The 72089-nt window shown below is 41.4% G+C and overlaps 2 long non-coding RNA genes across 4 annotated transcripts; one reads left to right on the forward strand and one right to left on the reverse strand.

Moving 5' to 3' along the window:
- Positions 1-24048: 24048 nt before the first annotated feature.
- LOC122490885 lies at positions 24049-51157 on the reverse strand. 3 transcript variants are annotated; one of them, XR_006299270.1, is made up of 4 exons: positions 51018-51157; positions 32836-32972; positions 30921-30970; positions 24049-27199 (listed from the first exon to the last, which is right to left on the reverse strand). It is a non-coding gene; the product is annotated as an uncharacterized LOC122490885 (long non-coding RNA). The 3 variants fall into 3 exon arrangements; XR_006299269.1 differs by lacking the exon at positions 51018-51157 and adding an exon at positions 44702-44921; XR_006299271.1 differs by lacking the exon at positions 51018-51157 and adding an exon at positions 38253-38355.
- LOC122490906 lies at positions 29453-31656 on the forward strand. Its single transcript, XR_006299272.1, has 2 exons — positions 29453-30417; positions 31266-31656. It is a non-coding gene; the product is annotated as an uncharacterized LOC122490906 (long non-coding RNA).
- Positions 51158-72089: the final 20932 nt, after the last annotated feature.

Below are 72089 nucleotides of genomic sequence, written 5' to 3' on the forward strand. Positions count from 1 at the left end.
CCTACCTGTATCTCAAATCAAGCAAACTGACAAACTGAAAGTCTGCCCACTGGGAGGACTACCCTTGTTGAATATCCCGGTAGATCAAAACATATTAATTGCCACTATGTCTCTGGTACCCATTACAGTAAATGTGCCCAACTTGTTTTTGGAAATTAAGTGCTATTTCGTCTACAAAAAACAGTCACCACAGAGCTATTTAAGAACGCCAATACTCCCCACCCTAATGTATTCTCCAAGGCTTTGTAAAGTGATTATCTTCTGGGCTGTCTCAAGAGATGTAGTTAGGAATGTCTATACTGATATGCATGGTAAATACATTCCAACATTCCTATTTCCATTAGCCTTTGGCTTTTACTATTCCAAGGAATTTCTGGCATCTCTTCTCATTATATATAGGCCACCATTGAGTCTCACTTTCAGTAAACAAAAAGTAAACTGTTAGAGTCACTTCCAGCTACATGAGCTAATGCACTGAATTCAATATCTTTAGTAAGTGCACCCATATCCATAAATGTTACCCAACCCAATATTCTATTCCATCCTTTTTGGTCCAGACCCTCAGAATTTGTTCCCTCATGAACTCCCCAAATTTCTGCATGTACAAATTAGCAAAACGTGGCAATTTTCTTGGTATGTAAGCTATTTCTTCTTGGGTGAGACTTTGTATTTTAGAACACACTAAGATATGACCCTATTAATGAGTCTACAAAGAATGGTTCAGGTAAGTCTTTAGGAGATGGGACATCCTCTTTAAGGTAGTTGCCTTGGGTAAGGTTATTACGGGTAAGCATGGGAAGGCTAGTCTTACCGCAAGGAAGCGGCCTCCATTTGCAATGCATTCCTTCCAAGTTTCAGAGTCCCATATCTTCCAACTGCTCCAACTTTTACAATTTTGTGACACTGTGAATTCAACTTATGTTATAATTTTGTAATCCTTACAATTAATTTTTTTTAATCTTCAGCAATATTGATATTGTTGCTACAAGAGACAAGAAATTATTTGAAGCTCTCCGGCTCTCTGACCATGCCTTAAACTAAGAATTAAAAACCTGTGCTTCTCAATTTTTTCATGTAAATGTTCCAGTTCATTCAGATGAATCCATCGCATACCAACGTTCTTTTAGAATACAGCCATGGTGATAAAATATGGTATGATAACCAGTGAAGTACTTCCCAAGGTACTTCTTTCCAAAGGTATTTTATCACAATCAACTAATAGTTGATAGTTTGCTTAACTGTAATGCCACCACATACCATGGATTACCAGCATTTCATATTCTAGTGGCACAAATCTCAGCATTTCATTTGAGTCCAAGGACATGCCACAAATCCCATCTTTGTAAAGTATCCAAGCAATCATTCTACTTTATTCAAACCTTATTTAGTATGTATCCAAGTTATTTTCTAATCCATAAAATGTAATTGGTACCAATACTTGTGTAGGAAAAGATGACCAATCACAAATTGTAAAAATATTTTGAAATATGAGGGACTCATGTGACTCACTGAAAAAGTATCTTCCTTACAGTGTAGTAAACCTATTATAGTGATTGAAAACATTTAGGTAATAAATCTAATGCTTACTCAGACCAAAAATTGCATGGTGCATCTCAAGGAATTTGTATATGGTGAAGCTACAGACCTACTCAGTTGTGATTTTAGATGTATTAAGGCACATCATAGACACTGAACTAAATTCCCTAGCAAAAAGGGAATGTTTTCATTTCAATTGTGATTTTGCATGAATTCTTTTGAATGCCCTAAATTTATAGGTATTTGTGAGAAAATAAAAGGGCCTATAATCTTTTCCCTAGTTATCACGTTATAGCAACTAGTTTTTATTTTTATTTTCCTTCACCATAATTCCTCATGGTAGGTGGGGAGATGAAAATGAATTATCTAGAACTCAATTTTCATTAAATATTAAGTTTTCAAGCATCAACACAGCAAAAACTAGTTCCAGAACTACATCTCTTGAGCACAAAGTGAGGTTTCAAGACAGATGACTGCCTTTCTTTAATTTAAACAATGTTCATAAGGAAGGCTAAACTCTAAACAACGTGTACAGCTTATCGCATGACCTCTATATCACCTCTATATAGTGGGGAGGTTCAGTTGCCTAAGGGTTATTAATGTCACAGCATCAACAAAATGTTTCACAGAATATGACTTAACCATTTAAATGAGTAATGATAAGTTGAGTAGTGATATTGCTGCACAATATTTTGGTCTGACTCAATTCTACCATTATAGGGTATTGGTAGAGAATTACTGTTTTAGGCCGTCTGTATTGACTTTAGTCAAAATGTTGTTCTATTTCTTCGAAGACTTTTTTGAGAAATTACCAGTTGAGAAATAAAATGGCAACTGGAATCACTACATAAATTATAAGTTTCAGAGTGGATAAATTTGCTATCAGTCAATTTATCATATAAGATTTGAGAAACTTAAACAATGATGGCAATTAAAATTGAGATTTGATACTTCTCAGTTAAAATCAATCTACTGTTGGGGTGCCTGGGTGGCTCAGTCAGTTAACCATTTGACTTTTGGTTTCAGCTCAGGTCATGACGTCACAGTTCATGGGTTCGAGCCCCACCTCGGCCTCTGCACTGACAATGCTGAGCCTTCTTGGGATTCTCTCACTCCCCCCGCCTCTCTGCACCTCCCCTGCTCATTTGCTCTCTCTCTCTCTCAAAATAAACGTTTTTAAAAACTAAAAAAATAAAATCAATATACTGTTGTTAGTACTTTTTCCTCTTTGTTGATTTCACTGTTTACATAGTATTTCTAGGTGATTCTTCCATATATTCTCAAGTTAGGCAGAAATTCAATTAAATGAGTATTGTGTGAATTATAATCCTTTAATTCTTTCCCGTATTTAGAAGGGGCTTTTAGAGATTCCTGACAGAGTATTATTATTCAGTAGTTAAAACAACAATGTATTACACATTTAAATATCGTCACACATGAAACAGGGATAAATAACTAAAGTGACAATTTATGATATCCTTAAAACATGTTTATACCTCTGTATAGCACTGTTACAAAAAAAAAAGAATACAATTCATTCTCATCCTTATAAAGAAGGGCTCCTCTAAGAAGTGTGTTTTTAAAAACTGAAAGCAACTATTGTTTATGGATAATTCATTTTAAAATTGGGATTATAAGAAGATACTCCAAAAGCCAAAAAAATAAACTTCTTAACATTTTTAAACATTAGATATAAAAGGTCTGTGACATTACATGTAACAAAAAATTAACTTATGTCTCAAATATAACAACAGTAAAATTTCAGTTAGCAAATCTCTATATAACTTTTTAAACTGAAATGTGAACATATCCACCTGAAGTATGAGTCAACAAAACCCCTGTCACGAGGGTCAGACCGAATGCAATCATTGGCCCTGTCATCACTGCCCCACAGAGAACAAGACTGACCATAAGATTTGTGCTTGATCTGCATTGGTTCACGATCACTATCATGGGAGTAACAAATGAGGCTGGCCATACAAAAAGAATTTCATTTCATGAAATGATTTCAAAGATAAAAGCATCAACTGCTTCCCAAGCTTTCTCTTACTGACCACCTGACATTCCAGAATCAAAAACCTACCTAAGAGGCGACTATGAGAATTAAACAAGTTAACGTTTATGAAACACACAGAACAGTGAAAGAATGTTTGTTTAATAAAACAATTTTTATTCCTTTGATCTACACTGTGTTTTAAGAAATAAGACATTAAACCCTATCAGTCATTTTCATCTCAGGAATTCATTTCTTCCAATCTTGTCCCCAGAGCAAAAATTAATAGGATGAAGTTGGAGAAGACATGAAAGAATTGGCCATCTTTCTTTAAGAAAGAATGAGGGTGTGGAAAGAGAAAACAACGTGAAGAGAAAAGGCTCAGAACAAAGACGATCTGTTACTAAAATATAAGGTACAAACGTCCCTTACTTTACAATGTTTTTCGCCCGGTATCAACTTGCCTTCCATGCAGTTTGGCAATATCAAACCGCAGCAATACAGCCTGTTCAATTCTTCTGTAGAGCGTGCAGAACAATTCATCTGTTGTTTAAATTCAGAGGCTTAGAGGGGAAAAATGTTAGTATATATTTGATTCAAGCAATGCTTGAGTGACAAATGTGGGTTATGTTAATTTTGACTTTCTTCTGATCATCAAAGACACCTCTCCTCACACACTTAGATATAAAGCAAAGCAAAATTGTCACTTATTTAACACTACAGTTATTATGTTTATAGTTATAATATCATATATGATAAATATAATCCCAATGCATATTTTCTTTCCATGAAATTAAAGATAAAATCTCACACATACTCAGGCAACAAAAGCAAAACTAAGCAAGAGGGACTACATCAGACTACAAAGCATCTGTATTGGTAATGACCAATAAAATGAAAGGTAATGTACACAATGGGAGGAAATATTTGCAAACCATATATCTGATAAGGGGCTAATATCCAAACTACATAAGGAACTCATACAGCTCAATAGCAAAAAAACTAATAACACAATTTTTAAAAAGACAAAGGTCCTAAACAGACATTTTCCCAAAGAACACATATATACGGCCAACAGGTACATGGAAAGGTACTCAAAATCATTAATCATCAAGGAAATGCAGAGAAAAACTACAAAAGCTATCACTTCACACCTTTTAGGATGGTTATTATTAAAAAGACAAGAGATAAGTTTGGGCACAGATGTGGAGAAAAGGGAATCCTTGCACACTGTTCCTGGGAATGTAAATTGGTACAGTCGCTATGGAAAACAGTATGGAGGATCCTCAAAAAATTAAAAATAGAACTACAAGGCACCTTGGTGGCTCAGTTGAGAGTCATACTTTGGCTCAGGTCATCATCTCATAGTTGAGTTTGAGCCCCGCATGAGGCAATCTGCTCTCAGCACAGAGCCCACTTAGGATCCTCTGTCCTCCCTCTCTGCCCCTCCCCCACTCACGCACGTTTTCTCTCTCTCTCTCTCAAAAATAAATAAACATTAAAAAAAATAAAAATTGAACTACAATATGATCCCGCAATTCCACTTCTGTATACATCCAAAGGAAATAAAATCAGGATCTTGAAGAGATACATACACTCCCAAGTTCACTGCAGCATTATTTACAAAAACCAAGGTATGAAATAACCTAAGTGTCTGTTGACAGATAAATGGATAAAGAAAATGTAATATACATATTCAATGGAGTATTCTTCAGCATAAAAAAAGAAGAAAAGCCTACCAATTATGCCAATATGGATAAATCTCGAGGGGATTATGCTAAATCAAATAAGCCAGATACAGAAAAGACAAATACTGTATGATTTTGTGGAATCTAAAAAAGTTGAATTCAATTGAGCCAAAGGGTAGAACAGTGATTGCCAGGGACTTGGGGTCTAGAAAACCAGGATGTGTGTCAAAGGATAGAAACTTTCAGGTTAAGATGAAGAAGTTCCTGGAATCTAATGCATGCCATGGTGAGTATAGTTAATAATACTATACTATATATTCGGAAGTTTGCTAAGAGAGTAGATCTTAACTTCTTACCACAAAGATGCAAAAAAAATGCAATCGCTTCAGGGGCACCTGGGTGGCTCAGTCGGTTAAGCGTCTCACTCCGGCTCAGGTCATGATCTCACGGTCCGTGAGTTCGAGCCCCGCGTCGGGCTCTGTGGTGACAGCTCAGAGACTGGAGCCTGTTTCAGATCCTGTGTCTCCCTCTCTCTGCCCCTCCCCTGTTCATGCTCTGTCTCTCTCTGTCTCAAAAATAAATAAACGTTAAAAAAAAGATGTAATCACTTCACAGTGTATATGTATATTAAACCTTCATGTTGTACACATTAGATATACACAATTTTTATTTGTCTATTATATCTCAATAAAGCTGGAAATTTTTTCACACATAAAAATGGATAATTTTTGTTAATAAATACAAGTGCTAAAATAATCATATAGATTTAATTTTTAAATATGTAAAATGTATATAATTTATAAATTATACCTACATGATACCATAGCAACTGAACACAAAATGAAACATTCAATTCATTTGGTAGATATGAGGTTTTTCCCATCACATGGGCTGTTTCTTTCCCTTAAATTACCTGATAATTTATGAAATCAAAAGGCTAAGTTTTCACTAACATGAGGCTTTTCTTAACTCTTAAGATGGATAAATAAATCATTAAATTCTCTAACAAGTTTTTGTTTGTTTAAATATAAATATACCTTAACCCTCATTCTGCACCTGTTCATTCTTCCTTTTGTCCCTTCCTTTCTTTACCTGCTTTAAGTAACCTCCCAAGCCTCAGTTTCTGGCTCTGAAAAATGAGGCTAATATAAACTACAAAGTTTTCAGGAAGATTAAATAAGACAATGTATGTAAAGTACCCAGCACAGTGTCAAATACAATAAGGTTTCTTTTCTTCCCACCACTCTTTCCTTGTCAGTTCTAGAAGAGTCAGAATAATTGTAATGGATGAGAAAGAAATGTTTGCTTACATCCTTGGTTTGCTCCCCAATTTAGGCACTGGTTAACAATATATTTGATGTTCAAAGTTTTCTTTATAATATGCTATCGAGAAAACCAAAGACATTTATTTATTCACCTAACTACATAATGCTGCATCTCCTTTCAACCAGGGAATGCTTTGTGCTAACACTGCTGTAAAATTTCCCTTTGGCAGCCACAGTGGCTCTAAGACGAATGATCTGAACTGAAGGGCCCGTTTTAGGACTACAGAGACAGAATATCTGAATATAACTTAAACTCTGATTAAGTTATTAAGGGCAAACAGAATTCAGGAGATCTCGGCAGAACAGACACATCAACTACTAATCTGCTAATGAAAGGAGTGACTGACTAGACATCAAGCCGCTGCTGTTACTGTTCTTGTGGTTGCAGGAGGCCATTGGACAGAGGTTAGGGATCAAGCAGCGTATTCTTCTGATTCCAGGAGACCACCCCATCCTGAAATTTTTAACTGATTCATAAGGGTGTCAAAGTTGACAACAAAGTTACTGATGATGGTTTAAGCTAAAGTCTAGAGATTAGCTAATTTGAAGTGAGTAGAGAATCACTAATTATCTTAGCATTTTGAAAGTTGGTCAAGTATATGAGGTTGTGAGGGAAAGAGTTTATAAATTAAACCATAATTGTGAACTCCCTGTGTTCACAACAGTCAGTGTTCACGAGTTCCCTTCAGGCATAAATAAATACCTTTCGGAGGGAGGCTGCCCATAACTTTCCTTTAAGCCTCTGAAATATAAATTTTAAAAAGAGTAAACAATATGAACTCACTGAAGCCTAGCTTTCACCAAAGATAACCTCAACAAATGAGACCCTTAATGATTTATGTTTAAATCCAACCTTTGCATACACTTGACATTATATTTGAGAGAAAGTTGTGAAACAGTAGACATATATCTCCAAAGTCCAATATAACTATAATTTGAGGAACTTTCACATAAGCAAAGTGATGTCATTTTTAATTTTACAACAGTTTCCAAACCTCGAGAAACTGCTCATTATCTCTGGGTAGTGAAACTCAGGGAACTGGGAGCCTAGTTTTTACCATCGATCTCTGTGCAACTTTTAACTTTTTATTTATTTTTTAATATATATTTTTGAAGTATAATTAACACAGTGGTATATTAGTTTCAGGAGTGATTCAACAATTCTCTCCATTACTCAGTGCTTTCTATAAATTTAGTCACCATCTGTCTCCAAACCACATTATTACATTATTGACTATATTCCCTATGCTCTACTTTTCCTCTCTGTGACTTATTTTATATAACTGAAAGTTTGTATCTCTTAATCCCCCTTTTCACCTATTTCCTTACCTTCCTCGCCTCTGGCAACCACCAATTCATTCTCTGCATTTAAGAGTCTGTTTTTTCTTTGTTTATTCATTTGTCTTGTTTCTTTAGACTCCACATATAAGTGAAATCATGTGGTATTATTTATATTTCTCTGACTTATTTCACTTAGCATAATACCATCTAAATCCATCCTTGTTGTGGCAAATGGCAGGCTCTTGCCATTTTTATGGCTGAGTAATATTCCACTGTACATATACCATATCATCTTTATTCATCCATCTATTGATGGACTTTTGGGTTTTTTTCATATCTTAGCTATTGTAAACAATGCTGCAATAAACAAAGAGGTGTATGTATCGTTTCAAATTAGAGTTTTTATTTTCTTTGGGTAAATACTCAGTAGTGGAATTGCTGGATCATACGATTTTTCTATTTTTAATCTTTTGAGGCAGAGGGCCTGAATAGACATTTTTTCAAAGACACACAGATGGCCAACAGACACATAAAAACATGCTCAACATCACTAATCATCAGGGAAATGCAAATCAAAAATACAATGAGATGTCACCTTACACCTGTGAAAATGGCTAGAACTTTCATCTTTTTAAAAGCATGTATATGTGTGCCTATTTTCAAAAATTGATTAAAATTAATAAACAATAAACTCAAATCTGAACGTGAATTTCCAAAAGTACATTAAGGACACATAATTAGAAAACAATATGTCTCAAAACTATGATGTAGACAATTAAGAATGTCTTGAAAAGAAAAATTATACTTGATAACGTCAACAACTTAAAAACTTCGTAATACATTGAAATAGGAAAAGATCTTAATCTTTTTCTGGATCCCAAAAGAGATTATGTCAAAGTCTCTGTTGCTATTAAACCCAAATAGGTTCATTAATCTCATGTACACAGAGATAAGTATATGCACCTCTTTATAGACTTCAGTGCAGTATTATGCTTTCATGTGCCATTTTGAACATCACTTGTTGCTCAAGCAAGCCTCAGCTGACTACCCAATCTAAAGTAAGCTTCCATCGCCCTGTTTTATTTATCATAGCACTTATGGCTATCTCATATTTTCTTTTATTTACTTGTTTATTGACTATCTCATCTCTTTAAAATGTAAATTCCAGGGGCACCTGGCTGGCTCAATTGGTAGAGCATGCGACCCTTGATCTCAAGAGTTGTGAGCTTAAGTCCCTTGTTGGGCATAGAGGTTACTTTAAAAACTAAACTAAACTAATAAATAAAATGTAACTTCCATAATCAGACATAAAATCAGTAGGAGCAAGAACAATACAAAGCATGTAAGCTCTCAATAAATATTTGCTGAATGAAAGAATAAGCTAACATTTTTCTAAAACAAATGTCTATGAACTTGAACATATACTGGATTACTTGGTAATCTTTAATTAAATATTTATGAAGCATTCCTTAAATTCCAATTACTTCTAAAATTATTTGAACACTTTCCAACTAGTCTCTCCTCCCTTTCTCTACTTCAATGCAACATATTTTTTTTTATTTTTTAAATTATTTTAAGTTTATTCATTTATTTTTGAAGAGACACTGAGAGAACAAGCGGGGGAGAGGCAGAGAGGAAGAGAGAAATTCCCAAGCAGACTGCACCGCCAGCACAGAGCCTGCTGAGGGGCTCAAACTCACGAACCATGAGATGATAACCTGAGCTGAAATCAAGAGTAGGACGCTCATCCAACCGAGCCACCCAGGCACCCTTAAGATAACATATTTTTAAATGTGGCAAATTGCAGGCATCTGGGGGAGGATTCTACTTATTTCAATAATGGCACACACACTAAATAGTAAAACCTAAGTTGCCTTCAAACGGGTATTACTGAGCATGACTGTGTTTCCAGACATAAGCTATCCCATCCACGGGTGATACATGCTTATTTCTTCCACCCACATCAGAAATCAGTGCCTTGGCTTGCTATTCTCTACTCTATATTCTGTCTTTGGCAAACTTGACATACTTTATGACTTTAATCCAAACACAAATCTCTACTGATGCCTTCCCAAATAGAAGCATACTCCTACATCTGCCTATATAGCCATCTAATATCACAAACTCAATACTTTCCTCCCTGTCTAACTTCCTTTTTCTAGCGACCAAAGCCACTAAAATCACTAAGACTTAAACTTTTTGAGTCAAAAAATTTATATGTTGCTCTATAAGAATGTCTCTAAATACATTCTCCATTCTCAGTTTCAGGTTTCATCACCTTCGCAGATTACTGCAACAGTCTCCAAGTGGCTTCCCTATATCCATACTAGGCCCACTTGGGCCCGCATGAATATTGATGACAGTGAACCATTTTGTAAAAACCACTTTCTGGGCCCCTGGGTGGCTCAGTTGGTTGAGGTTTCCACTTCCGCTCAGATCATGATCTCGCGGTTTGTGAGTTTGAGACCCGCGTCAGGCTCTGTGCTGACAGCTCGGAGCCTGGAGCCTGCTTCGGATTCTGTGTCTCCTCCTCTCTGCCTCTCCCCTGCTCATGCTCTGTCCCACTCTCTCTCTCAATAATACATTAACATTACAAAAAAAATTTAAAAACCACTTTATTCGTTTTGTTTATCTGGCCAATTTTGCCTCATAAACACCTCTTTAATCTATTTGTCTCCCTCCAGTTTCACTACAACCACCCTACTCTAAACCATCAACATCTTTTAACTCAACTATTACTTCAGCTTCATAACTAGGTTCCCTCACTTACCCTTGCCTTCCTCTCCAATCCATACTGTAGTCAGAATCATCTTTTAAAAATGTAAATCCAAACATGCCACTCTCTTGCTTAAAATCAATCAGTAGCTTTTCACCACACTTAGTTCAAAACCAAAACCCTACAAGGTCAGCATAATTTGGTCCTCCTACCTCTCTAACCTCATCTTAGACTGTTCTGTCTTATTTTCTGTGTATTTCTGTAGTCTAGTCACGCTGATCTTGAAGTTCTTCAAACATGGCAGTCTTCCTCCTATCGACCTTGTCATGTATTGTCTCTTCTGACTATCAAACTCTGTGTGTATTTCTTCCCCTTTGCTCAGTCATCTCTACTACTTAATTCAATTCAAACAATACTTAAGGCAAGCTTCCCAAAACCACCCCCCGTTTCAGACTAGTGACACTCTCATGATACTCTATCACTCTGTTGTAGAACTAATTATAGCCGCAATTAAATAGTCAACTGTATATTTTGTTATTTAAAGTCTAGCACTCCTGCTAGAATACAATTTCATGATGTTGGGCAAAAATTGGATTTGGTTCACCACTGTTCTCCCAGTGCTTGACCAGTACTTTGCACATAGTAGATGTTCAATAAATATTTGTCGAACATATCAAAGAAGAAACCCAGAATAATTCCACAATTTTCATCATGTCTCTCTCTAATGACCAAGTTTCGAGAATATAAATAATTTGGCCTTATCATACCTATCCACAAATATTAATCACCATTACTGAGTATAAAGATCTTCTCCTTTCTCACTCTCAAAAACATGCTTTGTTCATTGATGTGTTCACATCATCATAAATCATTTTGATTTTTTGGGCCAGAATCCTTTCCCTTCTATCTGTCTTAATTCTACAACTCTTTCAAATCTCCAATACAAAGCTGCAAATATTACTTTCTTTACTAATCTTCCCTTAGCTATTCACAATGATTTATCTTTACTGTATATTATTAATGGGTATCCCAGAATTCAACAGTCTTACATTATTCACTAATTTTTCATATTTATTAATCTAATCTTCAACCAGATGTTAGGTTTCTCAAAATTAGCATCATTTCTTACACTTTTCCTAAGTCCTCTTCCAAAGTTTTCCATCTCTACATCTCCCAACCCTACCCTCCCAAACATATAATTAGCCCTTAGCACTGTATACTCTGATAAAGTACTCAATAAATACTTTCTGGTTAATAGACTTTCTATTGGCCCAGAAATTCTTAATTGATTTCCTCACATTAGGGTCTACCTTTAGTATGGCCACTTACACAGTGGACACTTCTTTTCTAATTAAAAGTCAGAAGCATGAAAATGACCCAGACAAAATATATACTTTGAATTCTCTGCTTTGCTTTCTGATAAAGTCTGTTGACAACATCATTTTGGATGCAGATGTTGCCAGATTCCACAGTCATGATGTTCAAGACAAATGATTTGAGAAGTCTGTTATATCTCCCAAGGGATCATTTGGTTCCTTTTGCACTAACATGACATCTACTTTAGCTTCCAAAAATGCATTCAAAGACTAAAACAATACCTTAATAATGTGAAAAAGTTAATGGAGTTAATCAAAAGCCTAACCCAACTCCCAAACCAAGAACATTTTTTCTTGGCAGTGTGCCCATGGATCTTTCTCTTGCTTCAACAATGTTTGCACAGAACAGCCCCAGGGGTGCCCTTTACTCCAGCCTCCAGTCACCCTCCAACCTCTTTTCCAGCTCCAACTTTGGGATCCATCTTCTCAGCTATCCCCTGCCCCCGGGACCAACCAACACAATTTTTTAAGCTATGCTCCTTATTGCCAATCAACCACAAGCAGCTTCCAGACTTGACGCAATTATTCCAAGGAGGCGGAGGCTGCCGTCAACTGCCTGGTCAACATGCATGTGCAGGCCTCCTATACCTACCTTTCTCTGGGCTTCTATTTCGACCACGACGATGTGGCTCCCGAGGCTTCTCCGGAGATGTCTGAGGAGTAGCGTGACGGCCCAAGAGTCTCATAAAGACGTAAAGCCAGCGTGCTCGCCTCTGCTGCGGCACCCTCTTCCAGGTGGCACAGAGGCTTTCCCAAGATGAGTGGGGTAAAACCCTGTATACCACGGAGGCCGAGGTGGTTCTGCAGAGGAACCTGAACCAGGTTCCTTGGGATCTTCGTGCCTTTGGTTCTGCCGGCACAGACGTCCTTCCCTGTGACTTCCTAAAGAACCACTTCCTAGGTCAGGAGATGAACCTCGTCAAAAACTCGGCGACCACCTGGCTAGCCCCCCAGACAGGCAGGCCTGCAGGCTGGGCCGGGCCAGTAGGTCTTCGAAAGCCTCGCTCTCAAGCTCTCAGCATGACTAGGAGCCTTGGGAGCCCAGCAGCCTTTGAGGAGCCCCTCCGGCAACCCGCTGATGCCAGGGCTTCTCTGCCTGAGCCTCTCTCCCTAGGCAGCTTTTTAACCACCCTGGAGCCCTTGCCACTAGGCAGCTTTTTAACCACCCAGGAGTCTTTGCCCAAACTGCGGACCAAATGGAAACAATAAAGCTTTTTGCAGGGAGGGAAGGGGGGTGGGGGGAAGAACATTCTTTCTCAATGGTACATAAATAGAAAAGGGCTGTGCTTTTTCAATGACTCACTTTTCTAACTACCTGGTCTTATGAATATATCTACTTGTTGCTTAACAATTTATTCTTGGTTATTTTCTAAGAATGGTAGAACATTATTGGTGGGAACATTAGAGCCCAATAAACATTTCATTGATTTCATTGCATTTGTTATTGTGAACCCATATTGTGTGAAAACGTGAAAAGACAAATTTTCACTGATTATACCAAATGATATATTTCAATTTCTGCTCGAAATTATAATCAATGATTTAAATTCGCCATGTAACTGTTGGATTGCAGTTTTGATACTCAAGAGAGGTTAATTTTTAAATCCTAGGAGCACTGTTTAGTAACAAACTATATCTTTATTCATAATTCCCTATTCTAAGGAAATGAATGGAGCTTTCAAAAATGGTCCTAACGTAGTCAAGAAGAAGGTCAGGCCCCAGGGAGACATTGAATCACATCTATTTCTTCTATCATTAAAACTATAAGCATTTCAGGCTATTTACAAACAGCATGTTTTTATGAATTAGGTATTTTAATCAAAGTAAAATAAAAATATTAAAATACCCTGTAAAATATTTGTTTGTAATATGTTTTCAGTAATTCTGTGTTCTAGGTTTCAGTTCCCATGTGTCCAGTTAACTTGGTCCTATTCTTTAAAATGCTTGGTATTTCCCATATCAAAGATAAGATCTCAAATATATGTGCAGTTCTCCTACAAATGTACTTTGAAATCTAGCTTGCAAGTTGCTTCCAGTCATCACTTACCCCAAAACCAAACTACGGTCTTACTCTATCCGGGAAGGATAATCTCATCATAGCTGGGCAGCTTCAACAGGGCTTCCACGTTGGGAGAAGCAGTCTATCCAAATCAATTCCTTAGATCCATAGGGCAACAGCTATCTCAGAAAGATCAATGTTGTATTTAAATCTATTCATTCTTTTATCAGCAAACAATCATTGAGCATCTACTATGGGTCCAACACTATTCTAGGTGCTAGATCTTCAGCAATGAACAAGATAAGTAGGTTTTCTGCTTACAAACCTCAAGTTCTGAGTGCCTCAGCAGGAGGGAAGTAGTGTGAGTATAATAAACAAATAGAGAAGAATACTGGTTATGAGGAGGATAAAATAAACTTAAGTAAAAAAAAAATTTAAATTAAAGAAACATGCCATACAAAAGGCACATCAGGAACACACTTTTTGTACACAGTGAACTATGCACATATACTACATTATGTGAATAAACCACACAGGTATAGATTCATATCTACATATTTAATCCACACAATCTTTCTAAGACCAAACATCTCATGGTATTCACTGGTCCACAGTGAACAAAGGAAACAGTATCACATTTTCAAAATAATAGATTACTCATAAAATTAAAATTTTATATGCTTAATAGGCAATTTTTATTATAGATGCTTTATAAGCCAATTACTAAAGATAATTAACAAACAGAATCAGTAAAATGTTCTAAATGAGTTCTTCAAATATTTGTTCAATTTCACTTGGAATATATATATATGCATATATATATATGTATATGTATATATGTATATCTGCCCTGAATTTTATGCCAGTTCCAACTAAATTCCCTGTATAAATACATATAAAGTAAAATACTACAATGAATATAATTACTTATGATAAACAGCAAATTTTACATAACTGACCCATTCCGATTTTCTATATGGTTTGTGCACTTTCCTAAATCTATTTAGAATCACCTGTTTTTTGGCTAATTGTCTACTCACACAAATGTGGTAGGTAATATAAACTTCTAAAAAATAATTTTTACTGTTATATGAAATATCAGTTCACATTCCAAAAAAGAATGTTACATTTCAAAATGCACTACTAAAGTCCACTTTTATTGTTAATTAATCCATACACATTTGTATACATGGCTTCCTAAATACACCAGTGTATTCAAAAAAATACCTTCTCAAAGACATTTAAATTGGCAGAAATGCTTTTTAAGAAGCATACAATTAATTTGTAATCATGACAGATATGTGTAGACTAGAGAATTAATGAAAAGCAAAGCATCTTAAACTAACATGTTTTTAATGTTATCAATTTGATTTTTCAAAAAATACATGTCATTTATTTTCAAAATGAAATGATAGCAATACTTTCTACAACCTATCAATTGTATGTAGAATAAGATACTCATAACTTTCAAACACTGCTTTTACTAGCCATCACTTGTCATTAAATGTAACTGTATATTCGAGAGCTTTCTAATAATAGCCTTTAATTAAACCAAGGACTGTTAGAGGGTTTCCGTTGCCCTTTGAAGTTCTTAATTATTACTTGTATCCAGCCTTTTATGGTACACTTAAGGTTAAATTAAATAATTTAAATATACCTTGAAGAGAAATATGAAGACTTTTGCCTGTTTTAATTAAATCTCTGAATTTCAGGATTTGAAAATAATAACATATGTTTTGATTTTTTTCATGGCCGATGGTAAAATGCTCGCTATATTAAACAACAAAAAAAATGGTAGCTTTTTATGGGACTAATCGCTAAGCAGATGCATGTAAATGAGCTATTTTCTATGCATGGTTTCCAAAAGTGCTAATTAAATAGTTGGTATTCAAGGCTATGCTCGCTCATTGTTTAGTGACACACAAATCCAGCGATGTGTGCCAGCAGACATTTTAAGTTGAATGTTTTCTCCTCTACGGCCTTTGTCATGAAATGGTGGCACCATGATGAGAACACTAGTGTAAGCAAAACATTGAAATATGCTTTAATAATGTTTTAACCATGTAGTGACACTAGTCTAGTTTTCTAATGAATTTTTAATTTCTTTTTTCTTATAAGGGTGGTATGAGTTATCGCTGATGCATATTAAATCATATACATGAGTCATTTTCTCTAAATTTGCATAAAATGGCTAAATGCTAATGCACCAAATGGAGCTTACTATATGTGGTACAGCAAATATTCCCTTGAAGATTTTCTGCAATCAATCTCCTGTATTTCATTAGCAACCAGATAAGGTGTGGTCTGCAGAATAAAAAAGAAAAGTGTGTAGCTCATGAACTTATGAGGCTTCAGATGATTTCTACATGGTGATTAGAGTGGATTCTGCAATTAGAATTTATGTAAGTAAAACACACACGCCCGCGCGCGCGCGCGCGCGCGCGCGCACACACACACACACACACACACACACTCACACACGCTTCTTTAAAGGCACAGTACAAGAGTTCTGAATACAGCCTTGCAATGTTAAACAATGAAAAGGCATCATTTGATCATTGTGATTTTCTGTAGCTATAATTAAATGAAGGAATGCCATACTTTAAATGTAGTGTCATTTGACTGTATAACCCTTACTCAAATTTTGTAACTTAAGATTACAATTTCCCTACTATGATCATAAAATAACCTTAAAAAATACCCATCGGTGACATATTTTTTTTTTGGCTAACTTTTCTCTTTTTTCTTGTCAAGTAATGGTAAGGAATTTTCTACACTGATGTTTAACATTTAAATATGATTTCCTCTGTCACCAACTGGCATTAAGATTACATGCCATAAAAATTACATCAGGGTGATAGAATTATTGGCCAAACTAGAGATGTTTCCTTGAGGAATAAACTTGTTTACTCTACTCACCAACCTTTTTCTCATCTGTCCACATTTTCACCATCTGGAATATTTTTTAACCTGATGGAGAAAAAAAATTGGGGAAGGGGATGGCTATTTAAAAATAAATGTATGCTTTACCCTACAGTTATTTTGAATTAGTCTTGATAAATAATTAAGGAATGCATAATATATTATTTAGATGCCATGGTCTTAAGAATTTGAGTGGTATTTCAAGTACAATTATAGTCATTTATTTATCAGTAGAAAATTTACATAATCACACTTCAAAATCCAGTGGACTGGAGAGATATCAGAAAGACACCCATGAATGTGGTAATGACTCTGAGCATTAGATTAAGTTAATAATATATTGATGCACATGATATTCTAATATCTAGCACTGCAGTATTTGATCACTTAAAATGATAAAAGCATAAATATTTTTCTCTTTTTAAACTGCATTTTATATAGGAGCGCTCCTTATAGTATAAAAAGCAACTTGAAAAATAAAAATTAAATTAGACAATCTCTGATAAAATGGAGCTAGTTAAGCTGAACTTAAATAAAGCCAAATTTCTATGTCTTTTGGCCAAGAAAATAATTATGTCTTAATAATAATTATTGGTTAACATAAATTTCTGTTCATTTTATTTTGAATTGACACTATAGACCTTAAGGCTGAAGTCCAGAAAAGTGACAGAAATTCAAGTCCTCTCTCTTGTCAGTGAACACAGCTCGCAAATGGAGGGATTACCTATTGGAAAGGTAACACACTTTCTGTTAGCTCAGTCATGCTATGGATTCTTCCTTAGCAGCTAGTCCATCTGAGACAAATTTGGCAGAAATATATGCAGTATTTGTACTATGCTGTTCGAATCACTAGAGTCCCATGTCATATCTGCAAACTCAGATTTTAGACTATAATTGAGCATGATTCTTGAGTGTGAAAGTCTAAGCTACTCAGCAATTTCTAACTTTATTTGGGGACAACTAAACTTATTACTTGTATTAATCTTGGTACCTACAAATTGTCATAGAGTTACTTTATAAAACAATGCAAATATAAATCCATCAGTTAATCCCCATTTCCTGGCTATCTAGATATTTTCACTACCAGAATAACTCAAGAGGCACATACTACAGACCCTAAAGATGAAGACCTATCAAATTAATTTTCTTCCTTTCTTTTCAAAGTCACTTCTCATGAGTTTGTCATGGTGATAACTTCATATTTAAAGCTACTAAACAGTTTTCAAACTATTCCAGACTGTTCAACACCCTCAACTTCAGATTCCTGTTAGCCAATGCTAACTTAACTTTGTATATAGATCATATATTTCAAGGTTAATTCAATACATTACAATGATATCTATTGAGCAGCTACTATGTACAAACTAAACTATGTGCTTTTTAAAAGTAAGGCCTGAAATCCATTATTTGAGCTCCTCTCAGAGACTGTTAAATTCATATGACAATTTCAGGTAACTTCCTAATTCTCACTGATTTAAAAATAAGGACTAAGTACAATTTTATTATTACTATACAAGAGATCTAGTCCTGACAGGACTAAGTGGATAGATCCTGAACTTCAATGATAGTAAATCTTATATTGTCATCACAGAAGCATTACCTCCAAATAAATTATGGTAAGGTTTTTTTTCATTAGACCAGGGTTGATAAATGCATAAATTAATTATAATTGAGATATTTATCAGGGAAAATATTTCTTTATCATACTTGTTAGAAATCCTTCAACTCCAGTAAATTTCACTTATATTTATACATGCATGTGAATGGTTATATAGGTAGATTATATTTTTCCCCTAAAAGCACAAAGACAAAAATTTGAAATATATCCTGGGTAATATTCTGTAAATCATTTTTGTGGACTGATTCAGAAAAAGTGTTGTTGTTGTTGATGATGATGATGATGATGATGATTTTGCACATTACTTTTCCCAAGTGGTTCATTTGCAAGTTTTCACCAATTATTACCGTGATTAGAATCTGTAGTTACTTCCAGTCTCCCACTAGCAGTTATATAAGACATAAACATTTTAACCTTGTCAAATTTGAATTCAAAACTAAAATAAATAAATAAATAATAAAAAATAAATCAACTTTAAGAGCCAGATTGCAGTTAAACAAGCTCCAGATAGCTTCCCAGGCAGGGCCAGTGACTATTAAAAGAAACTCTGAGAACACAAGATATCCCTCCCACAGCTACTTAGTGACAGAACCAAATGAATATTGTTAGGTGAGTGTTTTAATAACGCAGCATTTTCGAAGCATTTTCCCAAGATTATTTCTAATTGGCCCTGTCATAAAGTAGTCGAAAACTGCCTTAAAACAGTAATCAGTTTGAAACCAGTTGAGCAAGGCTATGACAGGAAGTTATTAATAATATGCTTCGAAATTTACCTGTGAAATACTGAGCTTGACTACTTTTGTAAGAGAACTGAAAGTAAACGGCCTTTGTAATGCAAATCGATCAGTAGCAAAACGCCACCGCCTCTGGAATCCCACATTCTCACCTGAGCTTGCTACAGACCTTGGTGCAACCCTTTGGTGAATGGAATCAAACCTGCTTAACATGTAGGTAAGTGTCCTTTAGTGTCACTAAAGCACACCCCGTGGGCTGTGGCACGTACTTGTACACCAGGAAGCCTGTGCTCTCGTCCGGGTGCTCGTGCCCACCTAGCAGCAGGACCGCCCGCCACCTCCCAGTACGAGTGACCATCACCTGAAGCGAGGACAGGAGTGGCTCCTCCCGTTTCGCTCTCCTTGTTTTCTTCTAAGACCCTCCTCTTTCCCTTCCTCACCCGAGGCCACAGAGCTGGACCTGCGCCTGGCGAGGTGGATTTAGCCCGGTTAGAGTTAAGATGGTATCATTAGCTGCGCACAGCGTGACTTCCCACTAATCCTCTCTGCAACTTACAACAAGTTTAAATGTCCATGCATGATGTTATTAACTGGCTTTAGTAAGTGCTTAAGACCCAGATCTCTTTTTAAAGTAATCTCTGAACAAGTTCTACTGTATCCACCCAACAGGGAGATTAATATTTCCTGCAAATCTGATAGGGGGAAGATGCGCGCTGAGTCCCGAAAAGGCAATGGGACAGAAGTGGAAGTTGATCCAGGGAAGGGCCCAGAGCGGAGGAAGCTCACCAACCCTGGTTCCCAATTCAGAAAACTTCCTTCTCCAAGAGCTCTCCGGTATGTGTGGGGGAAGGTGGGTGCTCTTTCCGTTAGCTTTTCACCGAGATAAAAAATGAGGGGAGGAGTACATAATATCTTTATCAGTGATATTGATCATATCCAGGAAAGATGCCTGGGCATAACTAGAGAAACCGCCAGCACAATAGAAAACCCCTTAATCACAAGTTGTCTGCTAGCTTGAGGAAGGGACCCCGGGGATGGGGTAGCCGCAGCCAGATGCCTGCTTTCAAACGACGTGTTGGAGTGACTAAACCCCGACGCCACCCCCATCCACAAGCCCTAAGAGATTCCTAAGAAACCGCATTCCGGAGCTGGGGCAGAAACAGGTCCGAGGTCGCTGGTGAGGGGCCGGAGGGCGGGCAAATAAAAAAAAAATAAATAAATAACAGCCCTAGCGGATGCAACTCAACATGCCAGTCAGAGGAATGCTGCCGGCCCCCCTCTAAGGTTCTCAAATCTTGGAGGGAGGGCGCTGAAACTTGAGCTCGCGTGAACTTGGGAGGCCTCCCAGCCCGCTACCTGGGCCGCAGCGCGCCCCCCGCCGCCCTGCCGCGCGCCAGCCAGGAGCGCGCGCCAGCGCCGGGAGCGCGCGCGCCGGCGCACCAGCTCCAGTAGCTCTGGCCGCTCTGGCAGCCCGTCTCCCGGGAAACACCAATCAGACGCCCGCTTCTGGAAAGGGCCGTAAGCAGCCGCAGCTGCAGGAGGACTCTGGCTGTTGGCGGTCACCGGGAGGCGTCGTGCTGCCCGGCGGCAAGCCGGCCGCCTTCGCTGCTGCCACTGCCTAGCCCAGCCAGTTCCGCAGCCAGTCACAGAGTCGGCTGTCTCCTCTGTGCACCGCCCACGCCAAGCACCTTGCAATGCGGCTGCTAAGCCTGGCTATTTTTAGATCTCAAGAATGCGTTAAGCCCGAGCTCAGCTAAACCCCAGTCAAAAACCACCAAACACAGTGATGTGCTTCTCTTTGAACAAATATGGCTCTGAACTCCATATTTCCCTGAATAAAGTCAATTATCTTCACTTTTTAAAGTCCTACCCCCTGTGGTCTGGCAGTTGGCTGCAAAGCGGAAAGCCACATGCTCCCATCTCAAAGATGGTCATCACCTTTCAAAGGAAGTGTACTAACTCTCGCGGCCCTGATTGAGGGCAAACATTCTTTAGCAGCAAATATAACTATATACTTTTCATTTCCATTCACCATCTTTAGAGTTAATTCCACAATAAAGTCAAACGATTCCCAAAAGGGGTGAAATGGGTTCTCCAAGTAGATGAGTAGATGAGAATGGAGGTTCCTGCTGATTTCTGTACTAGGTTTAACTTGTGCTAAGAAACCGATGAACACACAAACAGGGAAACAAAGCCATCCGTTAAAATCTGGAGACACTGAAGAACTAGCTTACATGCCCCATCACTGTAGGACCTGTATAACTGTCTCGAAGTACTAACGTTAAAACAATCGGCCCAGTATTATAAATGTCTTTTTACTCATTAACTCCTAAAGAACACCTTGTCGCTGTTCCCCATCTCACTACTTCTCCACCAGAGCATCCATCCAAATGCAGCAATATATAGTATATGTTTTACTTACCCTAAATTATTAAGGGAAAGCTAAATCATAGCAAGACAGAGTAGAAAAAGGGTATCAATATTCTTAAGCCACAAGGGTATTTCCAGAGGTACAGATCCATAGAGAAAACTGGGTATACAGGTATACACTGTTTTCATACATATTCTAGCCACATAAGAAAATAAAACCTTTGGCTCTATCTCCTCATTTCTAAAAATTGAAAATTCTTAAAATGCCAAACTGCCTTGAACTATGTATATGTAATCTATAAATAGGAAGAACTTCTATGAACGTGAAATGTACTTATCCTTATCTCTTATTCTAGTGGTTTCTTAATTTTCATCAAAGACTACACAACATCAAATTAGAATTCACATTTTTCCAAATAAGAAAATCATTTTAATTTAAAAATTAAACAGAATACTAGTAGAAATGTATTGTTTAAGAAGACTTAAAGGCCACTTTGAAAGCATAATTCATTTTGAATGTAAATGTTTTTATCTCATTACTATGCACATTAATAGCAACTTCACTAGGGGGCTGATACTGGTGGATGTATCCACTCACAGCTTGCAAGGATATTGCAGTTTTCCTTTATATCTTTTTTACCTCCACCCAATTTCCACTTTTGTTGTTGTTTGGATTTTTCTGAATGACTGTGTTTTTATGTTATATCCTTTATAATTCTATTATTAAGTGACCTTTTATTGTTAATTTTCTAGTATAAAGTAGGGCAAGGAAAATCAGTTGGCTATATCCTTATATTTCCTTTTACAGGTGTCATTCTATTGGCCAATTTTTTTAAGTATTTCATGAAAAGATTCTAGATGTCAAAACCTGCAGTTAACGCTCCTGTTTAGAAATACACAAAATAATACCTTTGACGTTGGCAACTCAGATGTATTATTCAGCAAAACAGCAATTACTCATTGTTTTGCACTTACATGTTAAGAACTATGCGACACTTGGTGACACAATAACAAAATTGCAAAGTCAATTATATTTAAAAGAGACAACCTAATAAAACATACGCAACCAACTCCTTTTACTCTTTTTGAACTGTTTTGCTTCTTTTTCTGACTGTTTACAGTTAAATAGATTATGTGAATGTTAAATCTAAGTATAATAACTGATTCACACACATCATGAGAAAAGAAAAGTTAGAAAATGGGGAGGAGGTGTAACACAAAGGGAGGTGTATTCCTGAGGGTACCAGAATCCACCTAGGGAGGTGCCAGAGTGTTGTGTATTTTTGGAAATTTACATCTATGATGTTCTTTTGCAATGTCAATCATAGTGGCAAACTCTGAAAGAGCAGTGTCTGCCAAAACTTAAAGCAAAATTTAGGTTAGATTCACAGTAATAATTCTAAGCAGAGCTAAAGCCAATAAAACCTGAGTAAAGGCTCCTTATATCTAGGAAGGGAGGGTTTCAGGTGGGAGTAGTTGTTTGTTTTATTCTATTTTAATTGCACAAGAAGCATTTTTGTAACTTGAACTTCCCAGTAAGGAATTCCGCTTCTCAACCCAGCCTGCAGCCTGAATTGAAGTTCCCATCAGAAAATTAAAATGTTTGTCTGGATAAAATAACTTCTAAATGAACTCTCTATTTCTTTTCGTTTCTTTTTGTATTTTCTGCAATGTAGCCCCTCGCAATGATATTAGTTCTAGTGTGGGAAAATATTATAATTGAGATCTGGTAAGTTATTTGCAGACTTCAAGTTTTTCTTTACACTGTGCTGACATTTAGTACAGCCCTGGTGAGGAAAACAATACTACCATTCATAGCTCTAGACGTAGATTTCAATCGACTTAAGCGGGCACAATGAAACTTGGTCATTCACTGGTTACCCATATTGTGTTCTCAAATTTTCTCTCAGCAAAAGTATAATGACTCAGTATTGTATGGTTGCATAGACAAGGGCTCGGAACAAGAGACACTAGTTTTGTCTGACGGTGTGAGAAAGTCGTGAAGGGATCTTTTCTTCCAGATGGTGTTAAATTCAGCTGCCTTTTTAACATTGGCCTTGCACAGCAATCTGCTGCTCCCCTTTCACAAAGACTGAGCTTGGTTCCCACTAGTTAACATGCATACTCACGCAACCTGCAACTTCACTCCAACTGTTTTACAATGCAGTGGTATGCTAAATAAACTTGATCCGGTTTCTGCCAATGTTAAAACTAGCTTTCAAAGAACTACTTAACTGATATTTACACTTCCTTTGACTTATATGTACATGCCTTTGGAATATTTCAGATTTCAAAGAAATATCACCTTATTATAAGGTCATTGTAGAGATTACCTTGGACATCCTTCAGACCCATGCTCAGATACAGTACCTCTCTTCAACACACACAAATAAAACAAAATGTCAGAAATTTGATGTGCAATAGAAAAAAGAAAAATTGGGACATGTTGCATCAAGAATAGTGGAACAGCAAAAAATAAAATGAAAATAATAACATTGAAATGTATTTTTATTGATTGATAAGTCATGTAACATTAGTATGGTACAAAGCAAGTTTGATATGACAATGGCAAACACATAATTATAATATTGTTTATTTTCCTTAGATGTTATATTTAACACATTTACATAAAAGACCAAGATGTAAGCAAAAGCTTCAGTAATTTGACTCCATTGAGTGCTTTCAGTAAACAATAGGTTTCCCTAGCAAACATCTTATTGCCTTAATTGAACCTCCTTGAGAAAGAAAACCACACACTTTGTAATGTAAATGTTAATTGTAGTAGACAATGGTTCTAGGTAAATAGCACCCCTGGACATGAAGTAAATGAAAGGAATACAGGCACTTAACAATGAAAGGTTGTTTGCACAAACAGTGCTTCAAATGTAAATAAACAAGGGTCTTCTCAACGGTCACTACTGTAGTAAAACTTTGGCACGTGTTCAGCAGCCATAATGAGAATTTACGTTAATAAAGTCTCTCAGAGTTTCTAACTGAAACTAGCAGTAGTTTTACATGCTTTTCCAGTCTGAAGTCTTATAAGGTGCTGAAGCTACAAAGAAAAATGTAATGCTTTTCAAGAAAAACTGTATATATTTGGGATTTGGGATTGTCAGTAATCTAGGCCACATGGAAGATAACAGGCCATGTTAGGCATTTTCTTATTGCAATGTTTGTATTTACGTTTAATGCCCATACAAATGTTTGCTTGTTGACACGTGGAACAATGTAAGAACTTTTATGAAAATATTACAGTGGGGACCTCCAAAGTCCCAAAGTTTCTGCTAAGTATAGTCATTTTTAGAGTAAATAAAAATGGCTGTTTAGAATGCATCTCACTGGAACTATATCAAAACAACATTTTATCATATTATTATTGTAATTAACTTTCTATAGGCTGATGATTTTATAGTTTTACTTCCACTGTGTCTACTGGCATAATTAGGCCAAGTTCCTACATAGATCATGTCAAGGGGTAAACAGCCTGATGAAGCAATAATAATGTCTGTTATATAAAGTTGCATTTTTAAATATAATCCACCCCAAACAAGTCAAAAGGCAGTCACAAGGCCAAAAGTACAGACTGAGAATTTGACACGAAGGGCAGGCGGAAACTTTTTGGAACTGCTTTCTACTAGCTTTCCTTAAATATTGAAAATCTTAACTAAAGAAGAAACTTGAACTTAATTATGGCCAAATTAAACAGTGGTTACAGAATTAACAGAAACAGACAGCATGTATGCAGCAGCTACAGACCAGTTGGTGCTACCATTTGGGAGGCTGCAGATGGCTGTGGGTGGGAAATGCCTCTACTTTCTTAAGCGATGGAGATGAGTATGGTGTGTGCGCTTGATGTTTTTTTCATACCCCCACCCCCCAACAGGGCTGTCTGTCATAGGCTGCCGGCCCGCTTTACCACTTGCCCCCGAGCGTGGGAATCGGAGCGTCCTGCCGTTCACATCTCCTGCATTCCGTTTATCGGAATCAATTAGGCAAGACAGACCCTCAGATTCCCCACCCCCTTTCCATTTTTGTCAGGTCTATATACGTCCTAATTATTTCAGTTTGGGATGCCAGAGCTGTTTCCTGGATAGACCTGATCATCCTTAAACAAAAAGAGAGGAGGCGCACACGTGGGTTGTGGCGTAAATGTCACTTTCATTTCCAATGCTAGGCGCAGAGTAAGACAGAACATTTTTTTAACACTTTGACAAGAGGGGAGGCGATCTCGTCTCCATCATGTCTTTCTGCTTCAGTAGCTTCCTCAAGGAAACCCTCTTGGAACAGAGAAGCATCTGTCCTTGTATTTTGAATAGAAGAATAAAAAATCAGCCTTTGCTGTGGGTGTGTGTGTGTGTGTGTGTGTGTTTTGCATTTTCTCTGCTAGCTGTATGTCCTCAGTAGTTACAAATTATTAACCTTCCATTATAAACTTTTCTGAAAGTCTAATTTAATATAATTTGATATACAACCCCAGTACATGTAGTTTCCAAACACAGTCTTCAAATTTTTCAGGGGAGGGAGACCTCAGAAGTAAATAGCCTAAGTCTATGTATTATGAAATCATTCTTAAACTAGATACCAGACGTCTCTACAACAGCTTTCTAAGGGGGGGGGCCTCGTATAAACTTTGGCCTTAAAAACTATACATGCATCTTTACTGATTAGCACTATACAATTCTCCTCGGCAGCTGTAACAACACCTCTCAAAGTAGCTGGCACCTTTCTATTTTGGCATCTGTGTGTCACTTAATTTCTTCTAATCCCACCTCTAGCATAAGGAAAAAGAACAAAAACAAAAACAAAAGCAAAGTTAGATTCAATAAGTATTCCTGACCTTTCTGGTTTTTACTGTCTCTTGGTTGTAGTCTTTCATTCTCACACGCTCCCCGGCGATCTTGAAGGAGTTTTTACTTTCGGTTATCTAGCTTTATGAAGACCAATACACTCATACAGCTAGATAACCAAAGATAACAACTCGCTTCCCTCACACGCCTCTGTCTTCCTCTGGCCAGATTCCAGATCCCGCTCTCTCTGGCAGTACCGAAGAGCAGTCCTCCAGGACACTTGCCGTGCACAAGATTCCTTCTTGTATGTGAATATGACCTGGTTTCTGTTTGTGTGTGCGGCTAAAACATCCAAACGAGATCTGTTGCTTTCAAAGTTTATTCCGAACTTTTTTTTTTTTCCTTTCAGCAAGTAATCTCCGGCAGCGTTAGCCAACAATTCATCTATTAATATCAGAAAATAAAACCAGCTATTAAGATGCAGCGGGCGGTTAGGAGTGTGCAGCAGCATCCGTCCCTCCACAGGCCTCTATTTGCATTGTAAATTGCTTCATTCTCACGCAAGACTCTTTAGCCTCCCTCTATAGAGATGTATAAAGCCAACGGCAATTTCCAGCGCAGGTTAAGGAGGAAGGAAAAAAAAACATCCCATTCTATAGAAGAGGTGACAGCTGATTCAGGGATCTGCTCCTGATCCTTTTGGGTTAGGCACCATGAGCTTTTTACCAAGCGGTGGCAGCTTGATTGCACATATCTTGTGTGTGTGTGTTTTAGGGGGAAGATCCTCGATTTCACAGGGCTTCTAGGCTGGGGAAGAGAAGATGCCGTCTTGCTGGTGTGCTGCTGCCCCCGGTCTGAAAGAAGGAGAAAAGGGCCATCATTGGAGGGGCTTTCACAGCCAAAACGTGGACCAGCCCGGCAAGGTCAAAGGTTCGAGACCGCGGGAGACCAAGGTAATGATGATGTCATGAGAAATCTCAAGTACATGGTTATTGATATGCATCAGTGATCAGCCAACTGCCCCACGCCTCCTGCCCGAGCAGCGGCAGCGGCAGCAGCAGCAGCGGCAGCATCGCTACAAGCCCTATTTTCTCAATCAACATCTCTTCCGCTAGCACTACCGACTGCTCCAGGAAAAGCAACCCGCGGCCTTTTACCTCTTCGGTGCTACTGTAGATCGCTCTAATATCCAAAGACTGGAAGAAATCTCTCTCTAAGGACAGATAAAAGCATTTCAGATCTGGGGAACGTCTTTGCCTGCGTTTCTCTTCTGGCAGATTGCATGGGCAGACAGATGGAAGGCACTTTGCTATTGCTTAAAGCAGGGCCTTGCTTTCTGGGGCTGGGAATCAGATCTGTATTACGCAGTGAGTCGATGTGTGATTACATTGACAATTTGCTCTGGTGGTGTGTTTTTAATGGCTTCACAGCTCAGTCATGTTTTGTATCTATGTACCATGGCGATAGGGCAGCACATTTTGCTCTGTAAGTTCAAACGGAATGCTCTAAGCAGGCTGACTTCATCCTGTTTTGTTTGTTTGTTTGTTTGGTTTGTTTGTTTTAATGACTGTATAGGGTGTGTGCCTTAGAATCTGGCACAGGTAAGCACTGCAGCATTAGTTTCTACTGTTGTACACAACTCTGCTGTAATAAAAATGCTGAGCCTTTGTTTATAGTTTCAAACATCAATGTTCGTACAGAAGGACAAAATAACACTAGTATTCCTTATGAAATTATGAAAAAAGTATTGTTACCTCATGAAAAAGACAAAACACCTGGGTGGTAAGAGCATAACTCCACCCCTCCTTCCCCTTCCCCACCCCCACCTTTCTTCTATCTAGAGGGGACTATTGTTTTATTAATTAATTAGCCTCCTTCCTCTCTTAGGACTTTTCAAAGTGTAAATATGGTCACTTAAAAAAGCTCTTTTCTTCTCCTCCTTCGTAATGGGTAATCTATGTTTAATGCATCTATAATATGTACAGCTCTAAGAGTCAGATGCCCCACAACAGAATATCTAAGGTGCATCCCACATAAGGTGCATATCCACCCTGGGTGAACTTTACTGATTGTTTTCCAAAATTAGGAGTCCTGTTTGGTGGTGTTACTGTTCTTTAAAATATATGCTACAAGCGAATGTTATAAACCTTCATATTCATTTCACACATCACTAGTTTATCACAATACTCTCATTTCTTTAGGTTGACTATTTTCCCCAATGACTAAAACACTTTCAGCATTAATATATACTCTTCCATTAATTCAGAAATTTATTCATGTTAAGACATGAGTGTGAATATGCTTACCAAATTACATACAGAGCACACATATATAAATCCAGAGAAAAGACTGACAAGTAAAGAAAACCAAAATTGCTAAGCCCCAATCTAGAGTTCAAACAATAATATTACACCAATTAAAGATACAATTTAGAAACATGGATGCCAATTTCCCTTAGATTTTATTTACTTTTTTTTTTTTTGGTGAGCATTCATGTTCTTATTATCTAGAAAAGTCTAAGTTGGGGAAATAGTATATGTATCTTTCTTATCAGATCTTGGTACAAGAAGTATGATCAGAAATGGCTGCATTGGGTTACATATAAAATGTACATGCAAACTACAAAGTAATTCAGAGAAACACTCCCATAGAGTTACTGCTCCTTCTTGAACTACGAGGTCACAACATAAACTAATGGATAGAATTGAACACATCACTGAGGCACATGCCACTTTGACATTATGTAAAACCATAATGAGCTTTGCTGCCTTGGAAGATTGAGAGTATTTTGGCTTTGCTTTCCAAGACCTCGAAGCAGAATCATTAGTGATTTGGCATGTACTACATAAAGCAAGCATATGATCAGATGAATTCAATTCTTTAAGTCAAAACCCTAAGGAATGCCAGATATTTTTAGAATATCTTTTTGCTTTACATATGTCTGGGTGGGGGGTGGTGAAAGTAGAGATGTGATACATGTATGTCTCTGTGTGTCAGTCCATATTTGTGTGAATTCACAAATTAGTGTGGCTACATTTCCACATTTAAAAATTAAATGCATTTTTGAACCCAAGTTTAAGTCAAAACCCTAAGGAATGCCAGATATTTTTAGAATATCTTTTTGCTTTACATATGTCTGGGTGGGGGGTGGTGAAAGTAGAGATGTGATACATGTATGTCTCTGTGTGTCAGTCCATATTTGTGTGAATTCACAAATTAGTGTGGCTACATTTCCACATTTAAAAATTAAATGCATTTTTGAACCCAAGTAACTGTCATGAAAGCCAAGACACTGACCATTTGAAGTGCTTCTACACTTAGAAGCTACAGAAAATACTGTCTTAAAATAGCATATTCTAAAGCAGTGCCACAAAGTCATATCAGCTGACTCCAGGACTGGCCCCCATGCATGCCACATATACTGTAGATTCATTGTGAGAGCTCCAAAAAGTGAAAATGGCTAACATAATGATTATGGGCAGTGTGCTCATTAGCCATATAGCCAATCAAATATTTTACCTCTCTATCCTCTTTCAAGGTATGGAAAAATAAAAGATATATAGCAAGGCTTAGTACTGAACACCTGATTATTTTGAATATTGCCAACGTCCATACCATGGTTTATCATATACAGTTCAAGGACTCTATCATTACTTGGGATTTGAAACAATTGAAACAATTGTGCTGATTCCCAGAAATGCCTGCCATGCATTGTTATGAGCAACTATTAACACCTACATGTTTATATTTCAGATATTTCTGTTTTTCAGAAAGCTATTTATCTGAGCTACAGAATACCCTTTTTGAAATCTGCATATTGAAGGATGTACTGAATTCAAATGGCTTGCTTGCTCATTCTCTAATAAATTCCCATTAATGGCCAGTAGATTAGGACATGATTGTCATGCTTGTTTTCTCATCTTTTTATAGGTCTCCAGATGGCTGAAACATGAATTGAAACATCCTGGTTTTCTTGGGAATAAACAATCTCTGCTTAAGTCAGAAGTGAAAAGTTATGATTTTCCACATATTTGGATCAGACTCATGCTATTCCATAAATGCAAATAATCAGGTTTGCTACTAATATTTACAATACCTCTCTGAATCCTATTCAGACTACTGCATGGTATATAAAAAATTGGCCTATTACTCAAATCCCTTTTTAACACTGAGTTTGTAGATTCTTATGTGTGTAAACCACAGTCCACTAATACAGTCAACACTACCATTTTCTACATAAAAGCCATTTAATTTACAGTGATTTGTATAGTTCAGGCAAGGTACTTGTCTGGCTTACTTTCTAAGAACAGTGTCCTATGATGTCTTCTGTATCCCGAATTTCATTTTTTATAGGCAGTTACAGGTTATGTTTGCATTATCCTTGATATATAGTATACAAAGGCTACATACAGGGGAAAAAACTGCACATATGGAAACTTAGATTTTTCTGGAACTGTACCTATTGCATGAACTGGGACATATGCAATACACTACAGACCTACCACCCAGCAAATGATATTCTATTTGGACTTTGTACGTCATTTTTATTTTACCAAATGTAAAAATTTAAATTACCTTTGGCTGGTTGTATTGTCTATTCATTTTATGCTTCTTTGTAGTCTCTTCTGAAAAACAGTCAAGAAAACAAATAATCACAGTTTTAATATATACATATATCTATACAATCATGTTTAGATTTGGCTTCATTTTAAAGTATCACAATTACCATGATCCCTTTAAATGCCAAGAGATTCCAAAAAACCTCAGTACAATGTATGCTGGGCTTCAGCACCCACAGGGTTAAATATGCTAATTTGCATTTAAATGGAGACATGCATGATAATGGGAATGCAAAATATGCAGAATCTGGAGGGGTTTAGGAAATTAATTTTTTTCTTTCTTTTTTTCTTTTATTTTTAGCTTGGAAGAAGAGGGACTCTTAAAAAACATTAGGGATTTGAACACTATAACCTGCCATACAAAAGACGAAGGAGAGTTCTTCCATGTAAGAATTTCAAGACTGGAACAAAGTCATATTTTCTAAATGTTTAAGGAACTAGATTTCCAGGCCTTTCAAACAATGGGAATCCCTAGATAAATATCTAATCCATTAGAAAGATGCAAATAGTTTACTGTAAGGCCACTGCACGGTGAGATGTGCATTCATATCTATGGCTCCTGATTGGCTATTTCCTTCAGTAAATCAATGAATAATGTAAAACCTGATTGCTGTAAAGTGGTGGATTTTTTTATTCCCTTCCCCCATTCCTCCATGACTCAATATATTAAAGAAGTCTTACTCTCTCGAAAATAGGTTGCGTTTCTTTTATGATTTTTTTTAATGCTTATTGTTATTTTGGAGTAGTGGGGTGGGGCTACTGGTTTTGCAAAATGAAAGTACTCCACTGGTTCAATTATGCTGACTATGGGAGCTCCTTTCCCGAGACAGGGCCCTAATTACTTGTGGCAAGGTGGGGAAGAAGGGTGCTGGGAAGAGTTGGGCACCAGAAGAGGGAGGAAACTGGATCCGACCCTGCCATTCTGGGCCCAAGGCAGCCACGGCTCCAAAAGAGCCTCCGGCCATGGCCGTGACTTGACAGGGCCTCCGGTCTAACTTCTGATCAATACCACTGCTGCCCTGACCCCATAAGACAGTCTCCCATTCAAGCAGCGCCGGTACATTTGCAAGAGAAAACGCCGCAGACACCTATGCAAATACAGTTCCCACCTCCCCGTGTTCCCTCAGACAATTCCAGGCCACCGAAGGAAGGTCTTGCCTTCCTCCGCGGGGTCTGGGCTCCAGGCAAACTGCAGGGACCGGGATCCGCTCAGATACCAGAAGCATCTGAAGCTGAAATGCTCCAAGTCCCAATAACTAACCATGGTAGCTGTTATCTTGATGAATCTGAACTTAGGATAACCCTGTAAAGCGGCCTCTCGGCTCCCAGAATTCAAAAGGCAAGAGAAAGAGAAAGTGGAAATCCATTAGGTCTAGTTAGCTAGTGTACATAAAGTTTACACCAGAATCCAGTCAGAGCCTCACTTCGTTGCCAGGTTGATTGCAACTTTGAGGTGGTTAAAAGATTTATTCAACAAAATGCAAATCCTGAATCCAGGAACGCAAAATACGATTGTACTTAGCTCTAGGTTTATAAGAAAAAAGTCCCCCCACCAACAACACAAAATTACATACAAAATTCCTCTTTCCCATGTGAAATTTTCCTGGCATCTCTCTGCAATTGGGGGTCAGACCGCTAGATAATTAACAGTTCTGGCTCAGACAACTCAAGAGATCAACAGGTTTAGCATCCGAGACTCACAATCAATTAGCTGAAGCAAAGCCCCGGACTGGCCCGCGGAGCGACCCGCAGCGGGGCTCTGCGGTCACCGGCTGGAGGACGAGGTGAGGAGCGCGGGCGCCGGGCTGCAGCGGGCTGTTGGCCCTGTGCCGCCGACCGAGTTGCCGCCTGCGGGCCGCGACGGTACTCACTTGCTCTCCTCCCTGCGCGAGGCAGTGTTGCCCCCCAAATCCAGCTGAGCAGGAATCGAGGCGCTGGCCAGAAGACAAGATCCAGAGTCAGTCACACACAGGGCGGCCGCAGTGCAAAAGCATGCTCCTTTCGGCGTCTCAAAAAAAGAAAAAAAAAATTTTTTCAGATCATTCCTCCCCTTAGCACATTTAAAACTGCCGCTCAATTCCACACGGTGATTCTTGCTTGATTGCGTCTAAAATAGTTTAAACGGATCTTCCCTTCTTGGGAGAGAGAGAAGGACGCAAAAGACGAAGGAAGAAAAAAGCCAACTTTTCCCCCCCACTCCAGGCACTTGCTCCCTGAGCCTCGGAGTGGAGAGTGAAGTGGTGTGTGCGAGGCTCGGCAAGTTTTTGGGGGGGCTGTCCAAGGTCTAGTCCAGCCCCCTCTGCCGAGGAGGACGTGCTCTGAAACTCAACCAATTTCCCCACTGCTTTTGTTACTGATGAACTGAAGCCCTATTGTTCATCCATTGCCACGGTCTTTTTCAGTCCCCACACTACGTTCTGCGTTGCCAGAGATAATGAATTTGCACCCAAACCTCTCATAGTCCCCTCCTGACAGACGGAACAAATTAGAAATGTCTCGTCTGAAGGAGGGCAATGGCTACATTTTCCTATTGTAGGATGCAAAGCACACATTTCTTTGGAAACTTCTTTTGCCTTTTCTATCTTTTATTTTCTCCTCTCCCCCCCCCCCCAGTTTCTATTTTCCTCTTGATTTCTTTAGACTTTCTCTCCCTCTCTCTTTTTAAAGAATAGGCCTGTCTTGTTTTTCCAATGCACCATTTTATGTAACTTGTGGATCTTTTCTACCTTCCTTCTTTCCTCTCCTTCTTTCTTTTTTTAAGGACTCCCTTTGCAATTTTATTTACAAACTTGGAGAATGACCTTTTGACTTGCGGACTTTAAAAAAAAAAAATGAAAGGTCTTTTGGTTCAAGTCCCCTTTCCTCACTCCTCCTTCTCTTTTTGTTGTGGTCGTCAAATGTGTTTGGCTGAAGACAAGCAATACATTATAAGGATTTTTATTCTTTAAACTCCAGAGCTATTCAAAAGGTACCAGGGACGCGCCATAGGGGTTATCTATTTGAGGGGGAAGAAAAAGCGTGTGTGTGTGTGTGTGTGTGTGTGTGTTCCAGGAAAAGAGGCAAAGAGATGTGGGAGGGTGTGGGTGGGAGTGTGCAGGGAGAGAAGGGTGGGGGCAAAGTGGGCTTCCTGGAACACGAGCCGGGAGGCTGTCAGGGGTGTAGGCACGAGAGGGAGGGTGCAAGAATCCGTCTCGCCGAGGGCGGCTTGCACCCCTGGGCCTGCTTGCGCTCCCAGCCGGCCGCAGCCTGGGCGCGGGTGTCTGCGCGCGCGGGCACTTGGTCCGAGCCTGCGCGCGTGCGACCGGGGGCGGAACGGGGGCTATAAAAATTCAGGCGAGTGGCCCGTATGTAAATGCGGCCGGGGGGGGGGGGGGGGCAGAAAGGAGGTGGTAATGAGAGCCGCCGGCGCAAAGACCCGCCGGCTGCCCCCAGCTTTCCCGCCAAGTGCAGCCGGAGGACAGACAGCCATGCGTGTCCTTGGCGGGAGGGCCCCCGCCCGCCGCGCGCGCCCGCCCCCCGCGCACACGCATACACTCCCCTCGAAGGCGTGGGGCCCGGTAGCCACGAGCGTGTCAGGAAAACAAAGCTAAGGTTGCGAGGTGAAACGAAGAAACGGCAGCTGTGGCGGCCAAGGGCAGGACTGGGAAGCCGACACCGCGTCCTCCGGCGCCCCTTCCTCGCCAGCCAGCGGCTCTGCCCTCAGCCCGGGGCTCCACACGGCCCCGGCCCAGAGGAGACCGAGGATCGTTTCTTAGCTGCCAAGGAATGGGGAGCGAGCAGAAGCGGGGGCGGATGTGCACTGGGAGGTGCCAGTGGCTCCCGCCCGGTGCGCAGGCACGCACACGCCGGCGCGCGGTGCTGGGTGAGGGGCGGGGGTGGGGAGTAGTGTGAAGGCCTCCCTGCCGGCTAGCCGAGAGTCGCTACCTCCTCGCCGAGGCTGCTGAGCTCCAAGATAAAAACACACCAGGCTGAATCCAGCGAGGCAGCGCCCCGGGCTGCGACCACGGAACGGCTTACACCTCAAAAGCCCTCCTCCCACACAATGTAATAGGAAAGACCTGGCTGTTCAGAGAGAGAGCCTTCTCTGACCAGCACACCCTGCCTCCCCAAATGGGTGAAACTCCAACTCCAGCCCAGGATCTCTGGCTGAGATGGCCCCGCAGATAAATCCCAGAGGCGGTCTCGGAGAATCACCAATCTCTCTCTCATCTCGCTCGCAGCCCCTGCCTTGGTGCTCACCAGCCCAAGCACCCCTTTAAAACACACACACACACACACACACACACACACACGCACGCACACTTCATCACATTACAACGCAGGCTAACAGCATGCCTGTTAATGAAGCTGACGCGCTTAATGAGTGCACAGATAAATAGGTACCAAAAAGAGAAGCTCCCACCAGTCGGCTGGGCGATTTACCTCTCCCTACTGGAAACACGTGTAGCTTATCATGTTTTAGGAATGATTTGCTGTTGTCTGAGGTCGCCCCCTCTTCTTGTTGTGGAGAGAAGCCAAAAAAAAAAAAAACCCACAAAAAGAAACGAAAAAAACAAATTATGTTCCATTGTCAGTCTTCTTTCTAATAAGCTACCTGAGCATTGGTCTTATAACATTTGGGGATCTGATCTGGTTTGTTATCTGTTGATTTTGGTTTGTTGTTTTTGAGTGTGCTGTTTTTCTGAGGGAAGCAAAAGAACATGTATTTGGTGGGTTTGGAGGCGCAAGACAAGAGCTTGTGTGTGCGGCCGGAAGGCTGGAGAGTCTGGAAGCCAGGCAGTGGCGAAAGAAGACGGAGTCTCGTCCTCCCCGGGGTCGGGACGGGGCCCGTTGGCCTCCTCCGGCCTGGGCTTGGCTACTGCCGCTGCCGCCGCCCGCACTAGCGGGCTCCGCCGGCTGCCGCTCCGTGTTTTCCCCCATCCCGGCTTCACGTTCAAGGTTTAGCTGCGAGGTCACGTCCATTGACGTCAGCTCCCTGTCTCCCTCTACGTCCGGCTACATTTACATACATCAAGGAAATTAGGGCATTAAAAAAATATGCAAATCCTGCGCGGAGAGGAGCCGGTGCATTCCTGGCGCGATCGCCTTTTATTGAAGCTTTTAATTAAAGGGGCCAGTTGGCGAGCCCCTGAAACAACCGCCAAAACCCCCAAAAGAGAAAAATAAACGCTGTAGCCTTCGGGAACGGTTGTTTCGGCTCCTGTTCTGTGGGCGGCTGAGGACCGCCGGCTGCCGGGCTCGGAGAAGAACAGGTTAGAGGAGGCAGCTCCAGCCCATGCATAATCAGGGCTCCGCGGCGCCTCCATTCTTTCCTCCTCCTCCTCCTCCTCCTCTCCTCCTCCTCCTCCACCTCTCCTCCTCCTCCTCCTGCTCCCGCTCCTGTTGGTTCCAGCGTGTATTATTTTTAATACTGATGCATATGTAAAGATATATTTGCATTTTTTAATTCGCGAAAAGTTCAGATTGTATCGTTTTATTGATTCTCCCCTCCGTTCCTTTTTTTGCTAGCTTACTATGTCTATCTGTCTTTCTTGTCCCTTTCTGTCTGTATTTTTTGGCGAGTGTCTGCTGCTGTCTTTTGGTAGATAATATGCACAGTTGCCTCTCTGCTTCTGTGTATTTAAGGCTCCAAATATGCACATCTGTCATGTATGTAATGCCAGCTGTATAACCTCCTGCTTTGGTCATAAAAGAAAAGACACATTTTTTTTTTTTTCTTTCCTGACATACCCCCTTGGTCGGCTGTAATGTCCATCGCTGAAGGCTCTAAGTTTGATTATCTAATTAACTTAGTATTAGCAAAAACACAGTTCGGGCCAGTGTGTTTGGGATTATGTATGTAAAAAGGGAAGTGACTCCAAAGATTCTAAAGAATTTTTGTGCTGATTGCCTGAGAGTTGCGGCATTCGCTACCCTATAGCCTTATAGCATTTCTTACTGTAAAAAAAAATTATTTTAAAATGTGTAGACACAGCAACGGACAGCCTTCTGCAAGGAAGACATTTTCAACCATGTTGTATGTTGTACCTTATCTGCTACACTCAAAATTTACTGAGTTTCATTTTTATCTCATATGACTGGAAACAGGCACATTATCTCGATTGAAAAGCATCCTTAATTCCTGATTTTGAAATGAAAACAAATGAACAAAACAACTGACTATATTAAGTCAGTTGATTTACCCTAAAATATACAGGCCTTGAGTTAGATTTCAAGCAATGGTAATCTCGTTCATAGGGTCAGATTTTCCTTCCTGGCAACGTATCTATTCAGCACAATGGCTTTTGGAAATATATATGTATGAAGTCCACTTTTAAGATTCCCCCAAAGCTATCATTTTTAAAAGACTGAATCCATAATTGCATAGCCACCAAGAACAGCAAGTATGCACACATGCAGCTTATTCAATTAAACAAATCCAAGTACATGCACAGGTAATTAGTTTTCTTATGAATAACTTACCTGCACAGATACTCAGGGCAAGACTCGGCCCTCCCCAATGGCTTTCATGTATAAATATTCAGATGTATTTTCTCCCATTTTAAACCTACAGCTGTATGCCATCTTTCATGCTGGACTATCCAGCATCCATTTTTAGCACGCTTAATTCTTATGGCATTTCCAGCCTTACCTCTGGCTGTAGTTTTTCCAACCCTACACCAAAGTGCTCATATGATATGTCACCCAATAAAAAGTGGTCAGATGGCTACACGTAAAACATTAAAAAACGGAAACACACTCATCCTTTAGGTTTGCCCTTACCTTGCCATACATAGCAAGATTGCCTTTCCTAAAGTACGTTTTCAGCACATTTTATGAATAGTTGCAGAATTTCACAACTGGTTGCAGAATTGCCGGTTTCTGGGGGGCACCTGGCTGAGCGAAACAATTCGGCAGGTTAAATGTCTCTTCCAGTTTGGCTGCAGTTCAATCGTGCGTGGCGGTTTGTTCCTGCCTAGACTCTCTAACATACCTGCCTGCCTTTATGCAGGGAACAGGACAAATACACCGCCACGTTTCAGGGCGTAGAGTGGCGGTGCATATATTTAGATGGTACTAGCAAGGAATGTGTGCATGTACGGATGTCTGTGCATGCATGTGTGTACAGACGTGTGTGTGTGTGCGTGCGCGCGCGCGCTGTGTGACAAGGGACACAGAGAGGTACACCTCTTATCTCTGATCTCTCAGTAATCTCCTTTTCTGTTTCTAATCTCCCTTATTGGCTCATGGTAGTAACCTGAAGCATCTGAACCGTCACCGTCACTGCCGTGCGCGCGCTGTGGCTTACCCCGGGGGCCGGTGGCTCGGTGGCTCGCTGGTTCAGTGGGTGTTGTGGCGGAGGGTGGGTAGCGCCGCTGCCGCCGCCGCCGCGGGTCCGGGTGCTCTGTCCCAGCCCGGCAGCCGAGCGCGCGGTGCCGGAGCCCCCTCCCACCCCGCCCTCACCCCCATCCTCCCCTCCTCTACCCTCTGCGCCTCCCCCCACTCCGCCCCGCATTACCATATGGAGGCCGAGTCCCTGCGAATCACAGCAGCAGCGGGCGGCATTTGAATAAGCCCCGCAACCTCGGGCAGACCCCAACTCCTCCACAAGCTGCGTGCCCTGCATCTAGGGCCACCACTCCGTCCGGTAACCTGGCAGCGGCCGACACCTCCCCAAAGTGTCCAGGCCTCCCACTTGCTACTTTTATATTAACTTGACTGATAGGATCAGGCGATAAATGGGGGGTGTGTGTGCGGGGGGGGGGGCGGAAACCGAGAGAGATACACACAACATAGAAGAAAGGGAGCGGAATGGGGGGGGGGGTGGAGAAAAGAAGGGAAGGGAGAGGAAAGAGGAAAGGAGCTGTGGTGGTGAGGATGGGGGGGTGGGATGACAAGGACAGAAAGGAAGACAGAGGCAAAGGAAAGTGGGAGAAAACAGAAAAGAGAGCCCAAAGGGTTGGGTGAATAAAAGTAAAATGGGGAGGCAGTGGGGAAAAGATGGGAGGGGGGAAGATACCCAAGTATCTGATTTTGGACTTTCCAAGCTAAAAATATCACCTCACTGAACTTCAGAACCTCCAATTAGACACGTGTTTCTCCCCCCTCCCACATAACCAAATGATTAATTTGCCCTCTCAGTATCAGAAATAATTGTTTAGAATTGTATAACAGATATAGATTTAACATAAAGGAGTCAATTTTGTGAAACATAGCAAAAGGCATGACATTTAAAGATGATATTGGCCACCTCTTGTTAAAAAATTAAGGCTTCCCTTGAATACTTAGACACCTGCCCAGCCTTGTCCTCCAAGATAGTGAGACCAAGGCCCAGAGTCAGGAAGAAGACGTGTTCCAAAATATTTTGGACTTTAAGTAAGAATTTTTCTTTCATCCTCTTTGATATTTGATTGATACATTTTTCCTCTTCACCAACTGATTGCGTTTATCAAAAAATATAGATCAAGTGTGGGATTTTAAAATTTTTTACTGCAAAATGTTCCCACATTTTAAAAGAAGATAGGGCTTTTAAACGTTAGTTTAAATACATAGCCAGTTCCATTTTGAATACTAACTCAATAACTCGAAGTTCTGAATTTGGCGTTTTCAGTGCGGTTCCCCCTTACTATCTACAAATCAGAACAGCGATTTTCCTGTATAAAACAATCAGAATCATAAGAAAATCTCCAGTTACCTATAGGATGTACCCAGTGTAAATATCCCTTTCAGTATTCATAAGCCAAACCTTCTCCTTTTGAGACACACACAAAAAGAACGCTTCTGATTAATAATCTCTTACGCGGCACACCGAGGCCGAGGACGAAGGCAGGGAACCGCAGGACGCCAGAGAAGGGCGCAGAATTCTCAATACCTAGAATTTCAATACAGAGCCCAAAGACGTGCTAACTACTAGGTTTCCGAAGGGGAATAATATTTGGCAAGCGATGCTTTGGGAGAAGACAACCACATACAAATACTGACTCCTTCCTGGGCCAGGGGAGGGGGGCGGTCGCGATTACCCGGCATTTCTGCGTGCAGATGTGTGTACAAGATGGTATGTAGATCGCGCATGTGGCCAGGCCCAGGTTTCTTTCTTTTTCTTCTTTTTTGAGGCAAGAAGTTGAAACCAATCCACTCTTTGTGTGGCTAGCTCCCACGAAGCTGGGATTTCAACCTCTTATTTTTAAAGCCACTGTAGAGCCCCGGTTGAATCTCCCGGCTCAGGATTCTACCAAGATGCTCCCTATGCCCGGTCGCTGCCCACAGCACGTGAAGAGAAGAGAAAGGAGGGAGAATTGGTGGCTTCAAGCCGCTTCCGTCGGGGCCCCGCGTTGCTCCCCAACAACCCCCCACTCTCCTCTTTCTCTCCCCCAAGGCGCTCCCTTAGGCCGGCCAGTGTCGCTGCGGTCGTGACCAGGTGAGCGAGAGGAGAGTCCCAGGTGGGTAGCGGCCCTCTCTCGGGAGCTCTGGTAGGGCTGTGAACCTGCCTGGCGCGGCAGGCTGAGTGGCGCGGGGGGCCAGCGCGGGGCTCCTGGCTCGGGCCAGCAGGGGAACAGCGACACCTACTGGCTACGCGGGCACCGCGTCGTGGCCGTCGGGGCGGCCCTGGGCTGGGGGTGCTCGTCTGCGTGGGCTTGGGAGGCCACAGGAATCTGCACCCAGGGCTCGTCCTGCCCCTCTAGGCCTCGCCTGCCCCCAGGAAGACAAAGCCTCAGCTTCTAGAGACTCCTCGGGGGGTTGTAGGATGAGACTGAACAATCACGCGGGCACACACGCTTCCCAGCCCGAGGTTCTTTCTTCTGAGTACCGAAGGGACCCGCAGTGCAGTTGGCCACCGTTTCCTAGTTTTATGAGAGATTCAGACTGAGGTTGGAACCCTGACCTCTTCGGGTTCATGACCCAGGCCTCTTCTCCACCACCTCCATTTCAGTGCTGACTAAAGATGATATCTTTGCAAATGAGGAACCTAGGAGAGTTCATTATCCTCCCCTAAGAGGAGAAATGTGCGAGTCAAGGACATAGGCTCACAGTCAGTGGCTGGCACGCAGACCAGCCTAGCCTTCATGCTCGCCAGCCCTGCGCACCTTAAGCTCGCTGTCACCGTTGCCGGGGATAGAGATTGGGTGGTTTTTCTTTAAGGATTATGATCTTCTTAATTACGCCGGAAGTAAAGGCAAATTTGGGGTGATGGCGATATTTCGAGACCTAAGGGCACATACAGATTCTAAAAATGTAAACGTAAATGCTTCGATTGTTGGCTTTAGTTGGGAAGGTTGGGAGAGGGTGCCACGGGATGGCGAGGCCTGAGGAAAACCTAGGAAGTAGGAGGCCAGAAAGAAACCAATTCACATATTCCAGACTTACTTTCTCTTATCAGTCTTTTCTGTTCAAGCAGAAAAGCCATTTCCTGTGAAAAGGAGGGGGTCCCAGCAATGGGTGGAGGAAAGAGGGATCTTAGGCTCCTTTTCTCCCTCAGATACCTCCTATTTCCCGTGTTTGGTTCTGAGTCTCACCTGGGCCTAAGAAACCTGATTTCGTGTGATTCGGGTGTTAACTTGCTTGAGTATTAAGAAATATATTTCTTCTCCTGAAAGATTGGAGTATCTGAACTAATATGAATCCTTGAGATTTTTCCATTTAAAATAATACTCATTAAAATCCCAGAATTAAAAAAAAAAAACTTTTCATAGAAAGTTCGAGTTCATCTTGGAAATTATTTTACTTAGCTTTAGATACTGATTGAAACTAGGGTCTCAAGTGATTTGAGGGGTGCCCTGGATGGTTCAGCAGGTAGAGCATGCGACTCTTGAATCTCAGGGTGGTGAGTTCAAGCCCCATATTGGGAACGGAGACTACTTTAATAAATAAATAAATAAATAAATAAGCAAGCAAGCAAAGTTGAATAAGGTGAAATTAAGAATAAATAAAGTGTTTTGAGGAAAGGGGGGAAAGGACGCTTGTTAGGGCTAAATTTTTGTCTGCATTATCTACAATTGCAACGTTTTGCTAATTCTGTTTTGTTTAAATAAGGTTGGAATCTCTTAGTGCCCCTAGAGTCACGAGTCTTAGAACCAATTCCTTCCTTTTTTTTAATTAAAAAACTCTAAAATGCTCTAGAAGCCTGCCCCTCAACTATTTGCAAGTATCTTCTTCTTCTTTTTAAAAATTATCCTGCAAGTCTCTCTGAATGTATTCTGATAATATGTGAATCACATCTCAGAGCAGGCCCTTAGCAGTTTGTATGATGTATAATAAAACCTGTATTACTAATAATGAATAAAATAGAGCTATATCTTAATGGCATTTCTCTCAATGAGTCCTGCACCCCACTGCATATCAAAGTCAACTTTCTCATTGTAAATGGAAACCTTCATCAAAAAAAGAAAATGATTACAGGAAAATTAAATTACATGGGCACACGACAAGCACCCATCAACCAAACCCAGTTCAGAGGTCTCTGTGTATTGAAAGCACTTTGGCAAATTCAGGGATTGAAATGTTTTCCTTTCTTGGGAAGCATTAGGTTTCTAGAATGTAGCTTCATTTGTGACTTGAAAATCTTAGCTAGAATAATTTTTCATTGTTGCTTGATATTCTTTGGTTTTATTGACATCTAAAAATTGTTAATTTATTATTAAAGAAAATAAAAGAAATACTTATGTGTCAAAATGGTGGAATTTCTCTGTATACCTAATCACCCCCAAAGCATAATCATGTTAAACCCCAATTAAATTCGGAACAGAAAATTAGGCCAGTGAAATTGTTTCTTATTCCACAAGAAATGTGAATATATGCATACCATTATATTATATGTAATGTAATATACAGATATATACAGATATATATCCATGGGTTTTACAGTGATGTGTATGTGAACTAAAGGTGGAGATGAGGCTTCTCATTCTATTTAGGTCTTCCTTAATATATTTCTCTTTTAATTCCTCTTTCTTAGCAAGAAAATTAAGGAATGAAGACAGGCTAAGCTATCATTAGACTGTATCTGTGTTCCTTTGTCACACCTGCCCTCCTCAGGGCTCGCCTGGGAGGAGGTGTGTGTGTGTGTGTGTGTGTGTGTGTGTACTTCCTTCCCTGCTTGTTAAGGAGCATGAAGGAAGAAAGGGATGCAAGGATGAGAATATTGTTCAGAAAGGCACATCATTGCATGTGAAAAAGAGACAGTTACATTAGAAACCCCACTAAATCCCAGCTATTTGGTTATCTGGGGAGGGGAGGCTTGTGTGTGGTAGCTGGCAGGCTGATTGCAAAAAATTGTTTTGGGGAGAGGAGAGGCTCCCTGCCTTGGGAGTGGCCTCCCTTTTAGCTTCGGTGAAATCCACAGGGGCTCAATGACGTTTGGTTACAGGGAGTATAGCTCCAAGGACACCTGTGTGCATCTGGTTGGAGACGTGTGTGTGTGTGTGTGTGTGTGTGTGTGTGTGTGTAGGGAAGAAGCAGGTGCTTCATCACAAATACCTTTGAAAATATATTGATCCTAAAATTCTGCCATGTCATCAATTGGTGTCAGGCACCAAGGTCACTAACATGTCCCAGGTTCACTCATGGACCGCGACATTATTGCTTTTGATAGTATGAATATGGCTTCTTTCATGTCTTTGGTTCTTTATGGTACTTCCTTAGAGTGGGGCGAGGCTCTAGCTTCCCCCTCCTCCCTTCTTCTTCCCCGCAAACAAAACCATTCTACCACTTGAGCCATCTGCCGCAGGTGTAATGGATGGCAGGGTGCCGACCTAACCACACTTCAGTCTCTTCTAGGTCGTCACCGCTCTGCACCAAACAAATGAGTCCTGTTTCGCCACTAGGGTGCCGAGGTGGATGGTGGATGCCGGCCCCCGCCCCTGGCAGCGTTCAGCGCTTAGAAACCAGAGCCAGCTGACAACACACGAAACACACAGGCACAGAGAAAACGCCGAGCCAACGCGCGCTCCCTCTGTCCCCTCCCTCTGCTCTCTGTACACAGGGAGGACACGTACACACTCTTTACACATTTAAAAGCCCTCGCGACTATGAATTCTTGGTTACTTATGATAGCCTTCCCGACTGCACATAGCCCCTGGTGTGTATATGTATGTGTGTGTGTGTGTGTGTGTGCGCGCGCGAGCGAGCGCGAATGTGCGTGTGTGTTTAAAACGCTTATTGGTAGGTAATCAGCAGCTGATCAGACATAGTAATCCAATAATATTTTTGAATACATACAATTTTTCGTTAAGGGTAATTTTTTTAAGGGAAAAAAAGAAAACTATCAATTCCTTGCGCAAATCTATGGTTCCCAATTTAGGTTCCAGGGAACCGCAGAGCTGCGCAGTCAGTCCCCTCCTTGCCAAACTTTCCCTTTCTGAGGTTTGAACGAGGCGCAGATTGTCACTTCATGACAGAGCAGGTCTCATTTGCACGCAAATGTGTAAAAGAAGGAACTGTGGGACCGCGCAGCACAGAGTGGGAAATCGGGTAGCTGGAAACCTCCCGTGGTCGCCTGGAACCCTGGCAGGACGCACGGGGTGCCCCAGGGCAAGAAGCCGGCGTCCAACCTCCCAGGCGCGCACCGCATCCTCTTGGCTCCCGCCCTCGGACTGGAACCCTGCCCGCCGCCCCCACCCTCGCCCGCCTGCCCTCACCCCACCTCCATTTTCATCATTATTTGGGTAGCCCCAGGTAATTGTGCCCGTCTCTCGGGCCTGGGCTACGGGGGAAGGCTGGACCCTGCCTGGAATCGAACTCCGCTGTTCCCAGGGTACTTACCTCCAGCGAGGCCCTGGCAAATGGTGGCCCAGAAGCGTCAAGTTTCCTCTCCCAGCCGTTGTGCCAGATTCCCCTCCTGCCTGCCGCTCCTCTCGGCAGGCTGGTCTCTGTCTCTCTCTCTCTCTCTCTCTCTGTCACACACGAGGATTACTTGTGACTTTTAGAGGCAAAAGCTTGCTTATTCAGAAGAGAAAGGGAGGGGGGAGACGGAAGGGAGGCGGGAGGGAGGAGAGGGGGAGAGAGAAATAGGATGGAGGATGAAGAGGAGGTGGAGAATCAGAGGTAGTGAAGGCGTAGGTAGAGGAGGAGGAGGAGGAAGAGGAGGAGGTGGAGGGATGGGAGGGGTAGGGTGGAGTAACCGAAGATGGGCTGGGATGGGACGCGAGGGATAAATTGCTCCCCACCCAGCTGCAGTGCGACGCCCCCAGCGTCCCGGGGGAGCCGGTGCGTCAGATCGCGGCTGGCCGAGGCGGGGCAGTACAAAAGCGCCGCGGGACCCCCTTCGCACGCTTCTACCCAAGCCGACTGAGCGCCGGAGGCCGCTCCACGCTTAAGCTCGGACCGCGGAGGGCTCTCCTTCGCCCGGACAGGGGTGGCTGTCTAGGGGCTCCAAGCTCCACGGAACTTTGATTTCATTCTCGGGCGCCTAGCCATCTTCGCCTGCGTCTCAGACAAGAAATGGAAGCCCGCGCAGTCCCCGCGCGTCCTCACCCTGATCTCCGGCGCCCACCTTAGCCATAGCCCCTGGTGCGGGCGACGCTCACACGGGCGGCTTCCCCACCGCCCAGGCTCAGCCTCAGTCCTGCGTCTCTGTTCACAACTGGGGCATCCCCCTCAGCTTATTTTTACGGAGTGGCGTGTGTGTGTGTGTGTGTGTGTGTGTGTGTGTTTAGCGCGCGCACACTCCAGGCTAGAAAGAAGGTGAAATCCTGGCACGAAAAAGTAGCTTCGGTCTCCTGCAGCTTGGAGACCACGACCAAGTCCGATCATATCCAGTATTTGAGATTCAGCAGCAAGGACCAAGGCGGGAGCTCACCGGATCATTTCAACCGAGTTTCTATGTAGCAAGGAGTGGTTGTTGTTGTTATTATTAAACACGAAAATAGGCTTTAAAAATTAAAAAAAAAAGTTGCATAAAAGGAAGGGGGACATTTTAGCAATTATCAGGATCCAAAAGTTGTTGAAATGGTTTTCTTGGATAAGAGCATCTATAATGGATAAAGGTGGAAGGCTCAGACTGGTACAAAACCGTTTTATTACGTGACGGGATTAAAAAATAGGAGCATGCTTTTTCGGCACAGACGACCCATTAGTTCTGTTAAATGCATTAAGCCAGCCCAATGGAATGATTACATGGCAGCCTTTAATGTACAAATATGGGGATAGTACAGAGGTGCGCACAAGCGTTCCTAGAATTCTCTGGGTACACACACACACTTAAAGAGAAAAGTTTAAACACCAGCAGCCCAAACTCATGAAAAAGTATATTTTCTCAAACTATTCCTCAGATAAGGTAATTATCCTCTGCATTTCCTTGCTGACCTGTAGCTGCGACGTTACAGTTATAGAATAGCTACCGGGATCGACATAATTCTGCTTACATTTATCGTGGGTGGCACGTCATAAAATGCCAGAGGGGGAGGGGAAACCTTGAGGGGCGGGGAGAAGAAGGCTTTTATTAACAATTATATTCTGCCATAGCAGTTTAATTTAAATAACAGCAATGATGTCACTGTAACCATCCTCCTTCTCCCACTGCAGTGGATGGTTTGGTGAGCGACGCATTTGTATATTTAGTTAAGGGATTAGTATTGCCATAGACTTGTAGACCTATTCTGTGGCATAAAAAAGTCCCTGAATGTTAAACTGCTCAACATTTGGCATGTTTTAGAACCCATTTACCTGCCGGATATCATTCAAGAATAAGAATGGTAAAATATCGCTAGTGTGTGCCCACCCCAGTTTTGAAGGAAAATGGAACAAACGAAGTTGTTCTTTAAAAATTGTTCGTTGTAGGCAAATGAAATTACTTCCCCTCAGCAAAAGGAGCCGGTGTGCAGTCTGTTAATTACGGACCGTATTTTACCAATCCAAAGTGGAGTTGGAAAAATTCTTTTGGAGAGCCGTGATAGGAGAGAAAGTAGGAAGCACGCAGACCCCAGCCCAGCCTGCCCCATTGGGTCGCTACGCTACGAGCGCACACCGCGCGCATCAGCACCCCGGTCCTCGCGCACCCGCGCGGTTTGGAGCTTGTTTTCTGAGGGTGAGAGTGCAGTCTCCGTGGATCAGTAGCACATTTACAAGTGGGTAATTGTATAAGGGCAACGTTCAGGCTAGAGTACAATGGTATGATGGAGAAAGAAGTCATTTTTTCATTATTTAACAATTGCTTAATAATTAAACTGCTCTGCTTATTGAATACACTTTTACAGAACGTGCTTCTTTCTTTGAAATTATTAGCTGCTCTTTGCTTCTAATTCTGAGGCCTCAGGATTAGGGTCCCCAGAGGAAGGGGAGGGGGCTCAACAAGGTACAGCTCTGAAATACAGAACAATTAAGGTAAAAGAAACTAATGGATTATCTGATAGGTAGAAGATGACAAAAGAAATTTCGGTTATATTTTAAAAGGCTTAACATTGTGCAAAACTTTTCTTTGTATTTTAAACAGTCAACTTTATGAATTGCATTCCTTTTTTCCCCTACTTAATCGTCTATGATGACCTCAGAGATTTCATCTTCTTTACCAGCAAAATGCCCCAAAATGTCTGAATTCGACACCCAATAGCCACTGATGCCCCAACGATGTACAGCTTGCCCCTTTGGAAGGTTTGGGACCCTTTAGGAGGACTCGAGGAAAACCCCAAACGGAAACTGGTTCACTCGTGACTGCACTCATGAGTGTGCTCTATGTGTATCAGTCTTTTAAGCACCATGTGATTAGACCGGAAAGGTAACTTGAAAACACAACCTGCTTCTGGGCAAAATCATTGTGTCCTTTTGGCATGAAAGTATAGCTCTATCTCCAAGTTCCTCCCAGGAACAGACGGCTGCATGTCAGGGCTGGTCCCTTCCCAGATCACTACAGGATCTTCAGCTGGAAGATGAGATCCAGCAAACAGAATTCGTGAAGAAACTCCTGTGCATTTCAAAACAGGGTGGGGGGTGGGTGTGGGGGTGGGGTGCTGCTTCCTGATTCTTTTTGCTAAGAGCTCCTGTGATAACATCCATGGCTTCCACAGCACCAAGGAAGCAATAATTCACGACTAAACATTTTTGACCAGTGCATATCAATGGAGCTAGTTTAAACTTTGTTTTAATTTTTTTCTGCAGATATTACTCTTCTCCCTGCTTATCTTCACAAGATTAAAAAAAATATTTATTGGTAATCATTGGTGCTACAATTAACATAGGGGTACAGGACACTTCAGGGTCATGAAAATATCAGTGTTAAAGGTTTGCCAGCTTTACCTCTGTATATGAGAGCTACTTTAGAGGGAGAGAGCTTTTTATTTGTGTAGTTTGCAACTCAAGTCTTTGTAAGTGTGAGTTTTCAATTGAACTCACCAGTCCAAATTAAGGAGTTGGGAGACATGTCCAAATCTGTAAATAACCACTTGGACACCCAGCCCCTGGCTATTGTCTTACAGTTACTGTCATAACTCTCCCAGCCTTTGTTTTTTAGCCTTCACTTCACCTTTAATGATATGACATTGGTGACTGAACACGGAGACTTAAATTTAGCCTCTCAGTTGGTCATTTAAACATTATTTCCTATGTTATCATTCCAAATTAAACCCATTACCCGAAATTGAGCATTTGGCTCTTTAAAGCACAAACCCTTCCTTGGGTCTTTAATAGTTCGAACCAGCCCTTGACATTGAAATCCATGAAGACAACTATTTGGTGCCCACAAGTAAACTGAAGGTTTGGAGAGGGAGATGCTCCCCATTCCTAAATTTTCTTTCGTGTCTGTCTTATAAAATGAGGGCTGGCAGTTTATGAAATATACTTCTACAGCACACCAAAATTGGTAAAATATTTTTAAAATTCTAATTGGGCAAGAGTCTCGTAATCTTGGCGTCTTATAAAGAGTCTCGAACTGGGTCTCTCTGGTTGACTTTTAGAGACCTGTGCCTGCCCGAGGTTGCTTTCAGGCGAAACTACCGAGATGAAGGCTGGGCTCCTTGTCACCTGCGAAGGTAGTTTACCTCGAATCTCCTGATTTTGCGTCCTATCTTATACTCAACCAGGCTCGCAGGGGGTTATGTAGGCTAATAAAAGGCAAAGAGTCATACGCTTTGGCCAGAAAACAGAGCGAGCCGGGGGTGGGGGGGTGCCTCCTTCACGCCCCTCCCGCCTGGACTTCAGGCCACCCTTCGCTGAGGCTGCGGCCGCCGGACAACCTCAGGTGAGCGGCTCCGGGAGGGGAGCTTGGAGGCTGGTCACAGGGCTCCCAGGCCTGTCTCTGGCCCTTCTCCGGGAGTGCTTTGACCTGAGCCGCCATTCCGCTTGGTCTTTTCCTGCAAAAAAACACCTGCTGCCGCGGATCAAGTACACCTGACACCAGATGTAGTCAAAAGAAAAAGGAAAAGAAAAGAGAAAACCCTACCCTCCTTAATTCCGTTTGGTAAGAGCCCGGGCTGCCAAATCCATTACATAATGTCAGCTCAAGCTGACACCTGTGTGGGTGCTGAGCTGGATCGGGTTCTGGCGGCGGATCGGGCCTGGAACGTTGGCTTGGCAGCGCCCGGGCCAAAGGCCAAGGAGAAGAGGAACGAATTTCGGGCTGGGGGGCGGCGCCTCGGCCTGGGGAGGGAGGTGGGAACTGTATCCTGGAGGAGAGGTGTCAAGGGTGGCTTCTCAGTACCTCGCAGACACACACACACACACACACACACACACACACACACACACACAAAATCGAAGCCGCAGTTTCTAGGTTCCAGAGTTCTCTCCAGGGACATCTGTTGTCCCTCGCTGCTCCAGGCTAGAGTGAGCTACCTGAGGCGCCCCCTCAGACCTTTGTAAGGGCGGGATACTCACCTGCTGCGGGGCCTCCGAGAGCCCTCTCTACTGGCCTGCACCCGCCCCCTGGGTGCTATTGATGCTGACCTTGGAGGTAGCTACGGCGTGGCCTAATGGGAGGTCCCTTCCCACTGAAAGCGGACTACTGGCTTTATTAATCGGCCATCATTAAACCAACCCAAGAGAAGCCCTATCCACAATGAGGGCACGGCAGGTATCTTTTGCCTGTAACTGAGCAGTTTGGATAAACCGTGGCTAATGCACTGAATCTCGCTCTCCCAAAGACCTGAATGTCCAGATTTTTGGGGTCTGCACCAATGACTCCGTGCAAAAGGTCGGTCCCCAAACTGCTAGGATATCCACAGTCCTCCTTCCCAAGCCTCCTGTTTCCCCGCTAAAGCGAAAGACCTCCGACCGCGTAAACTCCTATCAAAACCAGTATTAATGTCCCCCAAATTTTTCTCCAAAAGAATTATGAGCTCCTCAGGTGACCCTTCCGCCCACCAGAACACCGTAGCAAAGGCACTTGTCCTGGCGGTTTACAAATATCATAAACTTGGACAGCGCTACTGGAATAAACCTGAGCTTCGTTTCATGCCGTTCTTAGGGATTTAGCTGAGGCCCTGAAGACATGACTCAGTCTCCTCAGTCCATAGTGGGAAATATTCTGGGGGCTTTAGTTGGGAAAGAAAGAAAGAAAGAAAGAAAGAAAGAAAGAAAGAAAGAAAGAAAGAAAGAAAGAAAAAAAAGCTAGGTCTAAAGCTCTGTGTGTATCTTTAAAACAAAACAAAACAACAACAACCAAAAAAACCCCACGAACACTCAGCAAGAGACAGGGGACCTTCCCTGGACATTTGCAGGCACCCGGTTCCTCGCAGGTTAAAATCACCAGGGTCGCTTTCCTAGTGTCCCTCTCAACCATCCCACCCCACCCCTTCCCCCAGACCGCGTCAATACGCATGAGAAACGGCGTCGTTTCCTTTTCTTTGCTCTACCAATTTCAAAGACATCTGGGCATTTTTATGTACTCCGCGCCCTAAATAAACATTCTTTTATATTCGTGTGCGCCTAGGACGGTGTGGACCTGGACCGCTTTCCCCCCGTGGCTACCGAGTTGGAAAAATCCGCCCGGAGGACCTGTATGCTAAAGGGGCCAGAACGCACGCTGTCCAGCCTCCGAAAGCTGGAGCGCAGAGCCTGCCCCGCCGAACCTGCGCTAGCAGAGAATGTTATCTTTACAGCAATTTAGCAAGCCCCACAGAACAAAAGTTAAAGCGTGATGGCACTATACCTTGCCCCGGGTTACTCAGGCGCCTGTCTCCCATTTTGGACATGCTGGAAGTGTTGGGTTTGGGGAGGTTTGCTTTGGCTGGGTTTGGGTTGCCTATATAAGCCCTGACGGAGTACTGTACCGAAGAACGCGCCTTGATGGACTCGGGTGTTAATTAACGCGCGGCTAATTTGAGCTTAAGGAGCGGGGGGCGGCCGGCAGCGCTGTGAGCTGCGAGGGGCCAGTGACCTCTAGTGGACACGAGGGGATATGCAGCTCCAGCGAGTCTGCAGTCGGGGCTCCTTAGCGGAGAAAACTTCTGGTGCGCGGACGCCTGGCGTTTCCTCTGAACCCAGCGACAGGGTGGTACACGGGTCTCCAGTTTAAGGAGAAGAGAACCCACAGCAAGGGATGCCGATCCAGGGCTTTCCCCCTTCCGGTGCATCTGAACTCTAAACCTAACGTGTTTTTATTTCTAAACACAAGTCATTGTTTACAGTTCCTTTCAGCAAGGGAGGGAGATCCTGCGGAAGGGGTTTGAGAAGTGAGCTTCAAGAACTTTGGTTTCCGAACCTACAGGAAAGCAGAGCTTTCGAAGCTCCGGGGGCCTTTATCCAGTCGGGGAGAGGAATCAGAATGTGTTTCTGTAACCAAAGTTCCTCAGCACTCCCGTGACCTGTTTTTGCTATTAAAAAATTTTTTTTAAAAAGATGCTTATTTGGCTAACAAGAGGAAAGCAAAAGAGCAAATGATGTGTTGAACAGTCCAGATGCCTCTGAGTTCACACTCCTCAGGCAAATTAGAAGACAAACGCCACCAAAATACTAGTAACGGTAACACAAAAAAGCCTTTTCACATCTTAGAAATAAAGAGAAAGGCGAGGAGAAAGGCGAGGAGAATGAAATGACCTGGTTTTGTCTCACCTCCACTTATTTAATCAGTTAGCTAAACTAGTGTAGAAGTTTCGGAGAAGATCGTTCCAGGACTATACGAGTCAAAGGCAAAGCATGGACCGTAGTAATTTAGACTGAACGCTCATTTGGGGGGAATAAATATATTTCTGCATTTTAGCTTTCCCCACGTGCACACCTCAGTAGAACGCAGGAGCTGGTGAGGCCTTGGTAAAATCCCACGACCCGCCACTTCGGAGCTCAGGGTTCCGCCCCCTGGCAGTGAGTGAGGGAACCTTGCGGACCCAGAGGACTGGCCTGGACCCTGCCTCCCAGGTCCTGTCCTCAGGGCATTTAAGGATTTCGTAGTCTTGCTTCCTCACAGGCACTATTCCCCCGAGGGCCGGCCGAAGCTCGAATGGTGAGCTGCTCGCCACAGGAACGTGGCGGGGACCCCGTCCCCGGGGTTGCTTCCAGCCGGTCGCGGGCCCTCCTCCCTTTGTGCCAGGCTGATCTGCAGGTGCTCGAATCTGTCGTTAAGGGTTGGGGTGGGGGGGGGCTGCTGATATGGGGAAGCCGAGGCATTTTTCTCTCCTCACACCGTGAGCGCAACCGGCTCGGGGCTGGTTTCACACCGCCCGGGACTGGGGATCTGCGCCCGGAGAACAGTAGTCGGGTTGCGCCCGCACGTACCGTTAGAAGCGCGACTGGGGCCTTATAGCTGGGGACAACAACCTCTGGGAGGGACAGAGAGCAGTCTCCTCTGGTGGCAGAATAAAGTTGGGGCCTCAGGGGAAGGAAGAGCAGGACTGGGAGTTGGGCGGGGGAGGAGGGCAGTGTTATTTCGCCGAATTTCCCCCTCTCCCCTTTGCGCGTTCGGAAATGTCCTGGAAGTAAGGCGCAGAGGCCGGAAGGCTGAGGAAGGAGCAAGGCCTCGCCTCCCCCCCACCCCCACCCCACCTTCCGCCCGGCCCTGGGTGGTGGCCGAGTTTCCGAGTGAACCCTGGGCATGGGGGGTTCAGCACCGCCGAGAGAGGGAGCTCCCATCCCCTCCTTTTCCGGCCAGAGACGTTGAGGGTCCCCTGTGAACTGGCCCCTGTGAATGGGGCCGTCCAGAGCCGGAAGGAAGCCACAGGGTGTGCGGTGGCTACCCTCAGGGCAAGACTGTCAGAATGCAGTGCGGGCGTGGGGTGGGCTGGCGTGGGGTGGACGGTACCCCATCAGGGTGTGGAATACGCGATGAGAATGAACCCATGGAGACCGAAGGTTTCAAAGGGCTGTATTTCATTGCAGACCCAAGAGGCAGGATCGAGAGCTGCTTAAGTGAAGTATGAGCGTTTAAAGTCCCAAATATAAAATATCAGTTGCAACAAAAACGCAATAATAAAATAATAGATTTTAATAGGTAAAAGCGAGTTGTAATAGTTTTTCAAGTGCTCTCATCAGTAAACTGACCAGGAAACAACAATTTTCAATTTTAAAAATTTTCAATTTTAAAGTTCTTTAGAAGAACTTAAAGACGTGACCCGCATAGCAGCAGGGCATCTGGTGGTAGACATTTTCCTCGACCTCCCCTCACCTCACCGCAAAGCTTCCCTCTAACCAAGGGATAGACAACCCCATCAACTTCGGAGTAAAAACCAGAACAGAACAAAACAAAAAAAACTTGTAGCGCTCCAAGCATGGATAGACTCGCGTTCCTGCCCTCCTTGCTTAAGCTGCGTGCCCCCAGGAAATGGCACAAATCATTCTTGGCACCACTTGGGGCGACTGCACACCTGGGACCAGAGGTGGGGGTCTATGCCTAGGTTAGAGTAGTTTCCAAACTGGAGTCTTGCCTCTTTGGGGCCCATGGGAACTTGACTTACCTTTGGCCACGTAGCACCCTTCTTTGCCCTGTCATCAAAGACACAATGAGCGCTCTCCTCCCTGTAAACTGGGACTTACCGAGGGCATACCTGAGCCCATCAGGCCCCCAGGGACCCAGTCTCAGGTCTTGTTGGCGGCGCTCACAGCAGCTTTCCTCAGCCAACTGCCAAGTGGGCAGCGATGAGACTAGCCCCACACTGATCCAGGAGAGTCAAAACAGCGAGCTTCTGGCGCTTGGCAGGCCCTGGAGCCCCAGGCCACTGTCCCAACTCTGGCACTTCTCCACCAGGGTAGCGGCGACAGACCTTGTTTCCCAAGTTAGAATAACCAGCAACCTGGTACTGCTATGAAAGAGGTCGCCCTCTTCTCATATGGTGCACGTTCAGGACCTTTCTTCCCCAGTAAGATTTAGAAAAGACTGGACTGGAAGAGTTGGCCCTTAGAACTTCTGAGAACTTGGCCAGCGAGTGGCCACCGTCTTCCTCCTCACCTCGCCCCCACACCCGACCCCGGCCCCTAGTGGGGGTGTAAAGACTCAAAGGCCGGGCAACCCCTTCCCACCCAATTTTCGGGCGTCCTCCGGCTGCCTCGCTGCGAGTCGGAGCGACGACCTTTCCCAAACAGCGCATTTGGAAAATTTGCAGAAATAAAAATAAATCTGGCGTTCGAGATGATTGGTGACGTGCGGCCCTGGAGTCGGTGTCGCAAGTTCAGGGCGTCCAAGGCCTAGTGAGTTCTGGGACCAGAGCGGGTGGGCGACCGGTGGCCCCCCAGCCCGCAGCCGCGCGGGAGCTCTGCTCAAGGACCGTGCTGGGTCTTTCTCCCGCATCCCGGCTATTACCTTCTTTTTTGGCTATAGGCTTTATGTGTGAAACAATTTAGAAAATAAATCTGAGCTATTGAAGCCATTCTACATATTTTTTAAGAACCTGAAGAGCGTCGCGCTCTTTTTTCTCCTCTATTTTTCCTATTTTTCCTTTTTCTCAAATTGCAAAATGTTAGCGCCTGGGCGAAGAGTAGGGAAGAGGGAGGGAGATCCGCCGGGAGAATGAGGTGTGGGACCCAAGGTCTGCAAGTGAATTTTTCACTACCTATTCTACCCTCAACGTCTCATTCCACCTTAAATGACGACCACCGCGATGATGATAATAGAAGTCCATTTTGCGGGTCCTCCGCGCAGTTTGGGGAAATCGTGGGAATCCAACAGCTTGAACTTGGATTCCCGTCCTGAAACTTTTGAAGGAGGGAGGAAAGCGGTGCCTCTCGCTCTGCCTTCGGGAATGGCACCTTTGGAACCCCTGTGAGCCGCCTCAGAAAGTTCCAGAGAGCATTTCACCCCCGTCCTGGCGCAGCCACCTTCCCTGACCCTCCGACTTGGTCCCGTTCCATTTCCTCTACGTGCGTTTTCCCAAGCCCGTCCCTGGAGCTGTTCAAGCAGGCGAACACCCGGAATGGAACGGTTCAAAGGCGGTTCAAAGACGCGCCCGGGGAGGGTGAGCCTTGGGCTGAGCCTCGGGGCATCTGAGGGCCGTGGAGCCTGGGCGGGGAGCCGAGGACTCTCGCAGACCCCCTCGAGCGTGGAGAGAAGGGTGGGGTGGGTCTCCAGCAGAGGCGACGTCCGAAGGATCGCTCCACCGCCGCCGTGAACGTGGCCGAGGGGTAATCTCCTCCTGGCCTCAGTTTCCCATCTGCTTTAGAAGAACTTAAAGGAGCCTTATTGTTTTTAAAGTGATTCCCCTTACCCTCGCTACGTCTTGGACCCTTGCACCGTCCAAAACATGGGAAACCTCTCCCTTTCTCTCTCTCTCTCTCTCTCTCTCTCTCTCTCTCTCTCCAGGGTTAATTTAAAAGACTCACAAAACTATACATAAAACAGAATTTACCTGCTCATGTATTTCTTTGGATGGGGGGAAAAACGTGTTTTTTAACTTTATTTTTATTTCTGTTGATTTTTTAAAAAGCGTATCTGGAAAGTATGTGGCTGATGAGCTAAGTAATGTACTTACCACTTATTTAATAATTTTAGAGCGTTAGGAATTGAGCTAAATGCTTTATAGATTTTTCTCTCAGGAAGTCTCACAACAACCACAGAAGGTAGTTTTGCTTCCCTCTCTTCGTCCCTTCGTTTCCTTCCAGTTTGAAAACTGCAGTGCAGAGACAGTTACATGACTTTCACACAGATGCAGAGCTCGCAAGTGGCAGAGGGAGTTTGGACACATCTATGGGACCCTAGACGGAAGGTCTTAGGTGAAGTCAGCATGGTTTTCAGGGGAGCCACATCCCCCCCTCCCCGCTACTCTCTAGTACCCTCCAACCTGTGGTCCTTGGTTGCCCATTTAAAAGGGAAAGCTGTGGTGAAAAAGCAGGACTAGAAGCTGTGGATGGCGAAGCTGGCTTGCCTTCTAGGAAAGAAAGCTTGTAACAGGCTTACATTCCCACTCCATTCAGTCGGTGTTCTTCACAGGGGCAGAGTCAAACCTTGAGGGGTGTTAATTCTGGCACTCTGGATCTCTTCTTGGTCATTCCCACAGACGTCTGCAAGAAACTCAAACATTTTGCCACTTTCCTTGGTGGGTTAGTTTTACAACTTGTGGTGAGAGTTGTAGAAGATGTGTTGGAATGATATAAAGAAGGAAAACAAATACCAGGAATAAAGACTATAAAGGAGCTAGTCCCTCGATGTTTGAGGTGATAATGCCAACACATAGAGAAAATTAAATGATAGTTTAAAAAATTTCATGGTTTTTAAACAAGTTACTTTTAATTTTATTAGTTCTGATATGGAGAATCTTTGTATTCAAAAAAATTTTGGTATTTAATGTATCTGTATTTTTATGTACCTCATTTAAGAAAAATGAGATAAAATTATGAGATTATTCTCTATTCATTATGACATATGATAAAGTAAATTTTAAAAATTTTAAATAAATGTGTCAAAATATGCACGCAAAGTATTCCTCTTGGGGAGATTATGTGCTTATTTGAATAAAGTCACTTCCTACAATATATTTGGATTTGTTTTTTTTCCTCCTCCTCTTTTTTTCTTCTCCTCTCTTTTTCGTCCTTTTTTTTTCTCTTCCTTCTTCTCTTCCCCTCTACTTCCTAACACCCATTTTGCCCTTGGAATCAACTTCTGAGACACACAAGAAAATGAGCTTCTTTATTTTTCCTTCCAATGGTATTAAAAAAAAAAAGAAAAGAAAATTTATCCCCTGATATGCCAGTTTAGGAACCATTTCTGACTGTTGCAGACACTCGGAACAACAAGTGCAATTCCAGAGAAGGTCTTCTGTGGTAGCTGTTTTTAAAGATGTTGCTTTACAGCTACAGTGGATATACTATTAGGGTAATGGTAAATTAAAATAGATACCATAATATTAGAAATTAACACTTTCAAGCTACCACTGTCATGTATTTAGAACTGCAACCATTTTAAAAATTAAAGATAAAGCACATCTCGTGAGACACAGTCAGCAGTGGCCACAACTGTAGCGCGCACACACACACACACACACGTACACACACACAAAGATGATGCAATTCGTCATAGGTCTAGGGAAAAAAATGTTCATTTGCTTTGTTGTCTCACATATTCTATTGCATCAAGGAAACGTTTATACTCTCACATAAAATAATACTCAAAAACCACTATCTAGGAGCATAAAATAACTTTGTCTTCATGTGTTGAGCCTTTTCTGCCTTTCTCCTTCATCAACCAAATTTAGCTCTTTCTTCTAGTCTTTCAGGGTCCTACCTTTTCCCTTTCAAGGCAATGATTAGATCACATGGTAAAATGAACCCATGCTCATGTACTGATGATTATAAATGTGTGAATGTCCAAATCTCAGGCCACAGTCCCTTCATGTGCCCTAGTTCACATGTAAATTCTGATGAGTGTATTTGCAGGGGATGCACTCACTCTTCTTTTCTAACTTCAAGTCATGGCTGCATAATCACACCACACAGGCTCAAGTTTTAAATTCTGGCCAGTCTTCATGCTTAAACTCATCAGTGCAATGATGAAGAAAGCCCAGGAAAGAACATACCTCTCTGGAACATAAGACTTTTGAGTAAAAAAAATGGCAAAGACAAAAATAGAATTTAGAAACTTGTTTAGAAGATAAGTTTCTAACTTTTAAGCATTAATTTGTAATGCAAATTTTATTTATTTATTTATTTATTTATTTATTTATTTATTTATTGTCAAGTTAGCTAACATACAGTGTAGTCTTGGCTTTGGGAGTAGATTCCCATGATTCATCACTTACATACAACACCCAGTGCTCATCCTAACAAGTGCCCTCCTCAATGCCCATCACCCACTTTCCTGTGTTTCCTCCCCTCTCCCACCAACCCTCAGTTTTTTCTCTGTATTTAAGAGTCTCTATGGTTTGCCTCCCTCCCTCTCTGTAACTATTTTTTCCCCTTCCCTTCCCTCATGGTCTTCTCTTAAGTTTCTCAAATTCCACATATGAATGAAGTCATGATATGTCTTTCTCTGACTGACTTACTTCACTTAGCATAATACCCTCCAGTTCCATCCATGTTGTTGCAAGTGGCAAGATTTCATTCTTTTTCATTGTGGAGTAATACTCCATTGTGTATATATATATATATATATATACCACATCTTCTTTATCCATTCATCAATCGATGGACATTTGGGCTCTTTCCATAATTTGGCTATTGTTGAAAGTGCTGCTATAAATACTGGGGATGCATGTGCCCCTGTGAATCAACACTCCTGTATCTTCTGGATAAATTCCCAGTAGTGCTATTGATGATCATAGGGTAGTTCTATTTTTAATATTTTGAGCAACCTTCACACCGTTTTCCAGAGTGGCTGCACCAGTTTGCATTCCCACCAACAGTGCAAGAGGGTTTCCCATTTTGCCACATCCTCACCAGCATCTGTAGTTTCCTGAGTTGTTCATTTTAGCCACTCTGACTGGTGTAAGGTGTATCTCAGTGTGGTTTTGGTTTCTGTTTCCCTGATGATGAGTGATGTTGAGCATGTTTTCATGTGTCTGTTGGCCATCTGGATGTCTTCTGCCCATTTCTTTACTGGATTATTCGTTTTTTGGGTGTTGAGTTTGCTAAGTTCTTTACAGATTTTGGATACTAACCCACGCATTAATTTTTAAAGAGTATTCAATCACAATTTAATTGGACTTGGGTTAAAAAGAAGACTATGTTAAAACCGTACTCACCCTTCTGTCCCTAGAGACTTTGCCTTTGTTATTCTCCACACTGGATACTTCTCCCAGAAATTAACAGGGCTCCAGCTTTCTGAATGCATTCTCAGGTAGCATTTCCAGGCCAACTCTACTACCCTACCAGTCTTTCTCTGCCTTATTCTCTTTTAAAAAAATCTTTTTAATGTTCATTTACTTTTGAGAGACACAGACACAGAATGCAAGTGGGATGGGGCAGAGAGAGGGAGACACGGAATCTGAAACAGGTTCCAGGTTCTGAGCTGTCAGCACAGAGCTTGATGCGGGGCTCAAACTCATGATCTGTGAGATCATGACCTGAGCTGGAGTCAGATGCTTAACCAACTGAGCCACCCAGGCACCCCTGCCTTATTCTCTTTTTAAAATAGAACCCATAGTATTCTGAACAAAAACATGTTCTATATTTGTTGACAACTTTTTTGGTCTGGTTCCCTTTACAAGGATATAAACTCCAAGAGGTCAGAGATTTTGCCCCCCTTACTCACCACATGACACGTGGTAACTCAGTAAATATTAAGTAAATTATGAAATATATCTGTTTGTAATATAGATCATCTTTTGGACGTCTCTATCATTATCCATCTTTCGCTATAATATCTACGCAAAAGTACCTGCTCTGCTTTGCTAATTGAAAATATAAGGTATTTCCATATTGGGAACTAAAATGGTGTGGGGGAAGGCAGAACCTGGTTTAGAAATTAATGCAGAGGAGTAGGTGCTTGGAAAAAAATACTTGCTATGTATGCTATGTCTCCAGAAGCAATTTCTAGAGGCTAGCGATCATGTGTATAGACTATACAAAAATATCAGGAGTATATTAACCATTAAATACTTGCATTCATTTATTCATTAATTCAGTAAACATCCATAGAATGGCTACTCTATGGCTGGTGCTCTGCATGTAAAGACAGTTGACATGGTTCCTTCCTGAGGTTAGAGCAACATGCTGCTGGTCACCATCCTTTTAGGCAAAACTGCCAAGTCAGGGAAAACTAACTGTATTGCATCTAATCCTTTCTTCATTTGCGTTCACTTCCTTCCCCTTCTTAGGACACCCTTTGTAACAGGCTCTCCTTGTTCTTTAATCATTTGTAGAAAAATATCTGAAAAAGTTTCATACTAAACTGTAAAGGATCTACATTGCTGTCTCCTAGAGATATTTACATTGTATCCAATTACAAAGTAAACAAAATAGAACACTTCTTTAATTGTGGACTTTCTAAACCAGAACGGAGGGAAAATTATTTAAATTTTTTAATGTCTATTTTTGAGAGAGAGAGAGAGAGAGAGAGAGAGGAGCAGGGGAGGGACACAGAGAGAGGGAGACACAGAATCCAAAGCAGGTTCCAGGCTCTGAACTGTGAGCACAGAGCCTGATGCACGGCTTAAACTCATGAACTGTAAGATCATGACCTGAGCTGAAGTCAGACACCCAACTGACTGAGCCACCCAGGTGCCCCAAGAAAATTATTTTTAAAGTCAGTGTCTTCGAAATCACTCTACCTAGGATACTGCTTACTCTGCTTATTTGTAAACTTTGAGAACTTGACATTGAACAACAAAAGGATTTTTCTGCAAGATCTAACAGGTAAGACTGCATGGGTATTTCTATAACCAAGTAAAAGTTTCCGCAATGCTTTTAACACATGGAGGGAGGATATTTTTAGTGTATTTTCTTCTTTTTCTTCCCTTTTTCTCCTTTTCTTCCTCCCTTCCTCCTTTCTTCTCACCATTCTCTTCCTGATCCTTCTCCTCTTCCTTCTCTTTCTCCTTCTTCATTCTTGATCTCTCTCTTCCCTAGAAATCCAGAAGACACAGGAAGTGTTGTAAAAAAGTTGCTTCTGCAAAAACAACATCACCACAAAAACGTACATATAAAAAGTGAAATGCTTTCTAAATATTTCTATACCTTGAGCAAAGATATTTTATGGAGAATTAATAGCTAATTTTTACTAAATTAATTTGTGTTTGTGTAATTAAAAATTTCATATAGACCCTTCATTGAGGACAATAAGAGGTATGGAAACACCACCCAAATATATTTAAAATTATAACTTTGAGCCTTGTTTTAGCCCCTTCAGGCTGCTATAAGAAAATACCATAGACTATGTGGTTTATAAATAACAGAAATTTACTCCTCACAGTTCTGGAGGATGAGGAGCCCAAGATCAAGGCAGATTCAATGTCTTGTGAGAGCCCATTTTCTGGTTCATAGATTCTGGTCTTTTTGCTAGAAGGCATAAGAGGCAAGGAATCTCTCTGGGGTCTCTCTCATATGAGCACTAACTTCATTCACGAGAGTTCTGCCTCATGAGCTCTTCACCTCCTGCAGGCCCCCTCCAAATTCCATCATGCTGAGGAATATGTTTCAACATATGAATTCTGGGAGGATACAAACATTAGGACTGTAGCAGGCCTTTCCCCTTTTTCTTTAAATAATAGCCCTCTTCCTTTGAGGGTCATATCCTGATACCTCTCCTTTGGGAAGATTGTTGATAGTAACTTCTTTGTTCCATTAATGTCTCTTCAATCTTTAAATAGTATCTGTAACAACACTCCTGATACATTTTATATTTTAGAACATGAGTTTGCAGAGAAACTGAATGAAACATCTTTCTGAGCACTGGGGTCAATATTCAAACAATGTCTTCCTCTAATTTGCCAAGCAGATTATCCCTTTGTATGTTTTCTTTCAAAGTCTTACATGCTATATACACAAAGCCTCTTAGGTGTCTGGAAACTTGGAGGTTATAAGCTCTTTGTTTTATTCAGACTTTGAAGATGAACAAGATGAACAAGCAGGCATAGGAGGGGGCTGGAGAGGGAGGGAGAGAAAGATGCTCAGGCCTCAGCCAGCCTGACCAGGCAGTCAGAGGCAATGAAGAAATTGCCTGTGAGGGATAGGTAATTCTGGGGGTCTATTCAGTTGCCGCCCTCTCCCTTTAGCCTGACTAGGAAACTGGTTGGTAACAACAGCAGGGCCTGTCCTAAGCCTAGGAACTTGAATTATTCATTAGTCAAACGTAAATTACCATTTAGAGGCAGGTGACACACATGTTTTCTCGAACAATTATTATCACTAATCATCATTTTCCACAGTAATTTGTGTGCTCTCATTATTAGCCCTTGATTTCTATGTAAATCCCTTTCATAAAACTGACACAAGATGGAAGTTTTTTTTATTGGCTCTCTTTACCTCTTGATATGTTTCTTGGCATTTTTGCACCCCTCATCTGGCACTTGATGGTTGGGTTTTCAGATTAGGCTGACTGTTGACATGCCCAAATAAAACATTCTTTCATTGAGCATATTGCATTTGTAGGGGAGGCCACCTTCTTTCACCTTCTGCCATATTGTACCCATATTTTTTTTATATAAATTGTCCAAACATTGACTCTCACATTTTCCCCTCTTTGATTTTCATTGTGCACCATATTTGACACTTTAACTACTTTTACTAGTTGTCCATGCCTTGTCACAAAGACCGAAACTGACACAGGCTTTGCCTAAACACTTGCCTTGAATCAGTACATTTGCCATACGGACTTCCCCTTCAAATCCTGTAAAACATCTTGGATATTTTCCTGTTTCTCTCTTTTATTACAATTATGTGGGTTCTGGGACTTAATGACTTGCAAAGAATTATCATTCTTTGTAACATTTATTTCAAATCTCCTAGATTCAATTTTTAAATGAACTTCAGAAAGAGTTCTTGAATTAGCTAATTCATGACAACATTGTCCCTTGGCTGACTCATGAAGGAATGATGGAGGTTTATAATTCCACTGGCTGGTAAAGCTCCACCCTGATGTGATATAATAGCTGAAATTCTTACCTTTAGAATGAGCCTCATTACACTGATAAGGGGAGGGGCAGGCACCTAGAAAGGGTTGGTGCATTAATTCTCAGCATTTACAGGTTAAGGGTGATACGCTCAGACTGTGTTATTCACGTTCTGGCTTCCCGGTTTACCTACTGGGTGACTCTGTGGCAATTTACCGAACTACTCTGTGCCTCAATTTTTCCTACCTGTAGAAAACGTTTAACGATTGTGCCTACCTCACAAGACTGTTGTGAAGATTCACTGGCTTAACACACGTAAAGCACTTAGTTTCTGGCATACAATAAGCACTTGTATAGTGTCAGCTGTTATTATTTTGGTGGCATGAATTTGTTTCTTTGGACGTTAGAGGGAAATGGACACGCATGTGTTGGTTTTTATCCCCAGAAGTTGGGTAAGAATGGCCTGACGCACAGCATTTCCTAAGGCCTAGGTGAGAATCTCCAAAAGAAAGTGCTGCGTGGCCTCAACCTCATGATATCCTCACTGCCAAGTGCTTTGTGCCCTGCCCTTGACAAGTGTTCAGGACAAATGTTCTGACTAAACTCTCCCATGAAGCACTGCCTATTAAAGACTCTGAAGAGAGGGAGGTTTGGTGAAGGGTTTAGTGACGTTTACTAAAAGACATTTTGTGGCCTTAACGGAGCTATGCTTTTCATTGGAGCCAATGCTGTAATTCCACATTATATATGGACATCTCCAGTTGATGTCCTACCCTAAAAAAGTACTGTCTCCCACTTCTGGCTTTTACTTCAAGGCTGGTTACCTCTTGCCTGCCACATTGTTTTTTTTTAATATATTAAGCCTGTATTCCAGCTTACTGTTGAGTCTCGTCCTTTTGGTCTGAAGACGTAATTGCAATGCTACTACACGGTCTTGATGGTGTCTTTACATAAAATACAATTTTATTCCTCAAGAGAGAGAGGTAGCTGCAAGATTAGTGATGCAGAGAAGGTAAAGTGAGGGTTTTGACATCAAGACCTATCCAAACAGTTATCTGTGTCACCACACAATGCGTGTGCGCACACACACAGACTTCAGAAATACCGGCAGAGACAAACACAGCATAACATTCCACATTGTTATGGAGCTTCCGGAAACACTAAGCCTGGGGACTCACTATTACATCATTGTACAATAGTGTCACAATATCCAGCCTGCCCCTCCTCCTTTTGACATTTCTTAAGAGGAAAGGGAGCTCCCGCTGCTCACCCAGGCACTGAAGGAGGGGAACATACATGAGATTTGCCCAGAGAGATTCACAAAGTGGGGTTAAAATAACTTCTCCACTTGGCACACTCATTATTTCTATGTAAAATAAACACAGCAGAAAAACATATCCTTCCAGGACTGCAGTGTTTCCCAGACCCCCTAAAATCATCACTGTCACAATTTAAAATTCAATTCTAGCATTCTGAACTGAAAAAAACAAAACATAACACTGGAAACAACTAGTTAGAAGAGATATATAAATACAATTCCAAACATGAGAAATAATAATATAATCATTAATTTACAGCAGGTAAGTTTTCCTTAACTGATGCCTTTATTCTTGAAAAAAATGTTATTTATTTAATTGAAGCAAAAGAAAATAGCTTGTAGTATTTTTCACTAAAAAGCCTGCTTTTTTAAAAAAAATATAATTTATTGTCAAATTGGCTAACATACAGTGTATAAAGTGTGCTCTTGGTTTTTGGAGTAGATTCCTGTGGTTCATTGTTTCCCTATAACACCCACTGCTCATCCCAACAAGTGCCCTTCTCAGTGCATATCACCCATTTTCCCCTCTCCCCACCCTCCCATCCACCCTCAGTTTGTTGTCTGTGTTTAAGAGCCTCTTATGGTTTGCCTCCCTCCTTCTCTGTTTGTAACTATTTTTTCCCCTCCCCTTCCCTTCCTCTATGGTCTTCTGTTAAGTTTCTCAAGATCTACATATGAGTGAAAACATATGATATCTGTCTTTCTCTGACTGACTTATTTCACTTAGCATAATACCTTCCAGTTCCATCCACGTTGTTGCAAATGGCATGATTTCATTCTTTCTCTTTGCCAAGTAGTATTGCATTGTGTATATAAACCACATCATCTTTATCCATTCATCAGTTGATGGACATTTGAGTTCTTTCCATCATTTGGCTATTGTTGAAAGCTCTGCTATAAACATTGGGGTACATGTGCCCCTTTGAATCAGCACTCCTATATCCCTTGGATAAATTCCTAGCAGTGCTATTGGTGGGTCATAGATTAGATCTATTTTTAATTTTTTGAGGAACCTCCACACTGTTTTCCAGAGCTGCTGCACCAGTTTGCATTCCCACCAACAGTGCAAGAGGGTTTCTCCACGTCCTCCCAAGCATCTGTAGTTTCCTGAGTTGTTGATTTTAGCCACTCTGACTGGTGTAAGGTGGTATCTCAGTGTGCTTTTGACTCGTATTTCCTTGATGATAAGTTTTTTGTAGTTATCATGTTGCCTTTCTCATTTAGTTTTGTAGTACTATATATTTTAACTTTATCTAGAGATCCACTTTGATTATACTGCTTATGTTATAATCCACGTGTTACTACTCCTGTCACCAAACCACTTGGTTCAGCTGGCAGAGGATAGGAGTACACAAGCCAAGATATTTGGTTGGATTTCTGTCCATTAGGGACTGGTTGGCTTGGCTCTTTGCCACAGCAACAGATGATATTTTCAACTCTTAAGGACATTCTATTTTCAAATTACTTTGAAAACAGGGCTTATACTTTAGAAAAATTATTTTATTATCCAAAGCACCTAAAATACCACTGGTCTGAACCCAGGATTTAATAACTATTTGCTTAGTGAAGGGAAAAACAAAGAGAATATCACAGCCATCTTTCAGTTGTGTCCTTTGGTCACAAATGACTGAAAAGACTATCCTTCCTTGCTCAGTCACCATCTTCCTCAATGAAGAAAAACACATTGTCAAAGTCTAAATGAATTTACATGCTTGGTTACTTGAGAACTTTGTACATGTTTTATCAAACTTGTCATTATATTGGTCCTATTTCCTGAATATATGTATTTTATAATGGAAGAATGAGAAATTCATCAGCTCACTATTCAAAATATGATCAACTGATCTTTGACAAAGCAGGAATGAATGTTCGATGGAAAAAGTCTCTTCAGCAAATCGTGTTGGGAAAACTGGACAGCACCATGCAGAAGAATGAAACTGGACAGCTTTCTTACGTCATACACAAACATAAATTCAAAATGGATGAAACACCTAAATGTGAGACAGAAAACCATCAAAATCCTAGAGGATAACACAGGCAGCAACCTATTCAACCTCGGTTGTAGCAACTTCTTACTAGATGTGTCACCAGAGGCAAGGAAAATGAAAGCAAACATGAACTATTGAGACTTAATCAAGATAAAAAGCTTCTGCACAGTGAAGGAAACAATCAATAAAACTAAAAGGAAACCTATGGAATGGGGAAGATATTTGCAAACGATATATATGATAATCCAAAATCTATAAAGTACTTTCAAACTCAACTCCCCAAAAAACAAGTAACCCAGTTATGAAATGGGCAGAAGACATGAACAGACACTTTTCCAAGGAAGACCTCCAGATGGCTAACAGATTCATGAAAAGATGCTCAATATCACTTATCATCAGGGAAATGCATATTAAAACCACAATGAGATACCACCTCACACCTGTCAGAATGGCTAAAATTAACAACACAAGACACTACAGGTGTTAGCAAGAATGCAGAGAAAGGGGACTCTTGTGCACTGTTCATAGGAATGCACACTGGTGCTGCCACCCTGGAAAACAGTATGGAGGTTCTTCAAAAAACTAAAAATAGAACTACCCTGTGATCCAGAAATTGCACTATTAGTTATTTACCCAAATGGTACAAAGATACAATTTCAAAAGGGTACAAGCACCCCAATGTTTATAGCAGCACTATCAACAATAGCCAAATAATAGAAAGAATCCAAATGTCCATTGATTGATGAATGGATAAAGAAGGTGTGGTATATATACACAATGGAATTTTATTCAACCATCAAAAGGAACAAAATCTTGCCATTTGCAATGATGTGGATGGAGCTAGAATGTATTTTGCTAAGTGAAATAAGTCAACCAGAGAAAGACAAATACCATATGATTTCACTCATATGTGTAATTTAAGAAACTGAACAGATGAACATATGGGAAAGGTAGGGAAAAAAAAGCAAAGAGAGGGAAACAAACCCCAAGAGACTCTTAATAATAGAGAACAAATTGAGGGCTGATGGAGAGAGGTGGGCTGGGAAATGGGCTAGATGGGTGATGGATACTAAGAAGGGCACTTGTTGTGATGAGCACTGGGTGTTGTGTATAAGTGATGAATCACTGAATTCTACTCCTGAAACGAATACTGCACTGCATGTTAACTAACTAAAATTTAAAGAAAGAGAAAAAGAAAAAAAATAAGGTAAAAAATTCCTTAAAATTCACTATTGCGGGATGTTGATCTGTGGGAAAAAATGCAAAAGAACATGATGACGTATAATTGTTTCTTCCTCTTATTCTTACTTTGTCTTCACATTTCTTTGGTATGATAGTGTACAAAATTATAAGCTGTCTACATAGTACCTGGTTTTTCAATTTAAGATTATTGAAGATTCAAACTTGCTTTGATTAAGTTTCTTTTTAGCCAACTTAAAGAACTCTGACTTCTTTCTGCTTATAGATGTAACTTCTTGCTGGTATAGCAGACTTACATTATTAAATTAGCTAGAATTCTTTCAGATAAGTCAAGTCTCCAGAGGGGTTTAGGTAAAACAAGATACAATATACAGGAGACTCAGGGGAGCCTGGCTGGCTCAGTTGGTAGAGTGATGCGACTCTTCATCTTGGGGTAGTGAGTTCAAGTCCCACATTGGATGTAAGGATTCCTTAAAGATAAAAATCTTAAAAAAAAAAAGCATACTGGATTTGTACATAAAATGCAATCCCTGGTGTCTAAATGATTTAGGTTACAAGTATAGTGGTAGTAAGGAGGAAATTGTTTCTGTGGAATTATGAGTGTGGAAGTATGAGTGGAGAAACTAGATGTCACAAAGACACAAAAATTATATAACCCTTAAATACCTCTGTATAATAAAGTTTATTTGGAAATTCTGCATAAATTAACTAGGAATGGGTCACTCTTAGCCACTCAAATAATGGATATGAGAAATTATACTAACAGTGCATTTATAAGAATACAAGATTATAGTGGCGCCTGGGTGGCTCAGTCAGTTGCGCGACTGACTTCGGCTCAGGTCATGATCTCACAGTTTGTGGGTTCGAGCCCCACGTCGGGCTCTGTGCTGACAGCTAGGAGCCTGGATCCTGCTTCGGATTTTGTGTGTGTGTCTCTCTCTCTCTGCCCCTTCCCCTCTTATGCTCTGTTTCTGTCTCAGAAATAAATAAACATTAAAAAAAATTTTTTTAAAGAAAAAAAGAATGCAAGATTATAAATATAATGGGAGAATGTGATGGTATTTCTCCTTAAAAATTAAAAAAAAATTAAGTTTTACTTATTTATTTATTTTTGAGAGTCAGACACAGAAAACAAGGGAGGGGCAGAAAGAGAAGGACACAGAGAGAATTCCAAGCAGGTTCTGCACTGTCAGTACAGACCCAGATGCGGGTCTAGAACTCACAAACCATGAGATCATGACCTGAGCCAAAACCAACAGCCGGACTATTAACCGACTGAGCCACCCTGGCTCCCTTCTCCTTAAAAATTTTAATTTAATTTTACTTCTATGCATATAAAAATAAAACTGTTTTATTAGAAATCATTCATTTTGAGCATTAATTATGTTAGTGTACTCTTTATTTGAACTTAAGTCCTTATGTTTCAAAGAGTTTGTTAGAGGCAGAAAATATTATCATCTTTTTGTTATTTATTTATTTATTTATTTATTTATTTTTTAAAGGCAGCTATATGCCCAACATGGGGCTTGAACTCACAACCCCAACATCAAGAGTCTCCTGCTCTACCGACTGAGCCAGCCCAGTGCTCCTATCATCTTCTTAAAATTATTTTTTAGTTTTGAATATAAAATATTTCAAATGTACAAAAAAATGCAAACAAAATAACAGATCCTTATAACCACCATCCATATATGAAAGATCTTAATTTTTTGTTTAATTTCTCTTTTTTTAAGAAAAGAAAACAAAATTATAAATTAGCTGTCCCTCCATCTACTAGTCCTTTTTCCTTGCCTTTCTTTCCAAAAGTAACCACTATCCAGCAGTTAGTGTATATTTCTTCTGTGCACCATGAAAATCTTTTACTACATATTTATATTTCCAGAAATATGCTTTTTTCTCCAAAAATTATGTTTTTAAGATTTTTCCATGCTGATCCATGCAAACTATCCATCAGTAGAGGGAATTAAAAATTGCCATTTGTTCTTACAGGAAATGGTATTAGGAGTTAAAATGAATAAACTAGATCTGCATATACAAACATATAAAGTATTCTTACCTAGTTTAAATAACTAAAAAGTTATGGAATAGTTTGTTACTCATATCACTTGTTCCCTAATTCAATAATTATTTCTCGAGAGGTGATTGTATGTCAAGTACCTGTTTAGCAGTTTAGGATGTCACAGTGAACAAAACAGATAAAGCCCCGATTTGGCTAGGTTGCCACTTGGAGGATGTACCAGTTAGGTCAGCCTGGGGTTGGTATTAGGGGAAAGAAAGTAGTATCGTACCCGGTAATGGTCAGGGTGGAATTCTAAATTGCCCAAATAGGTATCCTATAGCCTCTCAAATTGTTCTGGTCATTATCCAAGAGTCAGCCAGAACAAGATGAAAACTTTCTGTGAGCAGCTCGATCACACTGGCTGACTAATGTATAATGAAGTGAATGTGATGGAGTCAGAAATCTATTTGGGTTGGGGCACCTGGGTGGTGCAGTCGGTTAAGCATCCGAGTCTTGATCTTGGCTGAGGCCAGGGTCTCACCGTTTGTGAGTTCAAGCCCCACATCGGGCTCTGCACTGATGTTGCAGTGTCTACTTGGGATTCTGTCTCTATATCTTTCTGACCCTCCCAAACTTATGCTCTCTTTCTATCTCAAAATAAACTTAAAAAAATAAAGGTTTTTTTTTTTTAGCAATCTTTTTGGGTTGACTTTTGAAAAGCCTTTACAAACCAAATGTTTGTGAATGGTTAGGTGCATGGACTAGCCATTGAATACTTGGACCCTTGGCCCCATTGCTGAGTGACCTTAATTTAAAAACTATGAATAATTAATTTAAGCTTTAATGTTTAGTTAATTACTCTTAGTGGCTGGTTCCAGATAAGGAAAACTTTCATTTACTGTGTCCAGTTGCTTTCTGGAACCTTTCATCTCAGTTGGAGGTATATTTATTTTTCACTAAGATGCTGTGTATATATATATATATATATTATATAGTTCACTAAACTAATCAAGTAAATACTGAGTGCCTGATTGGTGTGTATATATATACTCAAATACACATCCATGACATATATACATACACATATACATTTATATACTCACATACATAATATATACACATATAATTGTGTATAAAAATGATATAAATGTGTATTTGTATTTACCCAGTTATATGTATAAGGATTTTTCAAATAGCATAACACCAACACTGGAGACTTTTTTAATCTATATGACAGTTTATAATAAGATGAAAGTTGGTTGTTTTGTATTTCTGTGGGATCCTTGCTTGCTCACCGTTTTCCACATGTGTACTTTTACAGTGCACTTTTTCCACATCCTCTTTTTCAGTATGAAGGAACACTGGGAAGTAATACAAGAATCATTCTTTGATGTTACCCAGGAAAAACAGAGCAGGAAGCCAGTGACCTTATAATTTAGGTCCAAATACCTACTTTGCAGAATGCAGATTTCTTATGCCTCTGCTTGCCCTCCAACAAGGACAGGCTGCCTGGGTGTGTGCAGCTCTGTGGTGGAGACAGACCGAGGAGGGTGAGCAAAGGCCTGGGTGGGGAATATTTGCTCTTATAGAGTTTATATTCTTAGAAAGATATTCATGTAGATCAAATCAAGGCCTGTTTTCTGTTATTTTATTGTATCATTCTGATTCATGTGCGTGAACTATTTCTACATTATTTATGTGTGTATATATGCAGGTGTGTTTCTGTGTGTGTAAATCCTGAATGTTAATCAGTTATACATATGAATTTGGTTAAATGCATAAAAACAAATAGCCCCTAATACTTTATGAAAAATATTTTATGTTTTCATGTTGTAGGATCTTTTTTTTTTTTTTTCCAGATGTTACTTTAAGGAATCTCAACATCCACTGTGGGGCTTGAACTTACAACCGCAAGCTCAGGAGTATAGAATGTTCCACTGACCGAGCCAGTCACACACCCCAAAAATCTTTTTTTTTTATAATTAGGAGAAGAAGGCAATGTCCTCCCCTCTATAGCTCCAGAGTACTTAAGCAAATAAGTCTTGCACTTAATTTCACTAAGTGCACCTCCAAATGCACCTGGGCCTTTTATTTTCATTTGTGTTGTCCTTTATTTAACCCTCAAGGGCTGGGTACGTAGGTGGATGATCAATTTTATGGAAAAGTGGTTTAATATTACTAGTTGTGTTGACTATCAGTTTTGGTTTCTACACATACTGCGGCTTCAAATAGTTTCCCTGGGGGAAAAACAAATGAAGTCTCTTTTTGGACAGTCTAGAGACAGAAGGTAAACATCCCAGCTTTCTTACTCTCTTTTCTGAGGTTTAACATTATATCGAGCAACACTTGGTAAGAATGTGGTATAAAGACCCTGGACAGCAAAAGAGTCAAGTCCTTTAATAGTCTGGAATACATAATGCCTTCATCCTTGAAGGAGTCAATTTATTTGATGTGCACTGTTGTATTACATCATCAGTCACAGTGTAATCATATTAATTTACCCTGACTCCTCTAGCATTTGTGATCATTTGGTCTTGACTGAACTGAAGCTTATCTCCCTTTATCTAGGAACATTGTGAATCTTTGTCAACGACTGTCACCGGGATGGGGGGGGGGGGGGGGGTGTGTGCTGAAGGTACTTAAGAGAATAAACAATTTTGACCAGCTCATCTTGGTTTGAACTGAGGCTTGATGGAAGTGTGAGGGTTATCTGTAGTGAAGGAGGCCCCACTACACCTCAATAGGAGGCACTGTGGGGTGACTTCTCTTACTACTCTTTCCCACATCGTATTCTGAGTTAGGGATTTCTCTT

The sequence above is a fragment of the Prionailurus bengalensis genome, chromosome A1 (assembly GCF_016509475.1).
Source record: "Prionailurus bengalensis isolate Pbe53 chromosome A1, Fcat_Pben_1.1_paternal_pri, whole genome shotgun sequence".
Lineage (NCBI taxonomy): Eukaryota > Metazoa > Chordata > Mammalia > Carnivora > Felidae > Prionailurus > Prionailurus bengalensis.